General features: G+C 40.9%; 1 protein-coding gene across 2 annotated transcripts; it reads right to left on the bottom strand.

Moving 5' to 3' along the window:
- Positions 1 to 21,235: 21,235 nt before the first annotated feature.
- On the bottom strand, positions 21,236 to 69,141 carry PRDM2 (PR/SET domain 2). Of its 2 annotated transcripts, XM_030963630.1 has the most exons (8): positions 69,076 to 69,141; positions 61,804 to 61,877; positions 55,332 to 55,449; positions 54,970 to 55,073; positions 52,543 to 52,695; positions 47,340 to 47,466; positions 27,241 to 27,351; positions 21,236 to 26,354 (listed from the first exon to the last, which is right to left on the bottom strand). In XM_030963630.1, exons 2-8 carry the CDS (start codon positions 61,810 to 61,812, stop codon positions 21,991 to 21,993), a joined length of 4,986 nt encoding a protein of 1,661 aa, XP_030819490.1. In that variant the 5' UTR covers positions 61,813 to 61,877; positions 69,076 to 69,141; the 3' UTR covers positions 21,236 to 21,990. The 2 variants fall into 2 exon arrangements, with proteins under 2 accessions (XP_030819490.1, XP_030819491.1); XM_030963631.1 differs by lacking the exon at positions 69,076 to 69,141 and having other exon boundaries at positions 61,804 to 62,610.
- Between the last annotated feature and the right edge of the window lie 786 nt (positions 69,142 to 69,927).

The raw sequence follows: 69,927 nt of genomic DNA, 5'->3' as shown, positions 1-69,927 counted from the left end.
AGACACGGGAACAATCTCTACCCCCACTCAAACAAGAGATTCAACCTGACCTTCCTGTCTACCACATGGAGGAAACCAAAAATCGGGCCATTGGTCCATATATCTTCAACATTTATTCCTGTGGCTGCTTCCTTCCTCCTTAACTGTGCCTGTTGCTCTCCCTGACCATGTCACATGAAATCCTCCCAGAGCTGTTTGGTAACTCTGCAGAACCCACTGCAGAGCTGCATCCAGCTCTGAAACAGTAAAGCATAATTTAGGACAAAAAAAAAAATATTATGCAAGAGGCTACCTGCAAACCCTTATTTCCTTAGCAAAACTTTTCCAACTTCAAGACATCAGTCGGGGGTTTTAGTGCTGCAGATGAACTCACAGATGTATTTTTCCCTTCCTTTGCATTGTGCATTGGGAGAGTTCTAAACCACCAAAATAATCTCAGGTAACCTGTCTGCTGCAGGTGCTGAGGACTTGGTCACTGGAGGGAGGGGCACTCCGGGGTTAAGAGGGAGTCAAGAGGGGAGCTGTTAAAGGCTGTTTGCTGTTAAAGGCTGTTTGTTTGCTGTTGGATTTGCAGAGGGTTTCAGGAGGAGCTCCTGGGGTTCCAAGCTCCCCGTGGGGCTCCATGTCCAGCCCAGCACAGTTACACAAGAGGCCATGCTCCATTCCACACCACTGCTCACAGCCTCTGCATCCAACCAGCCCACATCCCCAAAACCCAGAAAGCAGGAAAAGCCCTCTTGTTTGGGCTGATCTGGGAGTTGTGTCTGAGAGGAACGGAGGATTTGTCTTTACAAACCAGCTGTGGGTCTGCTGGTAGATAAAACCAGCACTGGGAGATAAAAGAAAAGAAATCCTATGGGAAGGATTCCACTGATTGATGAATGGAAAAAGATATTTGCTTTTACAAATAAACTTTAGGTTTGCTGATAAGTGAAATTGGACATTGAAAGATGAAAGAAATAACGGGAAAGAAAAACCCCTAAGTTCAGTAAGAATTAAAAATTAAAAGGGAGGGTTATACATTAGAGGGAAATCTTTGGTATCAGGTGTTTCAGGAAGTCTGAGCCTCTCAAGTACCTCAGTCAAAGGGGAAAGAGAGAAGGGAAATGTGGCTGGGAAATTGGGATAAAAAGGAGGCTGTGTCCTCCAAAAATTGCAGAGACCCCAGGGGAATGCCCCATGGCCTCTGCCTTGATTGGAATAAAGCCAAAGGACTCCTCTGTCTCCTTTTTGGACATAAACCCCTGGTATTTGTGGATTAATTTTCCTAACATGTCCGTGCCTAGCATCACCACCTTCTCTCCAGAGCAGAGGAGCTGAGCAGTGCCTTCCCTTCCCTCTGGACACACTCCAAGGGATGCTCAGTTGAGCTCAGCACAATTTGTTCCTAAGAAATGACCCTCCCCGAGGTACAGAAATGACATTTTCCACCTCACTGCAGGTCACCTGGATTTCCCTCACAGCTGACACCTGTGCTGCTGTGCTGAGTCCCACACATCATCCAGTGCCAGATGTCCTCCTCTGGGTTTCTGTTCCTACCACAACACCTGGGATCTGTTTGGTTTGTACAAGGTTCCTTAAGGTGCCCCCAGTTCTGCTGCTGCCACTGTGAGCTCTATCAGCTGCAGCACAGAAAATAACTACAAACAGAATAACACAACACATAACCTGACTCAAAGCTTCTCTTTCTAGGTGAAAAGGAAATAAATGAGCGTTAGGAATAATGAGAATAATGTGCCCCTTGTTGTGATGCTGGAGCTGAATTTAGAGGAGCTGTGTTTGCACACAGTGAATGAAATCTGTGGACTCAGAGCCCTGGAAGTGTGGGAGGAAGGTGAAAGGAGAGGGAAATTAACCCTTACCCCTCACTGAGTGGGAGCTTTTTCTGCCAAGGACTCCACTGCTGGAGCCAGGTTTGCTCATGAGCAGATTTATCAGGAAAATTAATCCACAAACACCAGAGGTTTATGTCCAAAAAGGAGACAGAGGAGTCCTTTGACTTTATTCCAATAAAGGGAGAGGCCATGGGGCATTCCCCTGGAGTCTGTCCAATTTTTGGAGGATGCAGCCTCCCTTTTTATCCCAATTTCCCAGCCACATTTCCCTTCTCTCTTTCCCCATTTCTGAGGTACTTGAGAGGTTCAGACTTCCCAGAATGCCTGATCCCAAAGATTTCCTTCTAATGTATAACCCTCCCTTTTAATTTTTAATTCTCTGGAATTCAAGGTTTCCCCCATTTTTTCTTTCATCTTTCAATGCCCAATTTCATTTATCAGCAAACCTAAAGTTTATTTGTAAAAGCAAATATCTTTTTCCATTCATCAATCAGTGGAATCCTTCGCATAGGATTTCCTTTCTTTTATCTCCCAGAAACCAAACACCATCACTTTGGGTGAACAATCTCCATATTGCACTCTACTTTTGCACAAACACAGGCACAGCAAATGAGATAAGAATATTCTTGGGGAGAATTGTGCCTTGCTTCTCTCTGTGAAGAGAAATGTGGGGCTCCAGGGGGCTCTGTGCAGCTCCAGCCCCCAGCCCGTGCTGGCAGCAGGGACAGGTCACACCAGGACAGAGGAGCCTTGGAAAATGCAGCTCAGTGGAGATCTGCTTCTCTTCCCTACCCAATTATCCCACTGAACACACAACAATGTGCCACAGGAAAATGTGTGAAAGGGAGAGGAGAAACTCAGCTAAACTCATTACATCATGAGAACAGACGTTCCATTGCTGTGGCACTTCTCAGCTCCAGAAATACCCTGTGTGAGAAATGGGGTTATTCACAACAATGTTCTTTGTAGCAAAGGATTTGGGAATGGGGGAGGGCTCAAGAAAGAACATTCAGAAATTATCCTTAATGAGATGTCATCAGCTAGGAATGGTAGCAGGTGAGAACTTATTTCTTGTGTCAGAAATCAGCATTTCACTGGTGCAAGGCAGAGACTCTGGGAGGAAAAATAGCAGCTAAGGATTTTTGCATTTTCTTCCAGCACTGTGACAAGGAGGGGTGGTGGAACCACTGGATGCATGGGGATGTGTGGATGTGATTATTCCTCCTCAGACCACACCACTGACATCAGCTCTGGGAGGTTTCTGCAGTTCTGATGCCTGTGTCATGCAAGGCAAATGGAGTTTTGTAGAACTCACTTTGAAGAAAAGCACTTAAGGTTTGGCATCAGAGGCAGCAATTAAACACATTACTTCAGATTACATCTCCAGCAGCTCTTGGCTGAAAGTCAATTTTGTTTGGTTGAGTTTTATTCTTTCAAAAAAAAAAAAAGTTTGGAAGGCACAGAAGAAAATGACGCAAGTGGTGCAGAAAGAAAATGCCCTTAAGGACTTAGGGAATATTTAGGGTTCTTTATCAAAAGTAAGGCTTTAATATGGATTAATTAATATATAAATATCCTTGTAGAAAAGAAATACCAACTCTGAAAGGACTCTAATGAGTTGGTGCTGGGCCCAGAGAGAAGCTGAACTCAGATATAGAATCTACCAGAACAGAGTACTGCAGGATTTCCCTTGAAGGTCAAATTAAGAAGCATTCCTGAATCAATACAGCCCAGGTAAGCCTGATAGAGGAACCCAAGGAAGAAGTTCAGGGAGTCTGTCAGTTCTGTCAGTTAAACACACCAGCTGTAGGAAAATTCAATATATAAGAGAGTAAATACATTGTTCAGAAGGCAAGATGTGAGTATAATAATGAGCACTATGTTTTATATATAGATTTTCTGATGCAATGTCCATCCCCACACAGTCATTCCCCAGAGTTTCAGCTGGAGCAGTGAGAGGCCCAGAGAAGCTGACTCTTGGCAAGGAGATGAGCCTGGAGTTAATCCCCCTCTCCAGCTCTTCACACAGCCACTGGCACACAAGGGCAAAAAGATTAACAGGAAACCAACCCCGCAAAGTGCTGCTGAAGTCAAGGTGACCCAAAACTTAGCAGAGCAGTACAAAAAGGGGGGATGGCCCTATTTGCATTAGCATCTCATATCTAAGATAATATATCCAGAGCTGCTCTCAGACAAATGCCCCTTCTTCTTCCAAGGTGGCTGCAAAGCCTGATAGGAATCAAATGTAGCCCAGCATTGTTACCATGATATTTTATGAAAAATCCCTTCACCAGGATATCTTCTCCTGGGAAGCTTCAGCTTCTCCATGTTTTGCTCCTCTGGAATGTAATTTGGAGAATTGGTTACCCAGCATGTGAATTGTTTTTAAATAATGACCAATCACAACCAGCTGTGTCAGACTCTCTAAGTCTGTCGAGAGTTTTATTATCATTCTTTGTTAGCCTTCTGATGTCTCCTTTCTCTTTCTTTAATATAGTTTTAGAATATAACATAACATAACATAACATAACATAACATAACATAACATAACATAATATATCAGCCTTCTGAGAACTTGGAGTCAGATTCTCATCTCTCAGCTCAACCTGGGGACCCTCACATCAACACCACAACACAACATAATCGTCCCCTACCCCAGCACCTGTCAGTGCCCCTCCTCTTCCTCACTGGGGAATGAGTGATGCTTGTCTGTGAGCAGCAGGGCAGAACTTGCTCTGCTGTCACTTCCAGGTGAGCTCATCCCTGTCACATTCATATTTTCTGAAAAATCCCCTTGCCCAGGATTTTTCTCCTGGGAAGCTGAGAAGCCTCAGATATTATCCCATTTGCTTCTCCTGTGTTTTGCTCCTTTGGAATGTGTTTGGAGATTGTTCGCCCACAGGTGATTGTTTCATTGGTTTCATGTGAATTGTTTTATGACCAATCATGGCCAAGATGTGTCAGGACTCTGGAAGGAGTCATGAGTTTTCATTATCTTCTTTTAGCCTTCTGTCTGTGTCCTTTCTCTATTCTTTAGTATAGTTTATTATAGTATTCTTTATGTAATATAGTATTATAAAATAATAAATTAGCCTTCTAAGAACATGAAGTCAGATTCATTCCTTCCTCCCAACAACAGGAGTCTCAAAAAATACAGCCCATCCCTGCAGCACAGGAGATGTCCCTTGCAGCAGGAGGCTCAGCACTATTTCTGTCGGTGCCCACGGGGCTGGAGCATCCCTGGTGTGTCACAGCTCTGCAGCAGCTTCTGAGCAGTGACCTTGGCTGGGTGTGAGCTCAAAGGCTGCACTGCTCACAGCCCAGGAGGGTGTTACTCAGCAGTGCTGGATGTGCTGCTCTGTTTGTGCTGCTCTCTCTGAGATGAGCTCAGGCAGGATGGATGTCACCGTCACATTTTCTGAAAAATCCTCTTTGCCTGAGATTCTTCTCCTGGGAAGCTGAGAGGCCTCAGAGAAAAAGGAAAACAATATTATCTCATTTGCTTCTCCTGTGGTTTGCTGCTTTGGAATGTGGACATTGTTTACCAACAGGTGAATGTTTGATTGGTTTCATGTGAATTGTTTTAACTTAATGACCAGTCAGGGTCAGGCTGTGTCAGACTGAAGAGAGAGTCACGAGATTCACTATCATTCTTTGCAGCCTTCTGTAAGTATCCTTTCTCTACTCTTTAGTATAGTTAGAATAGAATAGAATAGAATAGAATAGAATAGAATAGAATAGAATAGAATAGAATAGAATAGAATAGAATAGAATAGAATAGAGCCTTCGAAGAACATGGAGTCAGATTCGTCAATTTCTCCTTTGTCCTGGGGACCCAGCAAATTCCACAGATGGACTCATGTCCTCTGTGCCCACTCCTGAGCACACACAGCTCTCTGTCCCACAGCCTTGGAGGAGCATTTACCACCAGCACTGGCACCAAGCACTGAGGCACCCCCTGGCTTTGCTGACTGGGGCTTTGGGAGGGGATCCAGGCACCAGCAGTGTCGTCTCCTCTGCATCCTTCTGCCAGCACCACACACACAGAGCTGAGCAGCTTCAGGATGAGAAAGTGATCCTCCTTATCTGTTTTTGGATGTAGCCTTCTCCCAAAAAAGCCACAGCTCTTATGAAAAGGAGTAATTAGTGCTGCTTCATGTGACAGCACAGACAGAAGAATGGAGGCATGCAGCTATTTAAAGAATATTTCTCAAGGTTCTTATTCAGGGACAGAGTGACAGCTCAGCACAATCAGATCCCTTCAAACTCACCTGAAACTGGGTGGCATTTCCTGAGAGCCAAACAGGCGGTGACAGTGCCAGAGGAGCCTGGCAGCCTGTCAGGCTGCTGCAGGCACTGGCAGGCGACAGTGACAACAGTGGCTTTTCTTTAAGAGACCAGATTTATAATTCATAAGGAACCTTCAGGTTTTCTGGGGTGAAAGAGCCATTTTTAGCCTCTGTGAAATTATTATTAATATACATAATTCAGCTGTTCCCAAACTTATTTATTGTACCTGATGTTGTTTTTAAGGATGGGATGCATGGGATTAATGCACCCATGACAGTGGTGGCCCAGCACCCTCAGTGATTCCCTTACAGGGTTTTTAACTGAAGGAGGCTCCATTTAGAGTAGATTTAAAGAAGGTTTTTACAGTGAGGGTGGTGAGGCCCTGGCACAGGTTGCCCAAAGCTGTGGCTGCCCCATCCCTGGCAGTGCAGGTTGGATGGGGCTTGGAGCACCCTGGGATAGTAGGAGGGGGACAATGGGATGAGCTTTAAGGTCCCTCCAGCCCAAACCACTTTGGGATTCTATGGAAAGGGCCAAATGGCCCTGAAGACAGCATAAAGTGTCTCAGTGTGCTGTGATGGCACAGAGTTTATGAAACAGGGAGCGCTCCTAGGGGGAAAACAGCCCTCCCACTGCACACCCTGCCTGAGCAATTCCCTTCCAGCTGAGCAGAGCGGCCTTGCAGTCCCACAGTGCTGACACACCTCAGCAGGAGGCTTGGATTGGATGGAGAGGGGCTGCAAAGGGCTCATGGGCTGCTTCTCCAAGCATGCAGAGCTCAGGTGGAGCTGTAAGGACAATGAATCCCTGTCTGTGTGCACTGAACCTGTCAGACCAAGGTGACACTCACATCTCCTTCCTCACCACCCACCAGGAAAACCCCAAACCATTCCATTGCTTCAGAGCTAGAGCACACTCAGTCTCCATTTTAAGACCTCCTTGGCTGAAATAACGATAAATATTTCCATAATGCAGTTTTTCACATTAATTTATTGTGTTTTTTTCTTTACATGGCAGACAGACAACAGAGCTTTCAGTCCTCCAGAGCAATTCAGAGCCCCAGCACAACCCAGGTCCCACCACATCTCCACAGAGTTTATTTTCAAAAAACTCCTCAGTATCAGCATTGCCACGAGAGCACTGCAGAGCTGTCAGTGTTGTCCTTGTAAATTCTACATGCAAAACCTGAGCTTTTTCCCCACCCTCTTCTTGAATTTTCACAAGAACTTGTGATATTGGTCAAGGGCAAAATCTCACGTTTCATCAGCAGGCACGGGGGAGGTTAAAAATTTGCTGCAAAACTGTGAAATTCTGCCTTGGGAAAAGATGGCATACTTTTCCTGAATTCACTGTGAATGAAATCTCCTCACTGGTCCAAAGAAATGACATAATTTTGAACTGATGCTTTTTTTTTCTGCAAGAAAAATCATCCCCCCCACCCCCCTCCCAGAAAAACTGCATTTTTATTTGAGGAAAAATGATGAAGTCTGGTGCAACCATGGGTTATTTCTTGTTGGTGACATGGATATTTTTCTGCTACAGCTTAGACTGTAATGGACCCTTCAAACAGACCAGTACAATATAAAGCTGTGTGCTGTGGTCTCTTGGTTGAGTCACATATTATAAAACTTTAAAAACAGAGCATTTACAATCAGGGACATAAAGACGTGCTTTTAAAATTGTAAATACATATTTACAGGCTTGTGTGATAAACCAGAATTTCTCTGGGAAAAACGTTCCTATATCACAACAATGTACATACTTCTCTCCTTGAGAATGTCAGTTTTATAGTTGATAACACTCTAAAAAAGGCAGCAAAAATAGATTGCACAGAAGTGGCCTCTTGTAACCTCACAGGGATGCCTTAAAGGCACTAAACTAGGCAGCATCCATGCCAGAACTCCATCCTTAATTGAACTGACTGGAAGCTGAGCGGGTCTGAGGAGAAAGGATTGTTTAAAGCAGTATTTGGGCTATATGGCAAGAAAACTCTTCCTCAGCAACAATCCTCAAGTGATAATTTATACACTGTGATCTTTGACAAGGTGTCCTACAAAACTGCAGTGGGAAAATCAATCATAATCAATCAATCACTAATAATACTGGTACTTTATTCAGAGTATATTGGATTTATTAGCACTTTATACTCATCTTCCAGGTGATTTAGGTACTCTCCAGACACACAGGAAGAGCATTGCTGTTTGAAAGAACAGGGTTTACCATACTAAAATTGCACGATGAAAGGACAAAATGTGGAGAGAAAATAAAAATAAAAGGTAACGTGCAAAACCAAAGTGAGACAAACTGATCAGAGAGCTGTGTGTGCACACCAGCTGCTTGGACATAGACATAAGGCCAGGAAAATTAATTTTTGGTGCTATTTGACCAAAATTTACCAAGCTGCCTAGCAGGTCTGGATGCTCCCTTCCAACTAGTTTGAATGACTAATGGGATTCTCATTCTTCCAAGGCTGCTGTGAAAAATCCCAGCCTTTGTTTGCAATTAGTACATCTCTTTATAGCTGAGATTACTGCTAGATAAAAGCTCCAAAGGGAACAAACCCCAGAGACCCTCCAGCCCAGAAATGAGGCAGAGCAGCCAGAAACGGCACAAGGATCTCAGTGGTCTCACAGTCCTGGACTGGAAGCATCACTTCCAGCATGGAAGGGGATGCAGATTTTTATGGCTCATCCAGTTCTCAGCCTTCCTCCAAACCACAATTGCACTTAGAAAGCCTCCAAGAGGGGTTTATCAAAAAAACCTGTGATGAGATAATACAAGATCCTGAAAACCTTTTCTTTCCAGCTCAAACAACATTCACCTAAAACATTTCTATGGTGAACAGTGTTTCTTCTATAAAGCTTTTGTATTAATTTTGAACATTTTGATTTTCATCAAAACTATACAAAATTAACTGTTTGCAGCAATTCCATACATATATATTTTTATCTCTCATATATATATCTATATATGAAGATATATATATATAAAATTGATCCTTTCTTTGACTTTTTTAGGGTGCTGGGGAGGAATATCAACCGGGCACTTGTTTCTTCCTAACTAACGTGTGCATACACAGATCTGTGCTTATCTGTGTGCAGTGCAAAGTCAAGGACAGGAATAAATTGACTGCAACAAGAAGGAGATACAACAATCAACCCCTTTGGCCTCCTTAAAAAGTTCCAAACCTGGATGCTACACTAGCAGGGATCATGGAGAATCATGTGTTGGCAGAAGGAACCCTTCACCTGAACGGGGCAGAAGTTCTGCCCAGAACTGGCAGATGACGTAGCTGGGTGTGACTGACCCCATGTGGGGACAGGAAAGAGGTAAGAGACCTTTCTGGACTGCATTTTATCAGCTGAGCTGTGTGTTTCTGGAGTTAGTTTTTACTGGCTGACCTCTGTTCAGCACCCCTGAAAACAAACACATCCAGAGACACAAACACAGGTGCTCTATTTAAGGACAAATGTTGTATTTAAAGACAAGTCTGGCCTGATAGTGCACAGCAACACCTGTGTTTGATACTGTCCCTAAATAAATAAATAAATCCTGGCTCTAAACAGTACCAGGCTGGCAAAACAAGGTATGGCAGCTTTTGAGAAATGGATGTTTGTCCCTTCATGGAACTGGGCTATCAGTGCATTTCCAGGGATCATGTAACAATAAACACGTGTCCTGATGCACTTCAAAAACAGCATCTGCCCCTTAAAGCTAATGGTACAAAGTCAAGAGACGGGGGTACCCACAGACTTCCCATGTGGAAACCTCAGGACACCCTACCACCCCCTTTTTTGTGGGATGCCCAGTTCTTTACCTGTTAGGATGGAAAGCGGAAACTAAAAGGATGTAACAGTCTTTTGAGAATTTAATTGCATAGTATGTTAAACCCTCTGTGTTCTCCCAGAAAGAGAAACTCATCCAGACCCACCCACCCTCTGAGCAGGGGTACTTTGCCTGCAGATGCCTGAACATTTCTCCAGGCTGGGCTCCATGCACTGGGGGACATCACCCTGTCCCCAGCACCCACAGTTCAGCACTCTCTGGGGAAGGCAGGAGTCTGCTCTCTGCTCCCTCCCTTGCAAGGAAGGGTGAGATGACAGGAGCACACCATCACTTCCAGCAGAAGAAATTACTGTCCCTGTTGTCTGCTGAGGAACCCATCTCACCTCATCTGAGCAAAGCAGGACAGGATAGTGCTTGAGGATTACTTCACTTCACCCTTTCCAGTCAGAAGTTTCTGGTACCTGAAAATACGCAGAGAGTTGCATTTAATCAGAAATAGTTTAAGGAGTCACAGTTCCATGTTCCATGGAGCTGGAAGCAGGACAAATCATTCAGTGACCACTGTACAGCAAAGAGACCCCCATGATTTAATGTTGCTTGGATTTGGACCACAACTAAATGGTCTGTGCTGCAGCTAGAGATATTAACATTCATTAGCAACCATCCCCATTATTCAGGAGACACCAAACCTCAGAATTTTACTAACTATTCCCTCAAATGTTGTTTTTTGAATGGTTTTAAGAAAGAATAAACTTCAGGCTGCAGTGTCTTAATTTTGTTGGTACTCATTGTCACCTTTAGCTTTACACATGTTCAGTATCCTGTTCCTTAGCTGTTCCATCAGTATAAAGGAGATTATTATCTGAAAGTTAATGGTGGGGAAATGAAGAAGCAGAATACAGTGTCTTGTTTAAGCCAACAGAAAATCAGCTCAGCCTCACCAGTACATGGGGCTGGGTCATTGATTTGCCCAAGCCCTTTGGCTGACAGACACAAGATTCTGTGCAGTGTGTGCAGAGTTGAGTGCTTGGCAACCTCAGTTTAGATGTAATGTAATACAGTGTAATATAATGGAGAATAATATAATAGAAAATTATAAAAAAGTAATTAATTAGCCTTCTGATAAGATGGAATCCTCCTCATAATTTCCTCCTTTGTCAAGGGCAACAATAACATCGATGGCTGTACCTGCTTTGGTCAGACATGCCCAGGGTCTATTCCTTGAAGAAGTGGGATGAGCTGGAGCTGGATTTCTTGCACTGCCTGCTGCTGGGGCTATGCGAGGAGGAGGAGGGACATCTAGAGGCCATGCGGAGCCTGCAATGTGCACAGAGAAGCATCAGGGACCGGGCACAAACAAAACCAGAGCCGTGCTTTGGCAAGCCATGAGACAGGAAAACCACACACTGCAAGTACCAAGAGGCACTTCTGAAGGCAAGAGGGTAATTTCGCCTTGTTCTGAACTTACCTGTGAGTTTATTTAAGCAGGAAACAGAAAATGTCAACTGGAAGCAGCATCCAGGCTCCCACCCTGTGTCCCAGACCCACTGGGGACAGATAAACCCACAGCTACATCAGAAACTGGAAGAGTCATGTTCCATTCTCTCAGGACAGTCCAGATCAGGTTTTAAATACATATTTTTGGAAAAGAAATTTTACTTTACCAGGGCACATTCCACACCTGGCCATTTCTCCCCAGGTCCAAGTTGGCAGAACACTCCTGTCATGATTGCACTGACAGAATGGACAAGTACAGGGCACAACTGTGCCTTTATTGCACTTCAAATTTTAAACTAAGAGTGCCAAAGTGAAAGTGAAAATCAGAGATTTTTACTGTGAAATTTTAATTTTATGCCTCAGTTGATTGTGATTTCAAGAAGAAAGCCAGAACACAATTCAAAGCAAGGGAAGTCCACTGCTTCTGCCCTGTTCTAGACATGCAATTCAGTTCAAATGAACCCAAATTTCCATACTCTAAAACATTCCAAAAAGTTCCCCTATTTGTTTTTAAATTCAGCACCTTTGCCATCATGCACAAACTTGTCTGCTTCCCCTCACACCTGTGCACCTCACAGGCAATTACATACCTTCCTTCCCAAGGCAAATTCTTCAAAATTCTGACCAAACCAAACCACTTATGTTCTTCCAAGGGAACATATTTTGAAATATCATTTTCTTACACAGCAACACGTCTAAAAAAAGTTCAAAGCCAGGTTTCTCTCTGGGTTATTTTTAGAGTTCAATATACACCCTTTAAAGGAGATTTCAGTTTGTCCTTACACACAATGTAACTGCAAGTTAGACATCAAGAAGTGCAAAACTTTCCATTACAACAGAAAACCCAAACCACAGAAATTTTGAAAAGCAAGCAATTCAATTATTTTCAAATTAAAATTGGTGGTTAAAATTGCCTGCCAAAAGTTTTGTTATTGTTCTATGTAAATCACCCACTCCAGCCTTTGTGAATTCAATTCTGAATCTTCAGCCAATGTGGAAGAACCAGAAAGTGGCAAGGGGGAGGTCAACAACAGCCAGAATTTTGTTGTTCCATATAAGGACTGTTACCAAGGGAAACAGCAGAATATCCAAAATAAGTTCAGTTTGTTTGGCTTCAGATTTTTACTATAACTAGAAGAGGGAAATTTTAGTTTATTTCTGTTTAGAATGTCTCCATATAAGTAATGCTTTCTGTCAAAATATTAATTATGACTTCTTAAAGTTCTTCTCTAATCAATGACATCTCTGTGCTCTTGCATGCAGTGAGGCAGGATCTATATCCTATGGGAAACCTAAAGAAAAAAATGTTAAAAGCTCAAACACAAAGAGACAAAATATCAGGGAAAATCTGAGCTAGACTTTCAAATGCACACTCTGATCAGACATTAGGAAGAAAATTTTTCCTGTGAGGGTGGCACAGGGTGCCCAGAGAAGCTGTGGCACCCCTGGAGGTGTCCAAGGCCAGGTTGGATGGGGCTTGGAGAAGCCAGGGGCAGTGGAAGGTGTCCCTGCCCATGGAAGGGTGGAAAGAGATGGATTTTAAGGTCCAAAACTACTCCAGCATTCTACAATCTTTCACCCCTAATTTCCCCAAGCTTTAAAGCTAATAGATCAATGGCTTGTTATTTGGAAGCTGAGGATTAGAGGAATGAGATAAAAAAGGAATAGTTTTCCAAATAGAAAGTGAGATTGTGTTCCATATGGAGTTTTTAGTGCTGCCTTTCCATAGTGCTCCAAAACTAAAGCCCTGTCTGCTCTGCCAAAGCTGGAGAGAATTAAAATTCCTGTTAAACAGAGGAATCAGGGCCCTCCTTGTCCCAACACTCACCTGCAGTGGATGCAGAACTCTCATTTAAGAGCCTGTTTAAAGAAGAGCTGGGATGTTGGGATGATTTTGACAAACTCCTGGGTGTGCAAGGGGAGCTGCTCTCTGAGAGGGAGGGGAGCTGAGATCCCCCTGCTCCATTAGGAGCTGTGATTGAAATTGCTATTTTTATCCCTGTCACTTTGCACCTGCTTTCACCATCTCAGCCCTGGGTAACTGGAGACAGGCAAAGACAAGGAATTCCAAGGCACCCTGTGCAATGCTGCTGAGGGATGGTCCCATGGGAAGGGGCAAGGGCTGTTCCCAGCCCCTCACGCCCCTGTGCACAGCCCAGGCTACCCCAGCTCTGCCAGAACCATTGCTGGGAAATGTCCCAGTCATAAAAAAAACAAAAAAAAAAAAAAAAAAAAAAAAAAAAAAAAAAAAAAAATCAGAAAGCATCCTCTGCTTGTAAGGAAAAAAGGCCCAGAACCCAAGTGTCAGGTAGCAGAAAGGACTTGTGTGTACAAAGTTTTCTCTGTCAGCTAAGGAATTTAAAACCAAACTAAATAGTTTGGTAGATGCACCAGCTATTCCATAAACTAAAGCTAACCCAGAAGTTAAATGAGGATATTTTTTACAGCTCCCTCTCACAACTGAGAGCATACCCAAACTAGAAGAGATAAATCACCCCATTTGGTGAGACTCCCTGCAATAAAAAATACACTAAATTCCAGCTCTTGAAGTTTTCCATCCTCAAATTTGAAAGTGTTTTGTAGTGTGAGTCAGTACCATAATCCCACTTTTTCAGATCCAGAACGGAGTCAGGTGGAAAGGGATTTGCCAAGGTCACTGAGAAAATCTGCAGCCTTAAAGCAGAGGACTGAACAAAGGAAGAGATTCCCACACCACCCACTTTACTGTCACAGGTTAAATTGTCTCCTGAATATTTAATTTGTCCAAACCAAGTTCCTACTTCCATATCCCTTCCCAGGCTTCCCCATCAGCCTTGCCATGAGCAGCAGCCACAAACTCAAAGGCCAGGAAAAAAAGCCAAATCCTCACACACCCCCCTCCCTTAGACATTCCCAAAATAAATTTGGTATTTTTTATTCCAAAAAAAGGTTTATGGATAGAGTTTTGTTGGTTTTATGGATAGAGTTTTGGTTTATGGATAGAGTTTTGTTGAAAGGGATGTCTCCTTTTGTATGGAAAAGTCCTGACTCACTGTACAGAAAATGGGGAAACAGCAGAAAGCAAAAAGAAATCTTAATGTGCTGCACTGTGGATATTTGGAGAATTATGTGTGTTTATTCATGAAAGCAGGGAAAGAGCTGGAGCAGGTCAGGATTTTATCTTTCCTTCACAGAACATGAATATTATGGTCAGACCTTTCATGAATCTAAACTGGAAAAACCTGTTATTGAGATCCTTTGCATTCTAGACTTCCAAGAAGACACCTAACAGCACTCTCCACCACAGTGCTTCAAAGAACTGAATCCTTTAAAGCAGCACTGCTCCCCACAGGAGCTCACAAACTGCTTTGTTTCACACCTGCTCTGCAGTTTCGGTTTCTTCAGCGCTGGCTCAGTTCCACTCCTTGCGGATCACGAGGAACTGGGGTGATGAACACCCAACCAACGGTGAGAACTGCTGGAAAAAATCTCACATCATGCCTACAGCTCACCTGGGGGACTTTTAAATTAATGTATTAAAATTTATTATTTTTGTAAAATGGTGTTTAACATTTTCAAAAGCAACCAGTGACCTAAAGTAGTCACTTGAAAAGGAATCCAGCTCTGAGCTCCTTCAGTTGCCCTGAAGGTACTTCAAACTGAGCTCAGAGTCTCAGTCACTTAAGAAATCTTGGTGTAAACCAGTAAATTTAGATGAACATCATGTCAGCAATTTGTCTTCCTGCCCTTTAAAGTGGCACACAGTATTTTGCAAGACAAAAGGTGAACAATTTTGGATTAAAAATAGAAGTACTTAAATTTATCTTCTATACTGTCAGGTAATGTGATTTGATAAGAAGTTTTTATCTACTAAATCACATTCCTAACAGAATGAGAAAACTTTCATCACACATAGGGAACACTGTAGTTAAATTTTTTTTTAGCTTTATAGAGAAATGGTGACACCAAAAGAGTTCAAAAGGATGAGCCCTCAGTCCTGCACGTCTCATTACATAAAAAATAAACCACAGAAAAAAGTGTGCTTTGAGTTGAAAAGGGAGATGAGGGACATGCTGAATTTGCCATAATGAACAGAATACAACTTCAAGTTCCAGTGACAGTGGAGTTTGAGTGTGAAACTCTTCAGAGCAGCTCAGTGATGTAAGAATTCAGTATTCCTCATCTTCCCACCTCCTTCCACACTGCAATGCTGAGCAGAGATCTCGACACCAAAAGGAAACACTCCATAAATTCCCCACTGAGTCACTGGGGTTATGCACAGGCCTGTGCATGGGAATGAGTCTGCATTCCCAACAAAATCACTTCCCTGAAGAAGTCCTGGCATTTACACAGGCATTAGAGGACACAGTCTCTCCAGCTACATCAGGGAAGGTACAGGTTGGATATTAGGAAAAATTTTTCCACCCAAAGAGTAATAAAGTACTGGAATGCTCTTCCCAGGGAGGTGGTAGCATCACCATCTCTGGATGTGTTTAAAAAACACTGGACATGGCACTTGGTGCTACAGTCTGGTTGAGGTGTTAGGGCACAGGTTGGACTCGATGATGTTGGAGGTCTCTTCCAACCTCATTATTCTGTGATTCTGTGATTGAACTTTGCTGAGCAGCACTGCCTGAACTGCAGAAGGAATCACAGACTCACTGAGGTTGGAAAAGACCTCCAAGGCCATAGAGTCCAACCTGTGCTGTGGCAGTGTACACTTATACTATGCCTTATTTAAGAGTATTTTATTTGCGTCTTGCTGTGAAATAGAAATATCTTCCTCACCATTCTGCTCTTGCAAAGTACTGGAAGGTAAATCCTTTTTTCCACTAGAAAGCTGCTATTTTTTACAGTTTAATTAAACAGATGTGGAAGTTCACCCCCTCTCATCACAGACTTACCACAAAAGCTCAGCTCCAACCCAGCATGTGCTTGTTCAAAATCTATTGTTTAGCTCCTTTTCATCATGAGCAGAACTCCATCATCATGTGACTCACGAGATCACATTCAGTAAATAAAGGCCAGAATTAGTATGTAAGGTCTTCTAAGTTCTCTTTTTAAGGTCATTCACAAGCTATGTGTCTGTGTCCAGCAATTCAGCTCCTTGGCTAAACCCAACTCCAGTAAAAACCTGGAGCTGAGCCCATAATTTTGGAAATGAAGTCACAAACCACAGTAAGTGAAGTGAATGCTATTCCTATTTGCATTCAATATTGAACATTTAGACATCAAACTCTATGACATCTCTCCAAAGAAAATCATCAGGAACCAAATTAGAATTTTAAATAACAGCCTTGCAACACAAAAATGCTGACAAGGCAGAGAAGCAGAACCACCCCAGCCTGAATCCCCTGGGCAGCTCCCACCAGGGCTGAGGAGCTGGGAGGGCAGGAGGGGCCTGGCTCTAACACCCAGCACTGAACACAGCTCAGGCAGCTGCTGCCACAAGGTGCTTCCCACAAACTGGAAAATGGAAAACAAAAAAAAGGCAAACACAACCTGTCAGATCTGCCTCTCCACAACAACTCCAGCATCTCTGTTTTTATTAAACCAACACTCATTTGATCTCGCCCAGTGTCACTTGGGCTCTGTAAACAGGACAAGTTAAATTGTTTTCATTGCCTGTCTGGATGCATTTCAGACGTGTCAGCACCCTGTGGGCTCTGTTACAGCTTTATTGTTGCTTCAGATCATACAGAGGCAGCTATAAAAGCCAGAGAAATTCAATTATGCAGATGAGATGCAATAGCAATAGTGACTATGAAAGCTGCACATTTCTGTTTGTGATGAGTCACCTATTTAGGACTGAAACTCTTTGAAGATCATTTCTCATTTGGAGATCTCCATCACCCAGCATTTCTCTGATAAATTGATGAACACAGGTGAATATCTCAGTGTGGCACATCCTTGGGACCCAAGAGGATTTAACATCACAGCAGAGAAACCCCACATAAAATGGCAAGAAGATTTCTGCTATGATATTAGAGAATGAGGCTGGTTTACTCACCATCAGTTCACTGCTAGACATGGCCAATAAATCCTTACAAGGTGACTGAAATACCCAGACTGCAGCAAGAGCAAACTCCAAGTGACATTTCATTTGTCAGTAAAGAGTGGAAACAATGAATCAAGTTTATGTCCCATCCTCTGCAACCTCAAGACTGTGAGCCTTCACTTTTTTTCAGGTTTCCTTTTTCTTATAAAACCTCCAAATACAACACTGGGTATGTAAAACAATGTTCACCCTTGGGTAACTACAGTAAAACCTAATCGAGAGTGAAAACCTTCACTGTGGCTTCCCCCCAGCTCCTTGGTGTAACTGCTGCTGTAAGGAGACCAAGGATTCACCTCTTCCATTGTGGTGCAAATCCCAAACTGCAGGGAGTGCAAAACCACCCCATGAGCAATGCTGGAACCTCTGCATCATTCCATCAGATCTTCCTCCATCATTCAAAATCCAGGGAAAATGTTGTTATAGACAGAACACGTTCAAGGAATGACATCCCACATGAAAAAATAAACTTGGAGTTCTCACCAAAAAGTCTTAGTCAGACAGAAGCATTCATTTGAACAGACAACTCCATAAAACAGTAACTTACTACGGGATTAGTTGGGAGCAGTGAAGGAACTGACTGCTGTAAAATGCTGTTCAGCCTCAGCAATGTTACATTATTGCACCCCACTGCCACACTAACATAGACACAGATACTTCCAGCTCCACTGCAAGAGGCAGAGCACACATCTTGGAGGGAATACAGCATTCCAAAATTCTCTAGAGCCAAAAAAACCTTTGCATGTATTTTTCTTATTGAACTATTTAACAAGTTTAAATCATATAAAACCAGAGAACTATAATATCAGAAAAACAGAAAACTATAGTATCAGAAGTTGAAATAGTGTATGTAATTTTCATTTAAACAGTTTAAATTTATTAGCTGTGTCCACAATTAAAACCTAAAATCCTCAGGCTAAGTCAGAAGTGGCCAATTGGTACAAATTCATGTCACTGAACCAGGGGGACACAACTGAAGCATACAAGCACATTCAACTCCTCCTAGATGAACGCTGTTTAATCTTTATTCTTTTATCTTTCTTTATCTTTCTTATCTTTATCTTTCTTTTCCCTTTCTTGGCACATCTACTTTCAACAAAAAAGGCAAGTTTCCCCCAAAGTTTTTAAAAAGTTCACTTTATTAGTTTTAGGAAATGTGTCATAATAATTCCATCTGGTTGGTCACTATGTGCTTGCACCACCAGGACTGGAACTCACAGCACAGGATGGACAGCACGTGGAGGAGGAAAATCCCTCTTCAGTTCTTACCTGCATTTACAGCCCTCCAGCAAGGCTACAGCATTCAAAAGCAAGGACAACCCCACTTTTATGTCAAATTGCAATTTTTAATGTTTTCATTAGAATAATCTTTATAGCACTCTCCAACAGAAGAAACAATATACCTAACAGCAAACTTTAATACAGGAACATGCTCCAAGATTAACAACCCAAAATGAAAACAAAATGAAATTAATGTAAAATGTAAATCACATATAGTACAATTGAAGTGTCCAAAACAATTTAAATAATTTTAAATATTTTATTTTCTTAAACTTGCTACAAATGCTTTATACAATATTTCAACATAAAGTCCCCATAACAGAAATGTAACAAAATGGGAATGATAGTGAAAGTGAAAGTGGCACAAATTCACCAAACAAGTATTAAACTACAAATTTTAAAGAGGTAGATTACTTTTTAAGAACAAAAAATAAAAGGGGCGTCTGTATAAAGAAACTAGTCACTTTCCATCCATTCTGTCATTAATTGTGAAAGCTCTATGAACACGTGACAAACAGTATTTCCATAAAAAGCTGTTATGAACAATAGACCAATTCATTGTCTTAAATTAGAGGTGTACAACCTTTTAGAATAATTATATATTTCATTTTCAAAATATGCAGGTCTGTAGCCCTGCTCTAGCCTTCTTATCCATAAAAAGATACACTGCATCCATTATATATCTGGTGTTTAGAAATCCATCACTGCTATATAAAGTTTTATTTGCATGTGTAAATAAGAACTTGGAAAATCCATAAAACATCCAAATCAGGCTTTTTTTCCCACTGTATACTGGACATTAAAAGACTCAGAAAGTGAGGAGAAGGTGGGAAGGTAATTCTGCCCTGCTAGGTTGGCCTCTACTGACTCATTGAGACAAAAGGCTTGAAGAGACCTAATACATGAGAAAAATACTTGGAGTGCAGCAATTGTTGGCCCTGAATCTACACTGATTTCTGGACAGGCTGAAGGAACCTGCTCTGCCAAGCACAGAAACTGAACTGCCCAACACCATCCACAAAATCAAAAGATTTGCTTCAGTTCATCCCACTATTCCTTCTGCTGATTTCCTGTGGGGTTCCATTTGTGTTTAATTAACAGTACCCTCGGCTTCCATCTGAATTATCCCACGTGTGTCAAGCACAAAGTAAGGAAATCTAGGCCTGACACTGCAGGCAATTTTATGGCTGTGACTCAGCTTCTGTGAGTTTCACAAGCTTGGATTTCACATCCCTTGGTGTAGTGCTTATCCTAAGATGAGCATGCAACAGCTCTACCATGGCATTAAGGGATTTTTTTTTGTGTTGTTTTGTTTTTACAGGAGATTCCTAGAAAATAGAATTTTAAAAAAAACAAACCACAAAAGAAAAACTGAAGATAAATGACAAAACAACTTGTGAACAAGTATGTTTACAGAGAAAAACTGAAAGGTGAAAAACAAATTGGCAGACAAATATACATGAAGCAAATCTTGAAAAAGATTTCCTGGGAAAAAAAAAATCAAAACCCAACAGTGCCTACATAGAGCAGAATCAAAGTTAAACTGCGCTGACATTCGTGTATGAAGGCAGAAAAATTCTTCATACTGTAGAACTGATATAGAAAGAATTTGAGTAGACAATCTAGATTTATGAAAGTTACTTCAGAGACAAAAAGAATTCCCTGGTGTAACCATTCGTTAAACTGATAAAGACTCCAAGCAGCCAAAGTAAACCAAGGGTACTTGAGCCAGCCAAGGAAACCTTGCCCCAGGTCAATTGTTATTTCCCCAAATACTACAAAACAATTCCCATATGCACCCATTTCCAAGTACTTGAGGTACTAAGGTCAAATGATTCATTTAGATGGAAAAATGTGGTGTTTTGGCTTCTTATTCTACTGATCTGTTCTGGCATCATTTCAATGCAGTTTCACACATAACTAAGAGAGCAGCTGATGAGAATTAACATGAAGATGTTTATGTCCCAAGGGAACAGGCCTGGTAGACATTTCTTGTTCCTAAAAGGCATTTTTACACCATTAGTCTCCAAATTCCAAATAACATTTTTCTCCTTCAACATATCCTAATTTGGGTATGGATTATTTTAAGTCAAATTCCCCTCCAGCACTTGGGAATAATTCTGCTATATTGAACACCTTTACTTTCCAAAGTATTTCCTCACTATTTGGAGATCTTCACTGTAAGACACACAAGCTGTGAACAGTTTGGATTTTGACAATGAACAGATCCTGCTCTACTTGTTCTGACAGAGGCTGCCAGTTCCTCCCCCTCCTTTCCATTCAAAAACCCTACCCTTGGCCCTAAATCTGGCGTTAATCACAGCCAGGCGCTGCAATTACCAACCCCAAAAGAACTCTTAATTACCAGTGAGCTTTGTGAAAGTTCCTCAGCAAATCAGACTCCTGTTTCCAAGAAAAACAGGGCAGGAGCAAGGTAACAAAGGTTATAAACACTGTGCAAAATATACTATTGATTTGAGAGACTACATGAAGACGTAAATCGGGACTCAGGCACGTAGATTAAGATTTTTTATTTATTTATTGAAGGATTACCCTTTCTTGTGATTAAAATGCTTCTTCTCAAAAAGAAATAGAACTTTAATTATAAAGTTTTATAGTGAAACATAAAAAGCATGATACTTCTAACAAATTTACATGTTCATGTAACTTTTCTTACATGTCTATTTCCCTTATATTAAGTATTTTATGATCTCAGTCCGTATGCACATACATTTCTGAAGTATTTGGTCGTGGTTTGTTTCTTTCATATATATATATATATGCAGAGAATGCTTTTTATTACAAACCAAAGCAAGTTATTTTAGTGAGTAAAGAATGCAGTCATATTTTTTAACTTAGTGAACCACCATAAATAAATCTAGAATGCTTCTGGGCTACCTTAGATGTCAGATACCAAATACAAGGTCAGTGTCTCCAATAACATTGAGTTTAATGACATGAAGTTTATTTGCACTCAGGTATTGACATTTTTTTTCCAGAGTTTTCATTTCAGTTTATAATTAAAGACATTCTCTATACAAACCGTGTATAATTTCATGACATGACAAAATGCATCAAGTATGTACATCATACCCCAGCATCAGTAAGCTGCTCATCCATGTTTTAGGAAATGCAACTTCTTTTTTTATTTAAGCATGAGAAACTCAAAAAAAAAGATGAAAAAAAAAGACAAAAAAAAAAAAAAAGACCAGCAAGCAAAACAGCAAGCAACGTGTTCCTGGGTTGTTTCAACTTCAAATTAAATGCTTACCTGAAATCTTTCAGTTCTTGCTTTGTACTGCTTTCATCTCTTTTGTTTTCTGCTGCTTCTGCATTTGCTGCCTGCTGCAGACTCCGTGTGATTGGTCCTCCAATCCTCTCTCTAGATTTTACACTGAACCTGTCTGCCTTTTTCTTACTTGCCACAGCAGATTTACTTGGCAAAACAGCTTTATTATTCCTTTGTATTCTGACGTGCAATTTCCGGGAGGCTTTGCTGGAGATTCCAGAGGAATTGTTCTTAGAAACCACCTTAGTTTTTTTCCCATCAACATGGGACATTTTAGACACTCTTACAGGACTAGAGTTCCTCAAGGATGAAGATGAATTTGGCTTTTTAGATCGCATGGAAGGTACAAATTTAACGTTTTGTTTGGATTTGAAGGAGGCAGAAGGGAGCTGGAGCTGTGCAGGTCCTGAGGTTCGTGCTCTGGTCTTGCCCAGGTGAGGCTGAGTGCTCTGCATTTTGATTTCTGCGTCCGCTGTTCGCCTGCGCTGGTTGCTGCCTTTGTCACTGTTTGCAGGTGAAGAAGCTGCACTTTTTTTGGAAGAATTCTTTTTGGAGGAGGGAGAGATGGGTTTTTTGGGGCAGCTGTATGATGCGTGCTTGTTCAAACTCCCAATGTAAGTGAACTCTCTGTTACAGTAGGGGCAGATGTGAGAGTCTGTCTCGGATGGGTTATTTTTCAGTTCTGCCTTCTGCTGAGCAGATTTCTTTTTTTGCAGGATAGCTTTCTGTACGAGCTGGTTTTTCTTTTTCAATGCACTTATTTTTAGTTTATTGGAGGACATTTTGCTAATCTCCACATTGAAATTGAGTCTTTTAGGCTGACCCATTCGTCTGAAGGCGTTCTTCCCAGGCCCAGCAATGACCACCATGCCATTCTTAGGCTGCACTGTCTGTTTCAGGGGGACTGGATTTTTTTTGGGTGTGTATCTCTTTTTATCACTAGCAGATGCACAGGCCAGTATGTGTTTGTGTAACTCAGGCATGTTATCAACACTTTTGCCACATTTTGTGCATCGAATGGCAGTAGTAAAAGTCTGTGGGATATTATGGGTTGTGAAGTTTGTTGCAGTAACTCCAATCCCCATAGGATTACGATGGTGATACTGGAACGGAGGTGGTTTAAAGCTTGGGTAGTGTTGATTGAGGCCCATACGGACATCTGGATCTTTAGATTTCACTCCAGAAGCCATTATTTTTATAGTAGTATAAAGCTCTTCAGAAGAATCATTTAGATCTTCATCTTCCTCCTCTTTTGAAGGTTCCAAAGAATCTTCTGGCAGGTTCTGCATGTGCTCTGCATTTGCCTTACTGGGGTCAGTAAAATTCTGGGGTCTCAAAGTCCCACTTTCAAATTCATGATGTGTGCACTCTTTGTCTGGATGGAGATCCCGTTGATGCTGTTGCAAATTGCACAAAAAAGCAAATTCCTTTTTACACACTGAACAAACAAAGATATTCCCTACTCCATGAAGCAGAAAGCGATGTTCTGACAAGTCTGTTTTATCCCTAAAAAGCTGTACACAGAATTCACATTTGAAGGGCCATTCTTCAGCATGAATGGATAAATGCTTCGTTAGGTCTTTAATGGAAAGAAAAGGTGATTCGCAGACATTGCACACAAAGCTCTTGTTGAAGGTTTCCTGCACTACTCCTGATTCACTTGAAGTATGAGGCTCTTCTCTCGCTTTCTGCTGCTCACTTTCAGCTTCTTCCTGTTTTATTATTGGGAGAGAACTTTCAAGGTTATCAGCAGAGGAAACAACAGAAGAAACCACAGAAAGAGGAGGTGGAGATGGAGACGATGAGGAGGAAGAGGATGAGAAAGAGGAGGAAGAGGAGGAGGAAGATGAGGAAGACAGTGTAGGGGGGCCAGGTGAAGCAGCAGAAATAAGAGGTTCAACAGAAGGGACTGGGGATGGAGAAGGAGAAACTGTAGGTGAAAGAACTGGTAGTGGGGACTGGGTAGTAGTGTTGGAGAGTGGTGAAGGACAGGAGGAGGTGTTAGTGGCACTGGCAGAGACATCTGGAATGGGTAAGGGCATGGGTGGGAGCAGGGGGGGAGGCGACGTGGCCACGGTTAACACGGGCAGGCAGGGCGGCGGGGGGGGGGGGTTGGTGGGCGTTAACAACGGGGGCAGCTGGCACACAGCAGGTGCAGCAGGTGCCTGTGGCACAGGGGAGGCAGCAGAGGAGCTGAGGGGCTGAGTGTCACTGGAAGATGCTGCTGAGGGAGCGGGATCAGTGTCGGGCTCGGCCGGAGGCTGCGGGGCCGCGCCGGGGCTGTCGGTGCCCGGCTGCTCCGGGGCTGCGTCCGTCCCGTTGTACTCGTTCAGCAGAACCTTCTGCAGCATGCACGTGGTGGGCTTCTTCTTCTTAACACCACTGCACGTCGCATGTGTGGAGTTTTCTTTGCATTCCCTAATTTCAGCATCGCTGCAAGGCTTCTTATGCACACTCAGATCTAAAACAGATTCCCAGGGAACCTGAGTCTTGCTTTTGACATCAGACCTTTGTTTCATACCGCTGGATAAATCCAGGGGCTGCTGGTTGCACACATTGCCAAAAGTTGGAGCTGCTGTCCAGTCTTTTGATATTTTATATTCTTCAAAGCAATGAGGGCTCAAAGTCTCTTTGTCCTCCCTTCCAGTCAAGCTCCAAGCAGGTGAGTTGCTGTGGCTTTCTAACTTTGGCATTTTTGAACTCCTAATATTATCATTCCACACAGTTCTTCCCTCACCTGATTTGACAAAGTCTCGAAGCACTGGACTGTGCTGTGGAGAGCTGGGAGGAGAGCTGGTCCTTCTTTTAAACCTGCTGGATACTGGAGGCAAAACAGATGATGATGTAACAGAAGGTCCTATTTTAGGGATTTCACTTGATGGAGTCATCTTCTTACTGTCCTGTGTCTGAAGAAGCTGCTTTAATTTTGATGACAAATAAACCCCTTTTTCTTTATGAAAAGGTAAGCTTTCTGTTGAAATGCTAAGAGGAAGATTTAAAGAACTAGTAGGAGTTATAGGTTCTGGGTCTATTTCAGTTTTTATTTTTGGTACAAGAGGAGGGCTGGCAGTTCTTCTCTTTTTGGATTCACTGCTCCCACTGCTAGAGGGTTCCTTAGGAGGTTCATTCACATGTGTTTGTGTAACCTTTAAATTTGTGGAAATTTCCACTGTGACCGGACTGATTATACAATTCAATCCATACAAGTCTGCAGAGTTGGACTCCATCTGAATCACGTCACAATTGCTAGTGTTGCTGTTGGACTGAATTTTCCCATCAATATAGTAATTTAAATTCTCAGAGATATTGCTGGATATATCCATAAGATAGACATCATCTCCTTCACCTTCCTCTTCTATTTCTGTGCTCGCTGTGTACACACTCTGGACTGCTGGGGCTGGCTCTGTTGGGAGAGGTGGCTCTTCAGTGAAGAACCCTTTTCTCCTGACACCTTTGGGAATAAGATGACGCTCGTGAACCCTACGCTGATGCCTCCTCATGTTGGTGTGAGTACCAAAAACCTTCTTGCAGTATTTGCACGGATGCAATTCTTTGGGCTCCTTATTCTCCTCGGCAAACGCGGAGTTTGACATTTCCTGGGAAACTTTCTCAGAATCCAAGACAACAGAGTCCTGCACAAGACTGGAAACATTCAGGTCATCTTTAAGACCATCATCCACAATCACTTGGTTATCAGCAACATTATCCAAGTGTTGTGAGGAGGTCAGTGTGAGGAATGGTTTCCTTTTGGGCCCGGCCTCGTGGCGTCGCTCGTGCCTGCGCCTGTTGATCTGAGTGCCGAAGGCTTTCCCGCAGTAGCGGCACTTGAACGCGTGGCTCAGGGTGGAGATGTGGATGTGCATGTGGCGCTCGAGTCCTTGCTTTGTTGTAAACTTCCTCTCACAATGCTGGCAAGGAAACATGAATGTTTCCTGAACATCACCGTTGGATTCCCCCTCTGCTTTTGGAATTTTCACCACGAGTTTTTTCTTTGGAGAGCTTTCTGGAGATTCCTCTGATGTACTCTTTTGTTCTTCCATGGAGTCCAACTTTTCTTCACATATCAAAGGCATTTCAGCATTTTCTTTAGGCATATTGGTATCTTCTATCTCCTCTTCATCCTCCTCTTCTTCATCCTCCTCTTCATCGTCATCTAAATCATCTGATGCACAGTTTATGGCTTCTCCTTGTTTGTCTTCAGTTACCACTTGTGTTTCGTTGGTGGGACTGGGGATCATCAGCTTTGGAAGGACATCCTGATTTACCATCTCCTGAATCACAGCTGTTTGTTCCAGAGACAGCACAGCAGAAACAGAAGGAGTTTCATCTTCCTCTTTATGACCTGGAATACAAGAGTACAATAAAGAAAATATTTTTACCAAACACTTCAGGAGATATTTTTACCAAACACTTCAGGATGTGCTACACCTTTCTTCTCATTTTTTCTTCTAGCACAACATATCCAACATTCCTGACCCAAGACAATATCACCACTTCTCATTTATTTACTCGTGTGGATGGATGTTTTCCTGCATGCAAGTCCTACCTATCTGTTCTCAGGGATATCCATTGCTGAAGGAAAGAAGGCCAGGGTGGATGGGGCTCTGAGCAACCTTGTCTAGTGAAAGGTGTCCCTGCCCATGGCAGGGGGCTGCAAGAAGATAACTTTAAGGTCCCTTCCAGCCCAAAATCTTCTCTGATGATTCTGGGAAAAGACCTTTGCTGCCAATCCCCACAATGCTGCCTAAGTGGGTACATTACAGAGCAAAAAATCCTTCTCCATTCCTTAGCTGGGCCATAAGACACCTGAGCAGTGGTGCCAGCAGAAGGGACAACAGAGGGAAGGAACGGAAGAGTTATGGGTCAAAAGAATTATGAGTGTCTTTTTCCCCCCTTGGTACTGACTTTGTTAATTAGCAATAAATAATGATCATGAAACTAAGCTCCAAAGACACTAGAATAAGGATTTTGCTCTGCTATTATCTTCTAAGGAGTTTGTGTTTATGTCTCAATTTTGTAGCACATTAATTTTCCCTGTGGTCAGAGCTGCATATTTAATGACATGCCTCTAATAGCCAAGTTCCTAACTAGTAAAACAATTGGGGCAAACAATACAAACATGTTCACTTTGCTACAGTAAGATAAGCTGCTAATGTACTAAACATGACAAGCATCCTTTGCTTCAAAAAGATAAAAAGAAGGAAAAAATAAGACACTTGAGAACTCACCTTCTTTAGAATCCCTCATATCTGCAGAAGTAGAATCCAAATCAGTCTTTTTCTGTTTTGTATCTGCTGCCTTCTTCCCCTTGTTTTTACCTTCCTGAGTCTTCTTCTTTCCTAGTGGGAAAAAAGCATTTATTATTCTTGCTTAACAATTTTTATTTGTCATGTATCAGTGGCAGATTTAAACCCTCAGCTTTGGAGTATAACAAACTCCTGTAGAGACCCTGTAGGAGAACAGACAGCATTCAGGTAAAAAACTTCAGACACTGAAATACCTTCCTCACTTTCACAGCAAGAACAAACTACCTGTCCAGGATTAAGCACCTCACATCATGCAGCTACCCAATGCCTTAATATGGCCACTAAATTCCTGTATCTCACAGAAGTGTATGGAAAATAGAAAATCTCTTCATATACTATTAATCCCAATGTTAATTGGAAGACCTTACAAAACAGAAACCCATAGAGGTTTATTTTCATTGTATCAACATTCTGAATGATGAGAAGAGTTATGATAAAAACAGCGAAGTAATAACATCATGAGAAGAGTGAAAGCAGCATGAGCTTGACAAACAGGGCAAAAGCAGTACAACCAAATGAGATGGAACTGGGTAACAGAAAATGCTGAAGGTATTTGGATGGGTCCTGACACAAACACCACTTTCAAGTTACCACTTTCTGTCAGCAAAATGAAGAAGGATGTACTAGTTGCAGAGGATGATGAACACAAAAGGGCATTATATGCCAAGACCTGACCAGTACTGTAAGATGTAAACACACTGAAAACTTCATTTTCCACTCCACTACAAACTACTGCTGAGTTTTGCCATTAATGTTATAGATTCAGGCCTATAACATACAGGAATTATGAAATGGGGTGTGTAATAACAAATGAAATTTTATGGATTTTCATTCACTTCACTGCAGACTGTAGTCTCCACACAGAATACAGAAACCACTGAGACTCCACAGTTCTACACACAACTCTTGGGAAGAAATGTCCAGAAGCAGCAATCCCAACTCCTCCTGTGCCCCCTCTAACACACAAAATGCTACTTTATAACACACTGCCCCTTCCCTCTGATCAGAAATGTCCATCACAGCCCTAAATCCATTTCCTAGTTAGAAGCACATTCTTCCACGTCACAATCCTGTCAAACTCCTCCTTTTTACCCCTTGAAAAAATTTTTCCCATCCTGAGCCAAGAAACTGAAATGCCTTTAAAAAAAAAGCTCCTCTGTTCCAGGAAGTTCCAAGTACACATAACCCCCCAAGAGAACAGCTCAGACAGCCTCAGCTTTAAAATGAAACACTTGTTTTGATTTGAACAAACTAAATAATTATCTATATTTCCTCTCAAGGAGCTCAGATTTTATAGGCCACCCCCAAATTCCAATGTGTTTCAGTATTATGTATATAATAAACCTTTTTTATTTCTTATCTAATTTAACAGATTTTAGTCCTATAACCTGACAATAGTCACTCAGACTGAATTTTTGTCACCTTTAGACAAGACACACACATCCTCCCCAAAGTGAACTAGCAATTTTCTCTGAATATCCTCAATTATTGTTATGATGCCCAAGTCTAACCTGCCATAAAGGACTATCCTGGATTGTTTGAGCAACTCCACATTGAATTTTGCTTTTATACCAAAAACCTGTGACTGTCAGAAGATTTAGCACATACTTGGGTGCTCACATAGGCATGAGGAAGTTAAAGCACATCTTTCCTTGCATGACAAGCTACTGAAAGTCCAATTTAAACACCATTTTTTTATTATCAGCATCTCTAATGTTCATAATTACAACCAACACTACACCAAGATCTGAGCATGAAGGATACCAAAGTAGTTTCCAGAAGTATCTCCCAAGTCACTTGAAATTCTCTGGGAATGTTCAGTAACACAATCCAACAGTTCCACTTCTAGGGAAAAAGTGGAAATGTAAGATTTCAACACATTCCTAGGACTCAAACATGCATCACAATACACCTTATGAGCGACATAAGAAATCATACATAATTCCTAGAACCTTAAGAACTCAAATTTTTTGCAAACCACTTGTCATCTGAAGACCACTCTCAGTATCTTGACCCCTCTCACCTGCCAAACCTGACATGTGCTCAGACACTTTTTCCTCCCACAGTGCAATTCTGTATCTAACTCTACAGTAGCCCTGAATTTCAGCACAACAACAGGTTACCACCCAAGTCTTCAAACCAAGACCAAACTAATTCTTTTTTCTAACTTTATTGACCATATACTGTGCTCTTTCAAGGGTGAGGTAAAGTATGAAAAGGCACCAACACAAATCCCAAGCTCTAAAGCATGCAGATATGTTTCAAAGTGTCATCAGTTTATAGAATATAAAATTTATAGTACCTCAAATCCAATGATAACCTGAGAAATCACTACAAAAGCAGGATTTTCACACAACATCAAGGTACTTGTGTCACATACCTTATGCTACTGATGGAAAGCAGAGCATTTGCAAGTTCTGCCAGTCCTAAAAAGAGATGCAACTTGCTCATGATGTAACCTGTTCCATGATACAGCTGGAGATGTTTCAAGTTCTTGGCCTTTGAGCACTGATGCATTTGAAGAGAGGATTCACCCAAGCACCCAACTCACCCTTTCTCTAAACAGTGAACAAACTTCTTGTGCACACACAACATTTCAGATGTGTCAGATCAATTTCTGCCACAAATCAATGAGAGACACCAAACCATTGTAGATGGCTTTAGTTTGTTCATCCTCTAGGCTGCAGCTTTCTTTGAAAAGGTTCAAAGAATTCACTGCACTGAAACACGACAGTGACTGCCCCAGATGCACAATTTCATGGTCCTGACCATTCAACAGCACGTGCCCAGCAAGAGAATTTAAGAGCAGAGTAATAGGTGATACTTCACTGCTATGCTCTCCCAGTTTTCATATATCTGGATTTCAGAACCTTTTGTAAATGTCTGTTGATAGACTTTCTCTCATGAGTTCTCAAAGTGCTTTTAAAATCCATATGAACTGGAATTTTCTTCCTGCACATTTCCAATAAAAACACAATCTACTGCTGATATAAAGGGTATCAATGAGTAGTTCAAGGCCTGTCCCTTGGTTTTCTTATTGTTTCAGAGGTCAGGAATGAACTGAAGCCTGCAGGAGGGGAAATGCTCTGAACACAGAACCTGGTGGAAGCCTGAGTATAAGTACACACGTGCACTTACCATCAGGTTCCTGAAGGGTCCTACATGGCTGCTACTGCCAGCTGGATCCTCCACTTGGTCTAAACAAGAAAGATACAGGAATGAAACACAGGGAAAGTGAAATGGAAACAATGACAAAAGAATAAATGAAGGGCAGAACTTAATATGTGTGTATGTGCTTTAGAAGAATTGTAAAAGAAAGATGCAAAGGAAAATGAATGAAATAAACAGATGGAAAGTAGGAACTTGTCTGTAGTGATGAAGATCAAAAGAGGAATTCACCAATTTGTAATTTGTCTTGCAACTTTCAATAGGGCTCCTTTTTCTCTCTACTTCTGCTGGAAGATGGCTCAGCCTTCACACCTTCACAATCCCTTTGTAACATTGCAACAGGCACAGGAGAACTCATGCTACTGCCAATGGCCAGGTCATCAGCACTCCCACTAATTCTGGAGCACTTCAGATAACAACAGAGTAACAGTGTAAGAGAGAAGTAATCTTTATTTGCCCATCCTTCATTTTATTGATAAAACCAAGACACCTCTGAAGAACCTACAGTTAGCTGGGCTCAGACTTTTGTTGTTAACCAAACTACTAATGGGATTATTAAACCACAGAGTTATTTCTGGTGGGATGGAATAAGCCTTCTCAAAAGCTGGGAGGGAAGACATTTAACACAGTCTTTCCATACACTTGGAGCTGAACTCTATAATTAAATATTGCTCAACTGTACAAGATGCCATTGTCTTTAATAACCTTTAACTGCAGCACCAAACATGTTCACAGCTGAGATCATAAAGTAAGAAGGACATTCACATCTGAGCTCAAACACTGCTTCAATCTCTTACAGAAATACATGTGGACACTTGTCTCCCCAAAATTCTTGGGTCAATAAGGGAAAAGAATAATTGGTATGAACTGAAATTACTATTACTTCTTTGAGATCTGCAGCCAACAACTAACTGCAGTCCAGTAACACACCCAGACCTTACCCATGAGTGCTAAAAAAGTACCACAGAAACCTGCCCAAATCTCAAACCTACCACAGAAACCTGCCCAATCTCAGACCTACCACAGAAACCTGCCCAAATCTCAGACCTACCACAGAAACCTGCCCAAATCTCAGACCTACCACAGAAACCTGCCCAATCTCAAACCTACCACAGAAACCTGCCCAAATCTCAGACCTACCACAGAAACCTGCCCAAATCTCAAACCTACCACAGAAACCTGCCCAAATCTCAGACCTACAACAGAAATCTGCCCAAATCTCAAGTCTCCTGGTAAACAGTGGAGAAGCTCTCTCAGAGACCCCCTGAAAACTATTTTTTAGAGGACAGACAAGGGCAGCACTTGGCAAGGCTGTGGCTGAAGAGAAAAGACAAAATGGAACATTACACTGACAATGCCACACAGTTTCATGTGTGAATCACAGTGTAATAACAAACTCACCAGCTAACCCCTTGGACCTGGTTAAGATTAAAGTCTGCATCAATCCCATGCAAGAGCTGCTACAATTCTATAAAACAACTTCTAATCATTTTCTCCTATTGAAAAAAAACTAAATCAGTACTTTGGCATTAAAAAGAATTGAATAAAGATTAAGTGAATATTCAAGTTAAACATTCTGTTGGAAAAATCAGCATAAAACAACTGCACTATCATTTCTATATTCTTTTGATTAATGAATTTTGTCATACTTTTAACAACTTGAATTTTAATTTGAGAAACAGCTTGCTGTGCACCAGAATTCATCTGTTCTTGTATCTAGAATGCTGGTTGATGTCATGTTTTTCAAAATAAATTCCTTAAGCCTTCAGACCATCAGTAAAAATCTGAGCAGTTGTTTGTTCTGCAGACAGGCCAGAACACACAAATGCCTTTTTCACACACAGAATGCTATATCCAAAAGAACAGCATAACTTGCTTCAAAAAATTAAATCCAAGTTGCATTGGCTGGAGGTGCTCAACAAAATGCAAAAAAATGTTGCAGTGACTCCTTAGAACCTTGTCCAACTGTGAATGGCACAGCACATGGGTGTTAAAGACCTTATATATTTAGTAAGTTGGATTCATTATACAGTAAGGTAACTAGGCACCAAAAAATGCTGTTTAATTCAAAATGCTCATTATTAATATGTGAATAATAAGGCTGTTCTTTAAATATGTTTCTCTCTTCGCACTTAGTTTTGCTTTTTGTTTGTTGGGGGCTTTTTTTGGGTTTGGTTTTTTTTTTTTTTAGTTCTTCCATTATTCACAAAATCTTTCATTATTCTCTACCAGCACTTGCTCACACAGCAGACAAATCAAAAAGCACCTGGCTGAATAAAGGGCAACACTGCTGTGTGTTAAGGGCTGCTCTGAGCCACTGAGACTGCCAAGAACTCCCAACATTCAGGGAAACCTTGTAAGCACATGTCTGATATATATAAAATGAATGTATATGAGGATTATTTCTATAATCAGGAGGATTACAGAAATTTGCCAGAAACATGACCTCAAACCCACAAAGTTATGCAAATATTTTATTCCAATGTCTAAGCCAAGAGCCACATTTCAGAGGAGACAGCCCAGGCTCCCTGCTGCCCATCCAGCACCTGGCTCAGTGTCTCACTCACAGCATCCACCAGCTCCTAGATTCTGCTAATTAAATCCTTTTTAAATTGCTGTCCAAAGTTTTAAGTGATCTAGGATAGCTGAGGTTCAAAATGTCACACTACAAATTACAGGAGAAAAAGGAAGCAAGAGTGAAAACAGTAAAAATCCTGGTATTAGGCTAAGAATAAAAAGATTGCAACCTTGAAAGAAAAAGCCCCAACAATTCTTATTTCAATCTTATTTAAACAAACATTGCTTAAATGTTGTAACATCAATTTCTTCCACAATATTACTGTTAATATAACAATATCTCAAAGTTCCTTTTAAGTACTTGCAGTTAAGCACAGCTTTAAAAGGATTCCAGCAAGCTTAGCTTGGAACTCCAAGTACCTCTGAACAGACACACTCATTACCTTGGGAGGGAATGGCTTTGGAACCCTAAAGCTCCCATGAAACTGCTGCCTACCAAGTGCTCTGGAGAAAAACACCCTTGTACTAGCAACAAAACAGGCTCCAAAACCCAAACAGAGGCTTCCCAAGAGCCCACAGCTCAGAAATTCCAATGCTGCCACAGAACACCTTTGGTGATGATTTCTGAGTAATTTTTCCCCACAATCCACAAAAAGCTTTTAATTTTTGTTTCTCTGTCAGTGTAAGATAGATACCCTGTGCTAGGAGCATTTCCCACTTTGGCTACAGATCATCCCAAGCACTGGTGGTAGATACACATGAAAACCTCCTTTTTCAGTACTGAATCTTGCTAAAATGAAAAATTTTAGAGGCAAAGTCAGCATATCCAGCAAGTTTTAGGGTGAAATTCAAGCCACAGATCAATTTTTTAAACACCTCATTAACAGAGATGTCATTTAAATGTAAATGGCTCCACACACAGTACCATTAAGAGGCCTATTTCAACAGTGCTGGCAGGTAGGTATGAAAACCTGCAGAAAAAAGCAAAATGGAAAAGCTTTTATTACCCTGTTTTCTTCAATCTGTCATCATTTTAAGTATTTGGTGGAGTGCAAATACTTCTTGCAATGCCATTATAAAGTTACCAGATCCAACTCCTTTGTGTAGGCATAACTTTTATTGTTAAGCAAATGAAACAAAAACAATCACAAGAGAATTTTAACCTCCAGCTCCTGAGAACCACAAGAATATTTCAGAGCTGCAGAGGATCATGGTTCTGTACTGTCAATCTGCCCAGACCTAATATATCAAATAAAGCTGGAGAGGAAGAAAAGATACAGCTATATAGTACAGAAAAGTCTTGTGAATTATCTACAGATTATGGGCAAATGCAGTGAGCAAAGGTTTCTCTGTAATTTTTTCCAGCAGAACTTGCATCTCTTCTTCCATAAAAAGACACTTTCAAGCTTACCCAGTAGGAGCAGGAGAAAGAGGAAGCCAAACTTCACAGCAATTCTATTAATACCAAACTGTTGTATAAGCCTAATGCTACCCATTAACCATCATTGCACTCACAAAGAGCACATTTTAATGACTGCATTTTCCAACCACAATATAAAAGGGGTGATGAACACCTTGGGAAGGTGTTTCAGGACACCTGAAGAGGTACATGCTCCACACTGTGCATGAACTATTTGTACCAAGCACTAAATACACTTTTTGCAGGAAAGAAACTGAGCCATGCACTGACAGAGACTGTTAAAGTGACATTTGCATAACAGATGAACTTGTTGCCATGGAAAGCATAGGAAAATTCTGAGCTGGGCTATTTAAAACACCAATTTCTGCAAATGTTTGGCAAAGTCTCCACTTTAATGATAGCACTGAAGATCATGTTACTGTGTCTCACCACAAACTTCTGGAATTATGGCAGTCAGCACAAGAAATGTGAGGATGACACCACAGGTGTGCCATGCCAAAAGAAATGACCCAACAGTTTGTAAGGAGCAGAAGGGAATCTATTGCCATTATACAGAGTTAGGGGGATAGAAAATTTGACACTGTTCACAAATTTCAGATAAACAGATTTTAAAAAACTGGTGAAAAACTCTGAGTGGGAAGCCTGTGTTAAATGTGTGGGATTAAACCAATCCCTACCAGCTGAACTATGAGCTGTCTCTAGTCTTCTTCATACAAGTTAGCTTTTGTAAATTAAATTATGTACCATAACTTTGTACCAGACAAGAGACAAAACCAGTTCATACTGTCTGTCAGAGTATGTCATCCACTCTTGCAGCATCTCATTCCAATCCCCAACATGTTCTGCCTTCTGACTAACCTGAGTGCACATCCCAGGAAGTCTTAAATTTACAGACTACAAGACTTATAATGACTTAAGTAGTACAGAATGTCACCCAACAATTACAAGGCATGGTAAACAAAGGTTTAATTCCATGCAATTTTAACCCACACAAGAGCTGTGATGGAACAATTAAGTATAAATAATTAAATGTAGAGCTTTAATCCTAGCAAGATTTGAAAATGTTATTTCTGCCCTTACGCCAAAATTTCTAAAACAGTAGAAAGGGGACAAAAATATGGGACCAGACTTGCTCTAGACTTGCTCAATCACTCCAACTCTTGGTATATTCCTGCCTCCCCTCATTCACTACAAATTCCCAGCAAGCTGCTCCATGGCTGCCACAGCTCCCACAGCCAGCCCAGGACAGAAAACATGATGAACATTCTTCTCTGTACTTCTATTCCACGAGCTTTTGTTTTGCTAAGCATTAAGACAAAAGCAGCAGCAAAAGAAATGTCAGCTGGCACACACACTTTCCAGAAATAACTGTTCTCTATATTTAGCCAGTTTTTATTTAAAATTCAGATAAAAATAGAGCACCCAAATTGTGTATTTAATACAGAGAATGTCTAAATTTAAATCTCTGCTTTAACCAATCAGAGCTTTTATCTAAGCCCAGAAAATGTTGCTTCCAGTCACTAGAGCTTGCTCCAAAATGTTTGTGAAATGAAGTTACTCTCAAATAATTAGAAATATCACCTATATTGACAGCAGCATTTAAAGGTAATGCAAATGAAAGCCTTCACACAAATACTTGTACTTGTAAAGCAAGTTTAAAATGAACACTACTAGATCAGTCTGCCTTTATCTGTAATAAAACCCCAAATATTTGTCATGGCCCTATTTGGATCACTGAACATTTGAGAGGATCACATCAAAAATATCTGTGGTTTTAGCTAAGTTACCTTCAAAAGTAACTACTTAGGCCTTTACCTGCCATTTTATTCTGCTCTTTGACAAACCAGGTATGTTCCAATCCAGCAGCAGTAACACAAATAAGTGACATTAAAAAAAAAGAATATAAAGAAAGGATTTTTGAGTCCACTGCAGACCCAAAGCCCTTCTCACACAGCTGATCAAGGTGGTGCTTTGCTATCCACAGCAATTTTGCCTCTATGCCACACAAGAAACGCTGTCACTGCAGGGAAAACCACAAACCCACTGATCCAAATGTTAGCCTGAAGAGGGGTGCTGGCTTTGCCTGGAGAGCACAGCTGCACAAAGGCTGCAATCCCCAGGACAGGGCTGCCTTTGTGTCCCAAGGAGCCCAAGGATTACTGTAACAAGAGTCCCCACCCCTGAGGAAACAGGAGCAAAGCCTCTCACAGACAGGGCTCCCACCATGCTAAAGCTCCCAGGGATAAAATTAAACCCCTCACAACTGCACAAGGTCACACTCGACATTTGCATTGACAGTCACTCAGATTTGTTCTGCTATTATTTTTATTTAAATTTGTCATGTCATTTATGGTTACCACGTCTGCAACATGACACTGCTCAGAAATTTTTCTCCAAGTATTCCCAGTAAAATCACCCCTCTGTGTTTTACAGTGTATTTCACCCACTCTTTGACATCCATCCCCAAATTTCTTTCCTTTAACCTTATTCTATTTCTTCAGTACAACCTTCTTCAGTACTGGTAGGTATGCAGTGTTTTTCCACCGGTCCCCATTAAAAATATTACAGCATCTTCTCAACTGGGTCTCCAACCTAACAAAGAACATTAATTGTTAATAACCAGCTCCTGTCAAAACATATCTGCAGCATGAAAACTCTGCTTCTCTGTATCTGTTAAATTTGGAAATATTCATCTCCTTCCAGCTTCAGAGTGACAAATCCAAGGTCATATGGCAGAATATCACAGCAGGTCCTTTACAGAAGTAGATAAATTAGGATAATACTATGTTGACATTACTATCTAAACTCATCATTTTAATGTACAATATGGTCACCAAATTATTTTTATCTGCTGGGAAATTGTGGAAGATTTGCTTCACTTCCTTGGGGAAACAAAGTGCTTCATTCATTTCAGCCACAGCCCACTGATACTTTCTTAGAGAAAGGCTTGTCAGCCTTCTCTGATAACATGAGATACACTGAATTATATTTCCAAAGGAACTGTAATCCTCCAGTTGCCCAATCAGTCCATTTCTCAAAAGGACTGTGCTACAGGACAACAGCAACAGTTGGTGCTCATGTTAACAAGACCAACAACAGAAGTTCTAAATTTATAATATGCCCCAAACCAGACAACAGCAAGTTGCCATGTGCTTCATGTGTGACACCAAGCAAGGTCACAGGCTCATGAAGTTATTACAGGGAACAGCAACTTCTTCCATTTTTCAAACAGTGAAAACAAATCTCAGAGCACAAATGTACTTGTCTTCTGCTCAGTTAACTGTTACTTGTGAGATGAAAGTTTAATTTGATCTAAATGGGTTAAAACTAGAAGTTTTAGTACAACTAAAACAGACTACAGAAATAAAATGTCACTGTAACATAACTTGGACAATTTCTGGTAGGGAACCAGAAAATAAAACCAGCTCTGGCATCTGAGTAGGGAGACACCCAATAGTTCAGGATTTGAGAGCTATGAGCTAAGTTTCAGCACAAAGTCCACTTTGCTTTTGCAATCCTGACAAGGGTCTATAGGATCAGAAACACTGCACTTGCTGCTTTTACCTGCAACTTGAAAGGGAATATTTTGCAGCAAAGTCAATTTTTTCCCCAACTTATTGCCACTTGGTGAGACCTCCTCCTTGGGAAAAGCCCAAGGAGAGTCTCCAGACCTGGCTAAGGATCCAACTATGGCAAAGGTGGGGTTTGAACACTCTGATCCCATTTCCCAGCTGGACAGGTCAGCTCCCACTGCCCTGAGCTGCTTTACTCCACAGCTCACAGGCTGCAGTTCTACTGGCACCAACACAGGGAAGTGTGCATTGGACTCAGCCCTGAATAATGGTGATGCCTGAGAAAATGTTCCCAAATTTCTATGAATTAAATCACTTTTACAAACATCAGTCACATCGTTTCTGATGGACTGCCAAACAAAACTAGATCTGTATCTGAGGAGACTCCAGTGAGGCACCTGACTCTCAACAAGAGTTGCAATAATGTATAGCTGACTACTCATTTCCATGGCATTTTGCAGCAATAATAATCAAGATGATGGATTTTCAGCTATTATAATACTCTCACTAGAATAATGTTATGTCAATCAGCACATTAATAACAGTGCCTCTCTGAAGTTCTGCAGCATTAATCATAGTCAATCAAAAGCTCTCACAGAACTCTGATAACAAAGTGTAACAACAGAATTAACTCTTAACAGCTGGTAAGCCCCTAAGTGCTCAGAAAGCTTCATCCTAAATAACTCTCAAGCACTGGTGATCCAAATAAATATTGTGATTTTCCAGGGGAAAAGTGTATAAAAGGCAAGTAAATACTTCTAGAAAATGGTCATACATTGCCTAATTTCTTAGCTACAAATGCCACTGAATCTTGTTTCAATAACTGATAATAAACCCAAGCAGAAAGTCAGTCTGCTGGAACATTAAAAGGCAAGCAAACACTTCTAGAAAATAGTCAGACATTGCCTAATTTTTTAGCTACAAATGCCACTGAGTCTTGTTTCAGTAAGTGATAATAAACCGAAGCAGAAAATCAGTCTGCTGGAACATTTCCTTGAGGAACTCAACACAGCAAGTGTAGAATTCTTCAGAACAGTCATTCCTGTCAATCTGTGTAAGGCTCTTGGCAGGAATGACAAAATAAATTGACAGATTGAAAAAAATAAATAGACTCTAGTCTTGCAATCGGTTTTTCTTTTTGTTCATTTGAAAAATATACAAAACGGTTAATAAATAAAATATAAAATTTCTTTGCTATTTTGCAGGTTTGTAATGCAGCAATGTGGGAATCTTCAGAGGTGACAAACACAAGTTACCTTCTGAAGGAGATTTCAATTAAAGAGCTCTCAGCCACTCACTCAAATGGAGTCTGCATGTCTTCCATGAATAAAGCAGCTACCAAAACTTTGTGTGCACCCTCCTGAAGTTAAGTTAAACGTGCTTGTTCACCACTGCACAATAAACTACATGGGGCATCTGCTGATAAGACCTCACTACAAGATATTCCCTGTAAATAATGCAAGTAAAATAAATGGTCAATGCAAAATTATGGTAAATTGCAATTAAAAAGTTCCGTACAGCTAATGATACAATATTATTCACATTCATTCTGATCTAATGTTTTGAAAAGATAATGCATTAAAAAAAATATAGAGAAAGGCAACAGAAACTATTAAGAGATACACAAGATTCTTACTACAAGAACTTAAAGCCCTCCCTAAATAAAAAGACGGTTCAAGCAGGAGACAAATAAAATAAGAATACACTGAAAGTCAATAACTGACTTTACCTTGCATCCACCATAATCCCCAGAGCCTCCAACTGGGAAAGAAACCCTGAAGTGGGAGATTGCACAGGAGGGTCAGGAAACCACAGAAAGAGCAACAGTGGCTGGTAAAGCCTTGGCTTAATGAGGGAACACAAAGCAATTCAAGAAAGGATAATTCATGTGAGCAAAAGGCACCCAGATTTACTGAGATGTAAGGCAGGCAGTAGCTCATTGAGTTTGTTCTCTTATATTCTGTAAGCAACAGGTCAACTCTAAATCACTAAATATTGAAGGAACAGAAAACAAAAGCACTTGTTTGTCTCTGGAAAACAGTGCCAGTCTACTCTGCAGGAATTCATCCCCTTCCTATTTTGGAGCAAATCCTCCAAATCTATCCCAAAGCTCTTCCCTAAAAAAGCAATCACCAAATTTTCTCCACATCTTCTACACAGAAGTATTTAAACAATTCTATGAGTCAGAAGAAAATGGTCTAAGAAAGTCTTGGAAAATCCCAATACAATAAATATTTCTACAAGGAAACCAGTATTTCAATAGCAACTTATTTTCAGGAAAATCAAAACAGTATTTACTAAGAAAGGAGGAGAATTTCCAAATGCAGTGGATTATTTTTAAAAAAATAGCAGCGAAATATCAAACAGCTTTTCTTCCAGGTCACTCCTTGCTTCAAAGCTAATCCTGATCAACTGAAAGAAAAAATGGATTAATAATAGAAAGTTGCCTGGTGCCTTATTTCACTTCCCACTGTGGATTATGTAACTGAAGACAGCATTAGCAAATTTGCTGGGAATTGCCACAACTGTGGTCTAGATATATTTTACTTTTTTAACTCGAGAAAAGCAGTCTAAGGAAGTGTGACTAAAAATGTAAAAATTCCAAAAAAACACAGAACACTTTAGAATCAGAGCTACCAAACAACCCAAGGATTTTTATTCTGTTAGGTAACTACATACATCTGCTTTAAGCAGAACTAAGTTAGTAGCTAGAAGTACAACTTGTAACAACCATGAAGGCCAGATTGTTATTTTAAGTCAAACACAAAAACCCCACAGAGATAAAGTAACAGAGTGTGCAAGGTGCTTGTAGTACTTCCAAAAGTTTATACTTAAAAACACAGAGTTTAAGGGGCCAACACAGGCAACTCAGGGCTGAATTTTTTATTTTCTTAAATACAGGTAATTTATTTTTTAATTCCTGAAATAAAAGCTTATTTTTCCCCCATTCTTAAATCCATAGGCAGGAGCAAGGCTGGAATGAGTGACACCAGTTTCACTTGGCTGTTCTGAAAGTCCAGAGCAGCTGTCCCAGGAACTGGGGGCACTGCTGCAGAGGTGAAGATGGGAATTTAAAGTAATACAAGTCTCCCTTTCAAAGGCCCCCATTTATGGGGGTTAAAAGAAAACTTGCACTGCTTAGAAGACCCCAAATGCCTGAGTCACTCTCCAGACAGATGCTTCCATCAGAGACATGGTCCCTTGGCATCCCAAATGGTGCTTCTGAACTGGAGTTGTATAAACCTTATTGCAAATCAATGTGATTTGGGGAAATCAAAGTCAATTCCATTTTAAGACTTTGTTCCAGATGATCTTGATGACTTCTTCCTTCCTCCATTGTCTTTTCCCAGTCATTGGTTAGGAAATTTTGAAGCCTTGAGCTCCTATCTGAGTTTTTCATTAAAGTTATTGAAAATAGAGCTTAGATAACAATATCATTTCATGATATCCTTGCTACAAATGCACAACTTGCACATCCCTCTATAAGCTACATTCCAACTCATACACAATCATTTTTCTTGCAAGCTCTTTTCTGTTTAGAAACAAACTTTTAAACTTAGTCAAGTACAAACCTAATAAATTTGGGTAACTTAAAGAGCAGACAATCACAGCATCACTTGATCATGATTTCCATTTGGGATGACATCCAAGATGGCAATCCAAGGCCCACCTTTTATAAACAGGATGCATATTTATGGCACTCTCACATACAGCTCATTATTTGGAACTACATGAGAATGCCTAAGAAATTATTAAAAAAAAAAAACCCAAAACTGCAAGGATTTCTACTATCACAGAATTTAACCTGTTTATTTCATCCCTACATGTTCATGTTCCCCAGCAGCAATCTGACACTGTTTCAGCAACAGTCACACTTTCAGACAAGAGAAAAAACACTGACTTTCAGGATTACACAGTTTATTTACATGTGAGAAGCAGAAGCCTGAAGTTGCACTTTGCATTCAGCCTGATATAAACCAAGGCACAATAATTATTTCTAACAGCCAATAACTGATTTTAATTCACCCACCTTCACCTCACACTGCCTCTGGGTCAGTTATTATGAGTACCCCTACAGGTCATGCTCTGCCTGAAGCCCAGTAAGAACTATGGGAAGCAGCAACACTAGTAATAGAACCATTTAAGGTAACAAAGCTTTAAAAGATTTATTAGCAATGGTTTGAGGTTTTAAAACCACACTGAACAATCACCAGGGGCTGTCCAGGACACAGGTGACCCTGGTGCAGGTGCTCTGCCTGCACTACAATAGCAAAATATTTCAGGAGTTGACACAACTGTGGCTGAGAGGTCACTTGGTTTCACAACCCACTCCAGCTGCACTATGCAGCATATGCTTCTGGAAGAATGAAATGGAATATTTCCCCCCATGGAGAGCCTGATAGCAGCAGTGCAGCTCCCAGGAGCGCCCACAGCTCTCACTGAGGAGCCCCAGAGCTGCTGGACACGAGGGGAACACAGAGAGGGCCTGAGCACCTCCAGAGACAGAAACAAGCACAGGAAAACAAAACACTGTCCTCTTCTCTCCCAAAAAAGGCTGTTTCAGAGAAATTACTCGAAGCATGGAGCAAGAAAAGCTTTCATCCTGAGTAACATCAGTGTCTTTCTTCCTTCAAAACCAGACTTTTGATGTGCCACATAATCCACAACAGAAATGAGATTGTAGCTTTGTTTGATCACACTTTGGAGCCTATGCAGCCTGAAAGCAGACTACAGCCTGATAAAAACATGGGATATCTTTATGTATGACCATCTATTGATTAGTCATCTTTTCCTTAAAAAAAATACTTTAGCTACTGAAAAGTTACTTTTTTTCAGAAAGACTGAGTCTGAAGCCAGAAGCTTCATGTGCTCTTTCTAAAGGAAACAATGTTGATGTTACTGCTCACTGCTACAAATTATTCCTGTCATATGAAAAGCAAGAAACACCTGGATGACACAATAAAAAACCAACACTACTCCTCTCAAGGACACATGAGCCCAACTTGCAAAGTGAACCCAAGCTGTTCTCTTTTTAATTTCCTTAGAAGGAGAATTAATGAAAGATCTTGTGCTAATGCATTTGATTGAGCACATTTCCCTACAAGCTTGGCAGGCAGCACATTAACTGCAACCTGGGAGAAACAATGATAAACATTTAATAACAACAACAAAAAATTTCAGAAAATGCAAAAGAAACAAAAAAACTAATCTCAGCTATTGTTGGCCATGCACTGACAGCTGCTGGCTCTGAACTGTGTAGTTAAGGCAGCAGTAACAGCTTGGTTCTGATAAAAATCTCTGATGGTACCCAGCTTCAAGTTCAGGTTTTCCTTTTTGCAGGTTGCATTCCCATCCCTCTCAATACCTTGCCAGCCTACTAAATTTCTTTCTACACCTCAAATGCACATTAGGAACATCACACTGTTCCAATGCATGAAAGCAAATGCAAAGAGTGCTTTTTTCCTCCAGGATTCCTGAGCTGCTGTGCATGGTAGAAGGAAGATGTAGGAGATTTATTCCAGCTAAGAAAAGCTACAGCCAAGCCAGGCAGGAGCCATCAAACACCAACACCTGGGGACTACAAAGCAGTTTGAATGCAGAACACAAACCCAAAACCATGCAGGAGGGAGATGGGGACCTGGAAGAAATGCCAGGTGCCATCCTAGATCCACCTAAAGCAGATTATGGTCCTTGTGTCAGGGATCATGGCACACAGGGCAGCTCAAGGTCAGGGTGAGCAGCTCTGTGGGCACCTCCTGGGCAGCTCCAGGCTCAGCCACATCTCACAGCTTCAGCCTCTGCCAACTCAGGCTGACTCACAGCACAGAGAATTCCACCCTTCATACAGAGAGAGGATTTCTCCAGCAACATGAACCTGGGGGAGCAGTGAAAGCCTCCCCTGACTGACTGGGTAAAACAGCCCATTTTAAATACCTGTGGGATGGGCACCTCTTCTGTCAAGGGCTCATTACACAGATGGCAGAACAAGGTGATCTGTCAAATGAAAAATATCTAAACTCTAACCTAAACCATCTATCTAATATCTAACTTATGTTCAAGCATAAGACCTAAGATGCATTAAAAATTCAAAAGGATATTTGTTTTACTGAACATAGAATAATCAAAAGTTTTATCTAATAACTACATGGTCTGTATCACTAAATCATAATATACCTCTCAAATAATGTCTTGTCCTGTCATTCCTAAGGTATTGAGCTGTCACTTTACTTTTCTAGACACACTCACTCACAGTTGTTAGAATTTAACAATTCTTACTTGGTTATTTCTTCTCTATATGTAAGATAACAGTGTGCAACTGTATAGGCCAAAATAAAATTTAAAAATAACCATGATACATGGTCTCTATCATAATACACCTCTCAAATAATGTCTTGTCCAGTCATTCCTAAGGTATTGAACTGTCACTTTTCTAGAAAATGTGTTCCTAAAGGACACACTCATTCACAGTTGCTAGAATTTAACAATGCTTACTTGGTTATATTTTCTTCTCAATATGTAAGTGTTCAACATAGGGCAAAATAAAATTTTAAAAATTTATTGATCTGTTTAGGTCACTAATGAATTCAAATTTCACAATCCTCTGGAGGAGCTCCTCTAGCAAGTTTCTTAAATTGCTATTTAATTCAAATATTAACTTATACTGACTCAATTTTTCACATGCATAAAGTTAATTCACAAAAAGTCTTTCTCCTCCTATCTTTTTTTATCATATAATCAGAACTATCTACTTTTAAATTAATTACTTTTCAATCATGTTCATCATAATTTCCTGTATTTCCCCAAACCTCAAGTCTAGGGTTAAGAAGCATCCCCATCCAAGGATACAGCTGAATCTACAAAAGCAGAGATATGAGCAGAAACCATTCTGGCATCCTCACTGCAGCTACTGCTACCAAATCTGCAGGGAAAAGAAGTGTATATTTCTTGAAAAAAGATTGCTGTGAATTGCAAATATTAGCAGATGTTACAACAAACACTAAAAAACTGAGAGTAAATGCAAAGTAAAAAAAAAATCCAACGAAACCTGTGAAAAACAGAACTATAAAATTTTAAAATATTTAATGAATTGCCTTATCATTTTACAGCTGAAACTTTAATCTAACAATTTAAATCAACTAAATACTGAGAATTTGGTCTTTCTGCTTCATGAGGCAAGGTTATAACTCCATAAATAGATTATTCTTGGTTATTCTCAAATGCTTAATGAATTTTGTGCTTGGAGTTGGTTTTTGCTGGATTGCAAGGAGCTTGTGTTTATAAAAAGGGGGAAAAGATTTAATGTTCCTAATTATGAAATCTGTAAAATCCATAACAGTTAAAACACGAAACCTACACAAGAGCACAAAATCAAAACCCAGAAACCAAATTAGTTTACTGGTATATTTACCTATAACTTCATGAATGCAAATCAAACTTCTATGCCATGAAAAATAACCTCAGAAATTATTCTGTCTGGCTTTTCTGATTTATCATATAATCAAATTCTTGAAGGTTGTTTTTCTAGCCTTTCAGGTAAATCACAGGCACACAAATTCCATGTGCTAAGATAATGCAGATTTAGGAAAAAAATGTAATACAGCCTGTAATTTACCAAGTGCTGCTTATATATGTGCTAAATATGCTTTTTCATTATAAAATAAACCTCAGTGCTTGAATTTCGGTTTGTATTTCCTTAACCTATGAAGTACTATTCAAAATAACTAATTGTGTTGCACGAGAGTCCCCTCTCCTCAATCTCAAATAAAATACTTAGAAAATAATGTTTTTAATATCTGACCTTGTTTCCAATCTGAGTTCCAGTCAACTGCACTACCTGTAAGATCAGGCCCTGCATTTTAAGTTTGAAAAATTATAATGATGCTTCTTAAAATATTATCTTTGTTCATTTGTAGCTTCCAGAGAATATCAAAATGTACATACTCCAAAATGTACATACTTACATACATGCAAGAGGAATTGATACATCTGTGCTGCAACTGAATATTTCCTTTTTTTATATCTAGTCCCTGTAACTCAAGGCTTTGTTATGATTTTGGCCTAAAACGTTAGGCAAAATGTCAGTTATATAAGGCCACGCGTGGAGGCACACGCACTCTAAAAATCCCTGCTGTTGAATTAGTAATGGAAAAAATAATGGATGTCTGCTCTGACATACATATTCACAGAGGGAATAACGCGTTTATACCACCCCGAACTCTGTCCCAGCCTCCCTCCCCAGCCCAAGTCAGCCAGGACCAGCCATTCCCATCCTGCAAAATTCCAGAACCAGCAAATCGGCCTAGAAACAACAAGAAATTAAAAACCGCAGGGAAAGAACAGGAGGGGAATTCTTCATCTGGCTGGACTGACGTACCCCAAACCCGGGCTCAGCCTCCCCTTCCCAAAGGATCGGAGCGGCCCCGAGCTCGGCTCCCCGACCTCCACAGCGGGACCGCCCCGGGCTCGGCTCCGCTGCCCAAGGAGAGACCGCGGCGGCCGCGGGCTCGGGCTCAGCCTCCCAGGGAGGGATCGGGGCAGCTCCGGGCTCGGGCTCGGGCTCAGCCTCCCAGGGAGGGATCGGGGCAGCTCCGGGCTCGGGCTCGGGCTCGGGCTCAGCCTCCCAGGGAGGGATCGGGGCAGCCCTGAGCTCAGCTCCCGCTGCCCACGGAGGGATCGCGGCGCGCCGAGCTCAGCTCCCTTTCCCAAGGATGGATCAAGGCAGCTCCGGGCTCAGCTCACTTTGCCAGGGAGGGATCGGGGCACCCCGAGCTCAGCTTTCCCAGGGATGGATCGCGGCGGCCCCGAGCTCCGCTCGCTTTCCCGGTGGGGGATCGGGGCGGCCCCAGAATCCGCTCCCTTTCCCAAGGTGCGATGGGAGCAGCCCCGAGCTCAGCTCGCTTTCCCAAGGAGGGATCAGAGCCCCCCGGAATCCGTTCCCTTTCCCAACGAGGGATCGGGGCACCCCGAGCTCCGCTCGCTTTCCCAAGGAGCGATGGGAGCAGCCCCGAGCTCAGCTCGCTCTCCCAGGGACGGATCGGGCCGGCCCCGGACTCCGTTCCCCTTCCCAAGTAGGCACCGAGGCTGCGGCGGGCTCGGCCCCGGCCCCGCACGGGATCGCAGCGGCCGCCGCGGCCCCGCGGGCGGAGCGGGCCGTTCCCCCTGCCCGCCGCCGCCTCTCCCAACTTTTCCAGCCGCAACTTCCACGTTCCGCCCGCGGCGCCGCCGGCCGGGCCGCGCCGGGCCGGGCCCTCCCCACCCTCCTGTCTCGGGCCGCGGAAGGTCACGGCGGCCGCAGGCCGGGCTGCTCCGCGCGCTGGCGGCGGCGGGGCCGGTGCGCTCCGTACCTCTGCGAGCCTTCGGGGAGTGCCGGCGGCTGCGGGCGCTCGCTCGCTCCTCCTCGATCGCGGCCGCTATCGCCGGGTCGTCCTCGCCATTGTACCACACCAACAGCTCCTCTCCCGCCGCGATTGGCTGCCGGGACACAACACAGGGCGCGCGGCCAATCAGAGCGCGCGTTGTTGGCGGGGCGGGGAGCGGCCGCGGCGGCGCCCACGGCGCTGCTCCCGCCGAGCCTCGAGGGCGCCGCCCCGCGCGCCCCCTGCCGGGCGGAGGGCGCAGTGCAGGGAGCGCCACGGGCCGCGCCGGGCGCACACGGAACGGCAGCGAACACACAAACCAGCCAAAACCGCCCCAAAACAACCCAAAAACAACCTCAAAACTCATCATGGACTGTAACACACACACAAGGAACAGCACCCCACACACAAAACAGTCAAAAGCACTCCAAAACCACCCAAAAACAACCCCAAAACCTCATAATGGACTGTAACACACCCACACAGAGAGAGAGAGAGAGAACAGCACTGGAACACCCAAAAACACCCCAAAAGAACCCTAAAACCACCCCCAAAACAACCCAAAACCCCATCATGGACTGTAACACACACACACACAGAGAACAGCACTGAAACACCCCAAAACCACCCCCAAAAACAACGCCAAAACCATCCCAAAACCAACCCCAAAACCCCCTCACAGATTGTAACACACACACACAACCCCCAGAACACAAAATATCATTTAAAAAATCACCCCCCAAAAAATTAACAGGAAAACACAGAAATACTCCACAAAAGTGACAAGACCCAAGACCAGAAAAATACCAAAATAAAAGATAAACCCTAAAAATGGCAAAAATAAAAGACAAGAAAAAACTTACAAAAAAAAAAAAGTCAAAATCAGAAAAAAAAGACGAAAATCACCAAAAAATCCAAAAATCACAGGGAAAAAAAAAACCAAAACAAAAAAAAACCCACCAAGGCCTGTCCGGCCTGGCCTTGGGCACTGCCAGGGATCCAGGGGCAGCCACAGCTGCTCTGGGCACCCTGTGCCAGGGCATCACCACCCTCCCAGGGAAGAATTTATCATCAACCCCAAATTTCCCCTCTTTCTATTTGTATCCATTGCTCTTTGGCCCATCACTACAGTTCCTGACAATACAGAGGTAATATTAATACAGTTTTAGTTAATATTACTATAGTTAATTATTAATATGGTCTTTGTATTAATAATTCATATAAAGTTGCTATTATTATTATTTTTTGCATGAATTTTCCAGCTGTAATGTCCCAAATTGTGTTTTTTCCTCAAATAGTGACACTGATTTAAATCCCAGCGCTCACTCTGGATATTCACTGTTAATTCTTTCCAGAGAGCAGCCATGTTGGGACAAACATACCTACTTTATACAAAGCATTAAATAGCATTAATTAATTATAATATAATAATAAGTTACTGCTCAGGCAGCCACTACAGCTGGGATCTGGAAAAAATTCTAAAGATCCAGGAAAAGACTGTCACAGGGGGTTAACAGAATACAGATAATTACAACATGTTTCATAAATCCACCACAAAAATCAAAGGTTTGCTTGCCATTCCAAATTGATTATTTCTATTCTTTTTAATCAAGATTTTAAAAAAATCACAGACTAAATCAGTCAAATGGGCATCACTGCAAATGCTACTCATACTCCCAGAACTGCCAACAAAAGAAACTTTATTGATCAGTTCATTTCAAGCACTCCCTCAAATATCAGATTCAAACTACTACATCCCCAAGCTGGCAGACTGAAGATTTTAACTTTTTAAATCTTCCTCATTGTTTCTCCATTTCCTGAAGCATTTTACCCAAAACCAAGAAAAATTGAAATGCCTTAACTTCAATTCCCCTCTTTCAGGGTTAATGAACACAGGGATGGTGGAGACCAGATCCTATTTTCAGTCATGGCATCAGAGCCAAGGGTGTCCTCAGATTATTATTTCCAGTCTGAAGCCAAAGGGGAATTTTGTAGCAAGAAGAAAATTAGGATTTCTTTCTTCTACAGCCCATTTTTAGTGGGTCTCACAGCACATGATAAAGGTGATAATTATCCTCATACCCCCAGACACTGGAACAACAAGAGGTGCAAGATCCCAACAGTCAAGGGAAGAGTAAGTTATAACATAAGCAAAGCCTATGGCTTGGCTTCCTTGAATTCCAGAGGCCTGATAGGATAAATAGAGGCAAAATTATTTGCATGGCCTTGGAGCTGGTGAGCAGCAAGCAATGCAGCAGGGTTGTCTGATGCAAAAAAAAACCCCTTATCATCTAAAAAAATACAAAGATCTGGATGTGGTTTCAGGCAATGCAAACACAGGGTGGCAATGAACATGTAATTTGTTGGCTGCATGGCTGGAGCTAACGTTGAACTTGATGAATTTAGTTTTATTGTGACTGCTCTAGAATCTCAATTAAGCCCTATAACCTTGTGCTTCTAAAATGAGATGCAGCAGCAGCTTCAAAACCAGACAGTTAAAGCTGCTCCCTCATAGAGCAGGACTACACTGAGCAAGAGCCACTTGTACCACCACTTCTCCTCCTTGTGACAACTCCACAACCCAACCTCCTCCAAACTATTCCCTACAGATCCTTGGTGCAGCAGTGTCAGACTGGGACAGCCTGGCTAAAAAGGTATGAATTTTGGAAAGGTTGATTAGGTTAATAATCAACGTTTAACCATCCTTAATCTGAGTATTTCCTGTTCAAAAGGTTTACAGTAAGTTCAAAATTTGTTATTTTCAAGAGTAATATCCCAACAAGTTATTAACCTAACCTAAGTAACCTCAGAGGTTCTAGCACAGTTAGTTGTGCACATTCAAGCATTCTAATGTGCCTTGTACAGACTGAGATAGGCATTTGCCTGCCCAACCTCATCAGTTTCCATTTTTCACCACAGACACAGCATTTTACTGTGATATTGTGCTTCTGCACCTGGGTGTGGCCTCATCTCACCAAACCTAACCCAAGTGAGCAGTCTGACATTCACACTCTATAACCCAACAGTTTGTTGCTCTCTCCCATGTACCAGGGAGGATCTTGAGGTATTATAAACCTGTTGGGCAAAACAGTCTTCTGCAAGCAAATTAATTTCATTTTAATCAGGGACAGTTTCATAGCCAAGCTCCTTCAGAAGACTTTTTGAAACTGAGTTTTCACTGTATTTTACTTTTTCTGGAACTTTTAGAACTAGAATTTTTACTTTTTCTAGAAGTTTTGTTCTGTGTGCAGAACAACACCACAGAGAGAGCTCCTCCCATGAGCAGAGGCAGGAAGAGCTGAAACTGCATCATGAGTTTAAGCTGCTCCCCCTGCAATATCACAGCTCTCACCCAGCAATCCTGGGGAAAGCAGATGCAAAGCAGCTTAAAAAACACCCTCAGCCCTTCAGCAAGGATGAAGATGAAGAGAAAAACATTTGCTTGTGCTCAATCACAAGTTCTATTCCATTCCTTAACTATTCATGGAGAGCAGGGAACTGGGAAGTTAAAGCTCTACAGTTCTGAGGAGGCTCTGCACCAAGCAAATTTGGACTTTGTTATTTCAGCAATGAGGCTTGGAAATCAGCCTGTTTAATTTACAAATTAAAAACCTACAAAAAGCTAAAGGAAACCTTGGCAAAAATAGGACCCCATGACTTTACTTTCAATGCTTCAAGGTAAAGCAGAACAAAATTACACACAAGCCACTTGAATTCTCCTTTGGGGTAAATAAAACTTGTGATGTTTATTTGTCAGCAAGTGGAACTCCCCTAAATTCATGAATTATGATAAAGATCAAGAAAGAACCATGTGTTCATATCTGGGCTGGTAAATTTCCAGCAGGTTTGAAATGGCAGTGTAGAGATGCTAACATTATATGCAAGAGATAAGGACATTTAAAATGTTATTTATTACATGCCTTCCTTTGTCTCAGTTAGCAGTAAGGTGTGACTGGGAAAAAATTCATCAAGTTGCAAGAGACACCAATCAAAGGAACAAAAGGATATTCCAGTGCTGAGACAAGATATTTGTTATTCTGTCAGCAGTGCTCAGCCTCTTTCAGCAGTACAGTTATTTTCTGAAGTGCAGTATCATCCATCAAATAAACAAATTTTAAATATGTGAATGCTTGTCTCTGCCAGGACTGAAACATTTGCAGGAATTTAAAATGTTAGAGTGACTCCAAAGGCACACCTATACTAATGGCCTAGTGGGACTGTGGGCAAAGGCAGAAGAAATCCAAGATAAAGTGTCTAGAGAAATCAAGGCTGGCCTCAGAGTTGTACTGGGAGCCTGTCTCTGTGAATAACCACTGCAGAGAAGTCAGCAGTCTGGCTGGAAATAGTGAACCTCTACTTAAATACAAAGTTGAGAAAATGTTTAGAACACCCAAAAGTATTTTAAATAAAAATTAAGTCAAGCTACACACACTCATTGCTAGCAGGTCTTGATCAGGGATTCAAAAAATACTTTAGAGCTACAATATTCTTAACATGCTCCACCATTATAGTTAAACCAATTTTTTTCTTGATTTGGGAGATAAAATGCTCCAGGAATTACACCCTTTTCCCTGCCTTCCCCTCACTTCCTGAACAAAACCAAAATGGTATAAAACCATGAGGATTAGTTTCATGGAGCTGCCCAGAGAAGTGTCTTGACAGTCAAAATTTGTCAAACAATGCACAGACCATAAAAATAACTGATCACTGCAAAAACATCCTCAGCAGAAGGAGTCTTGGTATCTACAAGAACAGAAAAATGTTTTATGTACTGTGTAGTTTATTGTTCTAGCGTGTATCAAATTTAGTGCTACAGCAATTACCCAATAAGATAGACCTAGTGTTGAAACATCCAGTAGTTTAACAGTAAATCTGATGTCAAATGTATTGGCAGATAAGAATTTACTAATGTCAAATGCATTGGCAGATAAGAATTTATACCAATGATGTGTAGCATTTGCAGTGTTTTAAATATGTTTCATGAAACGTTTCAAACTCTGTTTAATATAAATATATATATAATATATATATGTATATAAATAGTATGTATATGTATTATATATAAAAATAGTTTTAAATATATATATAATATATATATAAACAGTAAGAAAAAACTTTTTAATAAAGCAGAATAAAAAGTATTAATAATAAAAGACAACAAACAAAGCAGCAGCTGTTCAGGCAGTGATACCTTTAAACTCTTGTAGTAAATGGTCCTGTTGATCTCCAGAGGGAAGAGGTTCTGCTCCTTCCCCGAGCGTGCCCAGTTGATGTAGCGCAGCCAGTTGCCCTTTTCTGGGTCGGTGGCATCCACACACATCCAGCCCAGGTTGGGGTAATACACCTGTGGGACAGACACAGGGACACCTGCTCACACCACAGCACCAAAATGTGGCATCCTCTGAATCGTTCCCCCTCAGGTGTAGGAAAGACATTTTGTGCTGTTCTTGAAGATAAGGAAAGCCCTGTATCTCTCTCGAGGAGGACACCAAGGCTGTCCCCATGACCACGCGATGGAAGAGAGAAAGTTAAAAGATACAGACTCTAGCTGGCTCACAGAATGATGTGGCTCCTTGTTCACCTATTGAGAACTTTGTTTCTTTCTTATGACCAATGACCAATTTATGCAATATGAAAGCATAAACAGTGTCCCAGGTGAGACTGCAAAAGCAATTCTTTTGGTTAAAATGGAAGAGAAGAGCCAAAGAATGCTGTGGGAGAGCTAAAAAGATACGGAATATATGTCTGAATATAGTTACTGATTACTTTTATTTATATATATATATATAAACCTACTGTGTTTTTATATTGTGATTTTATATATCTTTTATTATGGGTTTTCCATAAACCAAAATACTTTCTTGCTTTTTTAATTTACAGAATATTACAGTCTCACTTACAGAACATTGTTTAAAGGCCTTGTGCACTGTGAGAAAGAAAATAGCTCCAACTCCTCTCCACAACACTGTGACTTGAAGTGATTCCTGTACCTACAATAAAACCCACTCAGCACAGCTGTGCCAGTCATTCTGAACAGCATTTCCCTCCCTTTTCAGACACTTGTTCTCACTTTCCCAACTGTGGCTTTTCACCAGTAGAAAAGGAAAATATGTTCTCTCCTCAGATACAGCGGAATATACTGACACACACAACTTGTATTTTTCACAATGAGCCTCTGGTATGACAGTTCAAAACCATTAAAATTGACTGGAGATGCCAGTTTTTGAAGCCTTATTTTTTATTCAAATTAATTTGACTAAAGAAATAAATGGAACACTTGTGGAAAAGGTTGCTCCCCACACTGTGTGTCCATATACTGAGCTGCTCCTACACACCACCATCCTTCTACAAACCATATTTTCTAACAGTTGAGATTCTGGACTGGTTTCAGGTATCAGCATATAAGACCAACTGTTGCAGTCTCATTTTAGCTGCTTTTTTTCTAACTCTAAAATCACTATTAAAGCAACACACAACTACTCTGGAATCTAACAAGAGTTCCCATTATCACCTGCATTGTAAACAGAACTGAAAAAATATCCACCATGAACATTCAGCATCCAGCACTGAGAAACACTATTTTAAGGTCAATAATTTACTTGACTGATTCAATCTCAGCAAATGTTCCTGTAACAGATCAAAACTGGAGATACCTTATGCAGTGGAGTTTGTGATAGCATGAGCTCAATGCAACAAACATTATACTTGAAAACTGTACTGCTTTTCTAAAGGGTAATTTGCATTTACAGCAATGTCCTAGATCAATTCCTGTGATAGAGGTTAACTCTAAGCCCTGTGTATGTTTTTAGTGTTTCAGGGAGCTCCATTTTTTCAAGCAAGGAGACAGAAGGATGGAGGACCATTATCAGTGTCTTTAGCCTAAAAATCCATGTTCCAGAACATTCTATTCCTCCACCCCTCCCCTCCTTGACTATTCACTTTGCTAAAACCATGTCCTGTGTTTGTCTTCAGAAAGACTGAAGAAGTCTTTGGAAGTGGTTATGAACTGCCTTAAAGAGACTGTAAATGGGATTCAGCTCCAGATGATGGCATTTATATTTTGAAATATAAATTTATTTACATAATATCCAAGGTCTCCTGACTACCAGTGGAGCCTCCAGAGCTGTTCAGCTGCCCAGACAGCACTTGCTTCAAGGCAAACCCAGCACAAGAAACACTGCAACACTTGAGAACTCTTACAAAAACTCCAAAAGCTGGTCTTCAAACAGCTAAATGAGGAGGAGTGATGTGGCTTCCTTAAGAAATTCCATATCCTCCTAATTTCCCTGATTTCATAAGCAGTTGACAGCACTCAGTTGCACTCAGGGTTCAAGCCAACAAAGAAAAGATCAGCAACAAACTCTTAAGGGCAACTGTGATCCACACACAGCATGTAAGAAATACAGCAATTTCAAACAATGCCACTGGTTTATAAAGCTTTGTCATTCAGAATAGTTGTTCTATCCAAGTGTCTATAAATAACCATTAGTAATGGCAGGAACAGATGGCAATTACCTTATATCAAGTTTATTTCTAAAATATCTGGAAAATTAAAGGCTAAATACACAATATTGACCTGGTGACAAGCACATTTTTCCATTTACAAGCTGTTTCTTACCTCCCACATGTACACATTGCTCTTAACTTGAGATCTTTTTTTCTTGTCACCAACAAATGGTCCAAACTTCTTGCCTTTCAAAATTGACTTTGTTGCCCAGACACCTGAGGAGACACATATCAGGAGTTAAAACTAATCTAAGTTATTCCAAGCAAATCTACTTAAAATTCTTATTTTTAAGATTATTATATGTGTCTGTCTTGGACTGGGGAGCTGTCCACTCTTCCCAAGAGGAATTATTTCAGACAAATACACCAGATATCATCTCTACCCAGCAAAGGAGGAAACCAGGCTTTCACAGCGACTCAAATTATGTGAGTCACTAAAAACCTTCATTCTCTTTTCACAGCTGCAGCACTCACCAAGCCGAGTCTTGTCAACAGCAGATGGGAAGAGCCTCACATCCTCAGGAAGGCCCCTAAGCACGTGCTCAGGAACATCATCCAAGGTCTCCACAGCAACAGGGGACTCACTTGTGTTCTACAAGTCAAAAAGCCAACCACCATTAACAGGCAAAAACAACTACACAGCAGGTGATCAAACCACATGAACTTCAACACCTTCTGACTTGCAATTAAAGTAAAATTTCCAAACTCACCGTACTGAGGATAATTTCATGTATATTAGCAATCATTTATTTCCCTTTTTCAAAGAATGACTTCCAGGCATACTCAACCTAATCAGTCCCCCAAAAGCAATCTAAAATAGTTTCTTATCTTGCCTTATGTGACAAAGTGCCCCTTGTGAGAAAGACTGAAAAGTAACTTTAGGGGAAAACCAAACTCTAAGTTCCAAGAAGCGTGTACAGTAAAAAATCTGAAAAGTTACTTGCTCTGCTGATTGAAGTGAGTGTGTTGCAGTAAATTAACCACTCCCAAGAACCTGCACTGGGGATACACCACCCACTCTGCCCCAACAGCAGGATGTTCTGCCTGGAACAAGGTAACACAATGCCCTACTTGCAAAGCTGTCAGTGCTGAATGAAGGGAGTGGGGTCACGCTGCTTTTGGTGTTGAATAATCCTAAACCCAGGCAGACTCACCAATCCCAAAGTTCAGCATCCTTTTAAGGGTGAGGAGAAGATGTGGCAGAGCTGACAAAACTCCCCATAAAGGGACAGACAAGGGATACTGCTGATAACCTGCCTAAAGCTGCCTGGGGACACCTCTCTGACAGCCCAGCACTTTTTTCATCCTAGAAAAGCCGAGTCCCACTTGTGAACAGGATCTTCTGACACACCCCTTCTTGCAGTGTGGTGGAGATTCCTCCTTGGAGTGGGGACATCCCATCTCTGAAGGCCACCCAGTGCCACCCCTGCCATGGACAGGGACACCTTCCACTGTCCCAGGCTGCTCCAAGCCCCAGCATCCAAGCTGGACACCTCCAGGGATGGGACCTCCACCGCTTCTCTGGGCTCACCACCCTCACAGCCAAACCCTTCCTAAACCCACTCTCTGCATGAAGCCATTCCCCTTCTCCTGTCACTCCAGTTCTTGGTGACTGAACTGGGTGCATGTCAAATTTACTGCAATAGAGATTAAGCTTTTAAAGCAAATAAAAGGATTTTAGTAGTAATTATTTCAGTATCATAAATGTTACTCATATTTTCTACATCAAGTAACAGGTCAGAACTTTAGCCAGCAGCTTATAATTAATACAAGAAGTTTTAAGATATTTTTATATTAAAGTTTGATAGGTAATATAAAGCTAATAAATTATTTACTGTTCAGTAAGTGATTAGTTCTATTTTATGGAGCCTCCAAGGTTCAATGTTATTTGTATAATATTATCCATACTATTACTACTCACACTTGTCATAAAACAACCTGCTCCCTATCACCCACTTAGAATTAACAAAACACAATTTGTGATAGAAATCACCAGAATTTCAAAGTTATAAGAATGCAAAGTTTCCTATAAAATCTGTCCACATTCCAAATGAACTGTGCATGGTGAAATTTAAGCCTTTATTGAACCACATGCCCTAAAATAACTCCCTGCCCTCTGATATGGAACTCTAATCATTCTGGTCAGGAACAAACACTGGTTGTAATGGCAGGAACAACTCTAATATTAAGGATGTTATACTTGACCTCTGAACGCATTTTTAGGAAGAGACTAAACTGAGAAATTTTTCCAAATAAACTTTAATTTTTTGGAAATTATTCTGGCTTTTACCTATAGAGACACAATAGTAATTTTCACATACTGAATAATAAACTACTGAGTAATATTCAAGAACACTTTCTAGTGAGTACTTTTGAAATACAGTGAAAGGTTACTGGAAATTTATTTTTAAATTAATCTCAATATGCTATCAAATTTCTTTTTTTTTCCTCTCTACAGCCAAACAAATAAAGCTTCTCAGCCCTTTCTCCACAGCACCCAGTCTTTGTCAGGGTACTGCTATGGCAGTCATATTCATACATTTGAAAACCCAATTTGCTGAGTGGAGTTAACAAATCTTCTGCCAGTTTTAATTGCAACAATGAGGGAAATTATAAAACTGGAGTCAGAGCAAGGTTATTCTAGTGCTGCCTTCATAAACCTTAACAGCTGCACAGAGAACTCCCAGAGAGCTATTTGTAGGGGAGAAGGACCCCCAAATTGGAAACCATGGAAGGGAGAGAATGCCAGAAATCCCTTCCCATCCAAGAGTGGAGACACCAGGGATAAATACTTATCCAATAGTTAGAATAGTTGAAGTCTATTCAAAGCAGAGCAAAGCTTTATTTTGCTCTTCTAACAACCCAAAAGGAAAAATACTGATGAAAGCAGCCTCATTTTCAGACATCTGTTTGCCTTGAACTGATATGCAAGGAGCCATGTCTCAGCTGAAAAAGAAACATGCTCTTCCCAGCATATCAAAGAAACCTAAAAATCTTCCCAGTACATCACCCCAGGATTTCATCAGGAGAGAAAAAAACCTATTTTTCCCAGTGGTTTCTAACAATTTATATACAGAAATAGAAGAGGGTGGCTGACAGCTCTCAGAATGGTGCACTTCCAGTTTCAAGCTAAAAGCAGGATGGTTCTTTGGGTAGGTTTCATTTGGGGGCTTGGTTTATTTCCAGAGCGTTGATTTGGCGTTTTGATGAGCAGTTCAAAATCTCAAATCTCAACCCTGCAAATAAATTTTAATCTATCATAACAGACTTAACTGATTCAGACAGAAGTGTACAGCACTGTGATACATCTTTGATTTTCCTGGTATATTCCTTAGTAGTCACACATTTTAACTGCAAATATCCCAGAACTGCTCCATCATTTAGGAAGTGTATTTGTAAGGAGGAGTATACAATCAGAATTTTATTGTGCATCTAGCTGCATAAATCAGAGATTAGCAGGACATTCAGAGAACACAACACTCAGACTCATCCAACACATGTCACATTAATGGATTTCACAAGTACTAGAAAACTGGATATGGCCTTTACACAACAATACACTTCACACCTCAAATGAATGGTAATAAGCAATCAAATTCGAAACAGTAAAATAAACAATTAGTTCAGTCAAATCAGTGCAGTCTCTTTGTATTTGCAATTTAGATATAGCTACTTGAAACTTGTTCCAGATCACAACTTGTCCCTAAGCAATGTCTGTCTACCAAACAGAAAAACTGCATTTCAATCACTTTTCTACCAAGACTTCACAGTACCCTTTAAATTGATTTTTCTGTTTACAAAATTCACCCTTTGATAAGGGTAGTGCACTTGTGCATGTCCTACAGCCAACTTTTGCTTTTATCTGAAGCCTTCACACAGTATTTTCCACTCCTTCCACGGCTGCAATTTTGAATAAAAAAACACCTGAAGCTTATTTCACTTTTAAGCTTCTTACTCTGAAGTTCATCAGAAAATTACATTTTAGCATTTAAATCAACCAGCATGAAGTGACTTTAGGACAATGCCAAAGGATCATGAAGTGGTGCCTTAACTGAAACAATCTTCTCCTGTTTGCATCAAATCCAGAGTCCAGTCACTCTGACAGTACCTTTTAACACATTAAGCAAATTTTAACACCACTTTCAGTACCACTGTACTCATGACCCAACCACAGATTGGTCTATGATGTTACAAACAGTATTTAAACAGAGTAGAAAAGGCACCTGCAACAAGATAGTTACAGGTGATAAAAGATTCTAGTGAAAAGGAAAGAAACCATCCTGAACAGTGCCATGAATGACAGCCAGCCAGTGAGTGTCATGGCAGGGTGGAAAAAGGATTAGGATAAATGAGAAGATAAAGGAAAGGATACCACTGAAGAGGGAGGGAGGGAAGAGATGGCAGAGAAGTTAAAAGAGGTAATTGAGGAAAGCACAGGAAAGCAGACAGGTCTCTACCTTACCTGGCAACCCCTCCTTGCCACAATTTCACATAATTCGTGTGCTTGAAAATTAAAGATGTGTTGGAAATATTTGAAATAATCATTGAAAAATTCAGAAGGAATGAGGAGAGGAAGTTTCAGAACAAGTGCAGGTGTCCTTTGCTCCTGCATTCCTCAGCACTCTTTAAGTAACTGCCTATGCTGTTTTCCCAGTAGAACCCAAATTCCTCCAACAGTCTCACTGCAGTCTGAGATAATGCTACCAATCAAACCCCATGTTTGCTTGGGGTTTTTAAAATAAATTATTCAACTATTCTCATGAACTAATTTACATATTAGAGGAAGATCTCCTTTGAAAAGAGGACTGCCTATCCTGAGACAGCAATCTTCCAAGAAACCCAAAAACATGAACTCCAACAACAGATGGGGTTTTTTAAATCCTTCTTCTCCTTACAACAAGAAGGTCATATCAAAGAATTTAAGAAAAGGTTTTCCTTCACTACTTCAAGATTTCTGTGGGATAAACCATAAAACTAACAGATTTCTCATATAAACCAAATCAACACCAGCCCAGTTAGTTTCATTGTCATCAAAGTCACACCAAAAGCAGAGACAAGCAGAATGAAAGAAATATGAGAATGAACCACTTGAAAGATGTGTGGCATCAGGCAAAAACATTTCTTATACAGACCTGGCACTACAACTTGTCAACAGTGAATGAAATTACAAGGGCACTGCAAGAAAAAACACCACACAGTTGATGCTAAATACTCACTTAATATGAATAGTCAGCCAACAACTAAAGCCATATGGGCTCCATGTGCTCTGGAAAGCAAAGGTGAAAGGCAGAAACCCCAAGGAGGACCCTAAGCTGCTGTAAGAACTCTCTGAGGAAGGGCAATCTCACCCTTTAATTGTAAGAAAGATGACACAGTACAGCATAAATGAGATCAGCAGTCCCCATAAGAAAGATGAGGACTTTTGATACATCACAGAAATCTGATTTAATTCCAGAAACAAATCAGGGTGTAGGAACACAACAACAGAGAGGACACGAGGGGACATGGACACACACATGGGAAGGAAGCAGTCAATAGTAACAATTACAGATTAGGATCTCCAGTTCTCAGAGGTTCAGCAGAACCCAAAGCTTATTGGCATGACTAATAAGGCAGGATTATTCCTCAAACAGACAGAGCAATAGGCTGCTGGCTTCATGCCACTGAGTGCACCAAAATAAACCTTACAGGTGAAAAAAATTCGATTATCAATGGAAATTTTGAAGTAGCAGTTAATCCTACACTCCAAAACAGACTATTAATGCTTAAAAGTGTGCTAATACAAATGTCATTTCTATTTTATATATATAATTCATATTTGTCTGTAGATATAATACAAGTATGTTTTTCACAATACATATTTCAACACTCTGATAGAGATTATATTTTCCTTTTTACCTTTTTAATATGTACAAATATATTGAAGACTTTTTACTTTAAATCAGAGGAAAACAAGCAATAGGAAACATCTCACCAACCCATTCCATGCTGTAATTACTTATGCATATACCTCTATGGCTTCACAGGTAAAATACTTTAGCAAATGCTAACTGCACTCAGCCTGCTGCTGATCAAATAAGGATAATAAAAGCACACATTAGGCACAGGCATTGAAGTGTACAAAGCATTTTATACAACTGTGTACTGTGGTTGTTTCTGACTCATAAAGCTTCTGCTCATGGCTGACTTTTTCAGCAAAGTAAAAATGGCTTTCCTGCAGTGTGATATCCTATGGTCATACAGGGGGAATAATATCAGTAAGATCAGCCAGAGGGAGGAGGATTTGTGAGAAAAATCTGAGGTAACATAATTCTTCTGTATCCCTCAGTAACACAACTGTGTGTGACAGACAAACTGATGGACAATTCCTGCTTGGATAAACAAATGCAGAATAAAATGCTGCACAGTTGGTGCTGATTAGAACAACCCCCTCCAGTCAGGACACTCGTGACTCCACACAGCAAAGTGCTGCTCCACAAAGGAAATGTGCTTTCCCAACATTTCCACTTGCTTCCAGGAGAAACACTTCAGATTCCACAAAAGTCTGACATTCCTCAATCAATCAATTTGTGGCAGATTGTTTACTGCACATTTGAATAAGGAATGTGATTATAAAATTATTTTTAAAAATGGAAGCCTTCAATTTTCAGGCCACTTTTATAAGGAACTGAATTGTGCAGGTTCAGAAGGAAACAGAATTTTCTGGAGCCATGTTATGAGAAGAGGTGCCAGGAGTAATAACTTACACACTGCTAAAGAGAATTCACAAAAACCTCAAATCCATGAAATACCAGACATCTCACAAGCATACACAATGCAGAATGGAATAATGATGAATTTTAATGAGACAGAAGATTTTAAAGAACATTTTTAGTGGATTATTTACTTTTCTCATTAATAATTAACTGCTCTAAGTATTTTGATAAAGTCTTACATTTCTACTCACCTGATTCATTTTGAATTCCTGTTGTGTTCTGAAAAGATACACACAACAAAGAAACTCCTTTGATTATATGAACCCTAAAAAGAAAAACAGACAATTGTAATATGTGCCCATGTACAAATTCACATTGAACTGAAAGTACACAGAGCTGTAGTTTCTCTTCCTAAATTGTCTGTAGAAAAAGAGCATTTTGCTTTAGAAAAAATCTGCTCCAAGCTGCAGTTTTGTTATTACAGCTCAAATGTGTCTGAATAATCTCAAGATTTTCTAGCATTAATCTTTTTCCTATCTTAAATGATGATGTAACAGATATGCTCACATAAGATTGTTCTATTTGTTTTTTAAAGTAAGTTGGTTTGCTCAAGATTGAGTACTTTTAAGAACTTTAGTAGTCAGATCTCTTTAGAATTTGATATCAAAGCATTATGGAAGGACTTACATGTTTTTCAAATTAAAAAAATGCATGTAGAGTCTCTATTCTTCTATATTAGAAACAGGAAAATATTCCTTAAATTCAGCTGTACTGAGGTATTTTATTACACAAATGCATTTTACATTCGGTTTTAATAAAAGCCTGAGATTTCAAAAGGTATCTGACAAAAATTTCTAGTTCAAGTAGGCATCAAATTTGGAAACTCACAACTTAATGGAAAACTAATCAGAATGGTGCCATATCTAAGGGTCGAGATCAACTCACTTCCTTTCTTTGTTAATGCATACAAAACAGCTTTTTTGCAAATTAGGCCCAAAACACTTTTAGACCCATTGTCATACAGAATTTTCAATAAATTAGCATCCCCAATTTTTGAAAGTTAAAACTTAAAGCACTTTATTCAAGTACTGCTATTTCTTCCCTCTCTTTAGTTTTCCTACTATAACAGTGATCAACTGAATTTTTTTACTAAGTACCCTGCATAAGTACTAACATTTAATTTAAAATAAGTTCAAGCAAAATCTGCTCCAAATAAATTTCATATAATCCCTCTCATCTTTGCACTGAAAGAATTTTTAATGCTGTGCAAAAGTGCCAACACTGCCAAGCATCATTCAAATGTTACACTGCTTAAGAAATCCATAAGAAAAGGAAAAATGTCCTTGGAAATGATATTTCTGTTGTATACACCTCTTCCAGGATTAACTCCTTTTGTCCTGGTGTTTCCATACTACAAAGAGCTGAAACATCTGTATTTCAGTTCCAGTTTTGCAACTGATTCTGAGGGATTTAAAGTTTGCCAGCAAAGACCAGTTATGGGATAAGGAGCTCCATCTGAGCAGCTTGTACACATCCAAAGAACAGCATTCCTTTTGGAATGCATTATTACTGACTTCTAACTTAGTTCAGTTTTGGAGTCAGCATAAACATCTGTACTTAAACTGAGCCCTGAACATCAGGGAAAAACCCAGCAATCCTATTCATTGTTCATTGGGACAAAACCCATGCAACATCATTTTATAAATGAAACAATTTGTGTAGCAGAGAGGTGTCAAGTAATTTCCTGCTATGAAACCAAATTTACCTTTAGTATCAAATGTCTCATTTTTATATACTGTTAGAATATTTTTATACAATTACTGACATAAAGTCAAGAAAAGCCAGAACCCAATGTCTCCCCTGCCCATTTCTACCTTTTCTCCTCCCTCTCACCAAAGATCATCATTCCCTCCATGCCACAGGCTCAGCTGTCCACTTTTGACCACAAATCTGGAAAGGAGTCTAGGAAACAGTGGTGAATGACAGTCCTCTGACACTTTGCCCAAAACTCCAGATATACACAGACAATAAGGATTTAAAGCACTTTCTTACAGAAGCAAACATTGAACACCATCACTTATCCAGACTAAACGTGTAGAATCTGAGACAAGTAAATAGCAATAAAGTGATGGGCTGCAGAGTTAAAGGAAAGTCCTGTCAGGCTGAAAATCTTCTCTAAGCTGAATTTTTTTAGCCCAGTTATTAAATTTGAAAAGCAGACAAAATCTTCTTACTTTGTTTCATTTGAGGAGTAAAAATACACTTTTCTTCTTTTTATATACTAATTCAAAAATAATTTGCTAAGAATTAATAGTCAAAAAATAATTTTTGAAACAGAAGAAATGGTATTTTTATAAATAAATATTATATATATGTAAATATTTTATTCAACTTTTATACAACAGGTTGTATCCCAACCTCTCAATGGTATTTCTTAGCAAATGACAACACATCTTAATAAACTGATGTAGTTGAACATCCATACAACTCAGTTTTTGCAGATTCCTACAGACTGTACCACTCCATATTCTTTCAACTACCAATTAGCAGTGGAATCACTTGAGTATAAAAAAGAATTAGGTGAGAAGTTAAATTTGTAGTAAACCAAAAGCTTTTAGAAGTATTTTAAAAGCTATTAATTTAAAATACACCCTTCATATTAAAATTTTATACCTGCAGTTTGGTATTTTTTTCCCTCTTCCACATTACTTATTTTGTTAACAGTGAATTCATGTGGAAAGCAAGATTAATTGTACTGGAAAATAAATAAAATTAACACTGTACAGAGTCTTGTGTGCAGCCACAAGTTTTCTTTCTACCTAAAATGAAACCTTGTAAGAACAGAAGTATCTGTAACAGTAAACTCGGGGTTTAACTTTTGGTACACAAAGTCCAACAAACTCAAGAAAATATGAATAAAAATACGAATAAACATCAGCTCCCAGCAGGATCAGCGAGTACCAACAAGGTCTTTACTCTCATCACTGTGTTAAAAATAGGTTAGAAACTGTTGTAAAATAGTTGATAATTGTTAAGCTTGTACTGTTAGTTTGTTGTTATGTTGTAAAAGGGGTTAAAAGGGTAGTTGTAAGAAATACTCAAGGTACCATAACACACCTCAGTAAAGTGACCACGAGCCAACCTGGACAGAACTGTAATAGTCAGAACCCAGGACACTCCTCTGGCTGCCCTGGAGGACTCCAGACCCTGGCAGGGGGCTCAGAGACCTTGGCACAGAGTCACAAACACCTGTGCCTTCCATTTTAACCCATAGAAACAATTCCCAACTTTGTGCAAAAAGTTACAAGCCACAAAAGTCTGAATAGAATGATAGTGAATTTCTCACAGAGCGAAAAAGTAGAATTTTAAAGTTTTTAGAATAGAAGTTCAAGAAGCAAGATAGAAGAATTTAAGCATGTCCTTTCTCCTTCTTTTTCTTGTCCTCCATCTCCTGCTGTAATAGTAACACTTAGATTAGAGACAAACTGTCTAACATAAGTGATAGGTATTAGAAAATTATTGTAAATAAGGTACATGTAGTTTTTAGTATAAAAAGATAACCCTGCCCCATCAAATACAAGTATTTTCCTCCAACCTCTCCTCCAAACTCAACAGCAACATAACCTAACCTATTAAAGACCTGGATATTATTAATAACATTTACCACAATAAACTTCAACCATTCACTGACAGCCCTAAGAAAAGAACAATAAAGGTTCTATCTCACAAGTGAAGCACACACACCAGAAACTTGAATTTTCAAAATTCGTTCTCAGAAAACATTGCCAAGTCATGTTGATTTTAAACTACTACTTACTGCTCTATCTCATGAGTACCAAAATACTACACACTTACTCAAGACATTAAAGCATCTGAGAAATGAAGAAGAGAAAGAAGATCTACTGGATTGTCTTATCTTAGAGTCACAGAAAAATTTATTTTTCTGAAAGACTCTGTTTTAGCCAACAAATTATATTTTATTCATATAAAAATATACAAGGCATTTGTATTTAAGGAAACACTGTGGTCTCCAAAAAAAAATCCTTAAAGCAAAAAGTATTTTGACATTCTTTCTGAATCCATGCTTCAGAATTTTAAATATTCCCTTGGAAAACCTGTAACTTGTCAGGAATAAAGTCTGCCAACAAAAGCAAGTAATTTTATTCAAAACCAGCACTGCAGATCATCCCTTTCCAACTCCATCAGACTAGTAAGCATTCCTAGGTTTTACTAAGTAGACTATCTTCTGGTTTTACAAGCCATATTTATAATTTCTGTATGTGGAGTTTTTTTTAAATCCCAGAATCCAAAAGCATTTTGAAAGAGAATGCTGCTTCCAATGCAGAGGAAGGGAAAAGCAGGCATGAGAGTATCAATCCTATTTTGGAAGCTGAAAATGGGACATGCATTACGTCACTGCTCCAGTAAAAACATGTTCATTAGAGAACCAGGAACAATTTGAAAGTCTTCCCAGCCTGTTTTCCTAATGACCAGGGTTCAGGCTGGGATACTGCACAGCTCTTGGCTTTGTTTTTACTTTCTAGCTGCAGCACATGACCATTTGTTAAACATCAGGACATCTACATGTTTTCAATTCAACGCTGAAATACTCTCACCCATGAATTTTCCATGCTTTAGGTGAAATAAAGCTTGCCAATTTAAAAACATAAAGTTCATGTTAACTCTAAAAGTTGAGAATATGCACGTGATAGGGCATCCTGTTTCTATTGACAGGCACTTAAATGCAAAGACATTTTCAGTTACTCAAGGCTGCCTGAATAAGAGCAGAGAAAAAATGGTCAGAAAATTATTTTCTGAACACTAAAATCTATTACCTATAGTCCAGTAAGAAAAAAGGCTTTGCTTACTGCCACAAAACCAAATAAACTGATACACCTCAGGAAGGTTTATTCAGGTAACCAAGATAATAAGCCAAGAAATCACCAACACAACACAAACCCCAAGTTTATTAATTAAACAGCAACTAGTCAAGAGAAGTCAACAGAAAACAACAAGTCTCTAACAAGTGCAAATATGCAGAAATTCCATTCCAATCTTCAGATATGAGTGCACTTTAATTTGACTCACAAATGCAGTAAAACCCAATGAAAATTTTCTCAGCTAAGAACACGGCTGATTATTACTACGTGAAAAAGCTGATTTCAGTCATTTTTTTTACAACACAGGACTCATCCTCCCACTTTTCACTAAAGCATATTTTATACAGAGGCAGAGAAGAAATATTTTCCAGCTTATTCTCAGTGGAAAAAAAAACATATTGGTAAAAGAAATTATGTCATTTGAGGGGTTAAGTATGAGGATCATGTCTGCCCTTTCCATGAGAACAAGTTCAACAACAAAGATATTACAGTACTTTACACAGGCTTGCCAAGGTGGGAATACATTACTGGTCATCTCTAAACCTCTTTGAATTTCTGTTTCCAACAGAGAGACACCCAGTAAGCAGCACATCCCTTTTACACAGTTTATATTACTTGTTTATCCCTAAGGATCAAGGATTTTATGTGGAACAGTGGAATGAAGACATCACTGCACTGCAGGATGGACTTCCAGAGCCACTTCAGGTGTTACAGAAAATGACTTTCTGCTTTACTTCTCTTCCATTCTCAAGCAAACTGTCAATAATAAAAAAAATGGATGTGTTATACCAATGCACAAAAGTGCCTGAACATTGTTCCCCACCTTCCATGCTGTGCTGGTAGAAAGCTGTTCTTTGGATTCCCCTAAAACAACTCCAGGAATCTCCAAACTCCACACTTATCCTGGCACTTCTAGCAAAGATAGTTTATCCAAAGTGATGATTTGCCCTTTAATTAACATAACTAGGGTTTCACTGTAAGTGCCACTGCTTTTATGGTCTGTGCTATGGACTGTGGAGGCACTGCTGTCCCAGCAAACCCTGGGAGCCACTTCCCTGAAAACCAACAGGTACCTCCACATGGTTCTCACTGCTGTCTCTGCAAGTCCAAAAGTTCTTTTGTTTCTTAGAAGTCACTCCTATCTATCAGTGACACAGATCTCCATCTGAAAAGGGCCAATGCTCTCACTGATTCACCATTATGCCTTCCTGCAGTTGGAAGAGTTGGAAATCTCCACACCAAGGAAAGCAGCCCTGAATTCTTAACATGTCCATCATTTTTACTGAAATGTTGTGTCAGAAGACAACAATCACAGAATCATGGAAAGGCTTGGGCTCAAAGAGACCTTAAAGCTCATCCAGGCCTACTCCTGCCATGGGCAGGGACATCTTCCACTATCCCAGGTTGCTCCAAGCCCTGTCCAACCCAGCCTTGGACACTTCCAGGGACGGGGCATCAACAGTTTCTCTGGACACCCTGTGCCAGGGCCTCACCACCCTCATGGGGAACAATTTTTTCCCTATATCTAACCTAAACTTCCCCTCTTTCAATTTGAAACCTTTACTTCTTGTAATCAGTTCCTACATTTCCTGGCGAGGACCATAATTACATGCCATGCTGCTGTACATCCCCAGTTACCCTAATCTATTTAGTATATTTGAATAAGCTGGTGAAGACTTTGCATGCCCAAAGTCCAGAGCACAGACTGGGAACAGCAAACTGGGGCAGCACAAGAAGCACAAGCAGCCCTGCTCTCTAGAGCTGTCCACTGCTGCTCACTCAAATGTGAAATAAGAAGTTCTCTTGCCACTGAATGATCATTTAGCAGGCGCAGCCACACCACCTTCTCCTCCTTCCTCAGTAGGAAACAACCTAAAGTTTTCTTTCCTGCTTCAGAACGGAAATTTTGCAGCTTCATATGAATTTGAAACCACTGGAAACTTCACCGAATACTTCAGCTACCTGTCCATGAGATGGTTATCAGCAAAGCTCCACAGGCTGCTCTGCTTTCCAATAAAAAATGCACTTAAGATAGATCTCTTAGGCTGTTCTAAATGCCTTACATGAATATTTTTCATCTCACCTCAAACATTTTTCCCCCACGCTACCACTGCACAATGAATTATTCTCCGACTTAGAAGAATAATTCACAGATGGACATTTCCAGCGAGGGGAATCAATTCCGGAGTTAATTCCTCCAAGCCCTGCTCACTCAGCTTGGCAGAACGTGACCTGCAGGAGCTTTGGGGCCTGCCAAGTGCCAGAACTTCTGCAGACACTTTGAAAGAGCAGAGTTCTCTCAGCATCGCGCTGCCAGCGGCAGCAGCCAGCCGACAATTCCGAAGCAGCATTTTCCAGATAAAAAGATTGAAAAAGCCGCCCAGGGGATGGAGTGTCCTCCTCCAACCGGCCTCCCTCGCATCCTCCACCCTCTCTTCCCCTCCCCGAGGCGCTCCCACGTCCCGGCGGGCACAGGTCCCGCACCTGCCGCCGCTGCCCTCACGCCCCCGGCCGCCGCCCCCCCGCGGACGCCAGGGCGGCTCCGCAGCCTCAGCAGCTCCCGCGGGCCCCGCTCCCAGCGCCGCCGGCTCTGCCCTGCGCCCGCCCGGCCGCGCCCGGCGGGTCCCGCCGCCCCCCGCTCACCCGGGCCCCGCTGGCGGCGGAGCGGCCTCAGCGCCGGCACCGTCCGGGCGCCATCTTGTCTCCAGCCTCGGAAGTGACGTTCGGCGGAGGCCGCGGGCAGGGCCCGCCGCGGGACCCCCGAGCCCTTCCTGCCCTTCATCTTCATCGTCCTCATCGGCTTTATCATCTTCATCCCCAATAGCCCCTTCCTGCCCTTCATCTTCATCGTCCTCATGGGCTTTATCATCTTCATCCCCAACAGCTCCTTCCTGCTCTTCATCTTCATCGTCCTCATCCCCAACAGCCCCTTCCTACCCTTCATCACCCTCATCCCCACAGCCCCTTCCTGCCCTTCATCACACTCATGTCCAGAGCCCCTTCCTGCCCTTCATAGCCTTCATCCCCCTCATCAGCATTATTGTCCTCATCCCACTCATCCCCCACATCTCCTTCCTGCCTTTCACTGCTTTCGTCCCCCTCGTCATTGCCTTCATCATCCTCACCCCCCTCATCCCCAATAGCCCTTTCCTGCCCTTCATCCCCCTCATCCCCAACAACCCCTTCTTGCCTTTCATCGTCCTCATCGCCTTCGTCATCCTCATCCCCCTCATTGCCCCCATTTCTGATGCCCCTTCCTGCCCCTCATCATCTTCATCCCCAACAGCCCCTTTTGCCTTCATCCTCTACATTCCCTTCATGCCCAACATCCACAAGAACCTCTTCATCACCTTCATTCCATTTGTTCCCTTCACCCCCTTCCTCCCCTTCATCACCTTCATTCTTATACCCCTTTCTCCCCCTTCATCCTCTTCATCCCCTCCATCCCCAGCACTGCCTTCCTCCCTTCCATCCCCTTTATCCCTTTTCACCCCC

Source organism: Camarhynchus parvulus, chromosome 21, assembly GCF_901933205.1.
Source record: "Camarhynchus parvulus chromosome 21, STF_HiC, whole genome shotgun sequence".
In the NCBI taxonomy this organism is placed as follows: Eukaryota; Metazoa; Chordata; class Aves; order Passeriformes; family Thraupidae; genus Camarhynchus; species Camarhynchus parvulus.
This window is presented reverse-complemented; position numbering and strand designations above follow the sequence as displayed.

Bases quoted from the DNA above. Each gene is read 5' to 3' on its own strand.
- PRDM2 (XM_030963630.1), bottom strand. The intron at 52,696-54,969 runs GTAAGAAACAGC...TCTGTCCCACAG, and splicing joins GCAATGTGTACATGTGGGAG to GTGTATTACCCCAACCTGGG. The intron at 26,355-27,240 runs GTGAGTTCTCAA...CTTGTATTCCAG, and splicing joins TATGAGGGATTCTAAAGAAG to GTCATAAAGAGGAAGATGAA.